The sequence below is a fragment of the Ambystoma mexicanum genome, chromosome 2q (assembly GCF_040938575.1).
Source record: "Ambystoma mexicanum isolate Mex_15411 chromosome 2q, UKY_AmexF1_1, whole genome shotgun sequence".
NCBI lineage: Eukaryota > Metazoa > Chordata > Amphibia > Caudata > Ambystomatidae > Ambystoma > Ambystoma mexicanum.
Window position 1 is genome coordinate 277,684,412 of NC_090924.1, and position 72,089 is coordinate 277,756,500.

Consider the following 72,089-nt stretch of genomic DNA (forward strand, 5'->3'; position numbering starts at 1 on the left):
AATGGCGTGCACTTTATGTTACTATGCCCAGCCTACCTTGATTCCAGAAAGCTAGATAAGATCTGTCACTGGAGCCATGGCAATGTGTAGTAAAACCAATGATGAAATAATGATTTACACAATAGAGAAGTAGCCATTCAGAGCCTGGCTGAGGAGGCAACACTATTTAAGTACGACCATATAATGCTAACTCATGTCATACACACTTTACTGATTTGATATGTTAACATGTTTTTATCTGATCAATGAAATAATGATCACTGTAAAATGTAAATATGTGCAGAGAGTGTGGTCGAGAAGATATTCCTCACATGCCGCCATCAGGTGCAATTGTACATTCACGGTCTCTACTGCACTGATATTTTCACCTGTTTTTACTAAAATTGTTACCGAAAGGCTTTTCTTTTTTCTTTGAAGTTGCTGTTGCTATTGTATGTAATGTATATGTGTTATTGTATGTGTACTTACTTATGATGCTTCTGCCAAAACAGTTATAAATTGAAACTGAAAACAGCGAGTATCACATAAAAGGCAGTGTCAGCTCAGGTACTGTTTTATCGACCCGAAAAACTGGTCATGCAATTAAAGGAGCAACAACATTGAAAGACTGAAAACAAAACAAATGACGGGAGAAAAAACAGGCCTTTACCTTTTTCCGCACTAGTACTGTGGAAGAGAATCCTACCTACCTCCACTCTGCAAATAAAGAGCACAAACAGGATCACTGGTCACACCCAGCAAACAACCAAACTCACCAACTATCAAATTTGGGGCTCACTATAAGTCCCCCGTTCTGGAAAAAATACTGGAAAAAATGCTGGCAATTCCGGCACCAGTATTTTTTCCAGACCAGGGAAACAAAGTTTGCCAGTGAGGGCTGTGATCTACCAGCAGGCCTGATCTGCCAAGAGTTCAGGCCCCTAGCGGCAAATAAATGCAGGAATCACTGGCACTGGTACTAACTGTGCCGGTATTCTGGCAATCCCATAGCGTCCTATGGAACTCCATGGAATGCGAATTTACCGGCTCCTCTGTGCCCATATTATCCCAGAGGTTGGGTGTGTCCGATTGGTCAGATCGGTTGTATCTGTACGCGGAGGAAAAATTACCCTTATTCTGCAGCATCCACAGCAAGGATGACATTGCTACTTGAGCATGCCAGTCGTGCTCGAATGGCCACAATGATCAGCTCCATTGATTCATTAATGGTCCATGGACAGCATCAACAGCTCAAGTTATTTCAGTATGTATCGAGACACACCAACTACTGTGTAGTGTCCATTGCACACAGGAACATGAGTGTAGGTAGGCAGCACTTGCAGCATGTACACCAGCTAGTTGTGTTCTGTTGGGAGCTAGCAGAGAAGTGATATGTCATAGAGACTCATTAAGCAAGTGAATGCACTCAGCGATGCAGCTAGCCAAGAGACCACAAAAGCATACATTGCCACCTGACCCCATGTTGGCCACCCAGGAACTGGTCTGGCAGATTGCTACCACATAACACAAGGTTGAACACTGGCCAAATGTGCATACCAGCCACCCAGATACACCTCCAGAGACACCTGGCAAGAGGCAGGTCCATATTTCAGTGGTACAACACCATACACAGGGGCAGACAAGTGGGTTTCAGAACCAACGTTGGGCACTGAGTTTGTGATTGGTGAGTGAATGCTGTATTTGGGCGTCCAAATTGGAAGGGATGTCTGGTGCATGGTGCTGCACAGCAGAGGCATGATGACAGTTGGCAAGAACACCTGGTCATTCCTCAGAGCATCCCCAGCACCTACCAAAATTGCATGCAGGTTGTGTGCCTTATGCTGCCTCTGATGCCAATGGGAAACGAACATGGGGTACATGGAGTTCAGGGCAGGGGACATCATCAATGACGGCATTAATTATACTGGTGGTGTGTATGCTGCTTCCCCTGTGGCGCCCCTCCCGTATAGACTGTTTGAGGATTAAGGGGCTAGGACAGGCAGCTGGGCCATGGAATCAGGGAATGGGGGATTTAGGGAGGGGTAGTATTGCCAGAGCTGAGCCAACAAGGGCGTGTTGCGGTTGGCGCCGGGGTAGAGCATTGCCCTGATCATAATATTAATAAAGATTTATAACTTGAATTACTATAACAAGGGGTGACCAAGGATTGGTAAGAAATGCTCTTGACAAGATGAATAATGAATTGAAAAACTAACTAATTGCATCAATATTTGTTATGTTGTTCACTAATGTGAATAATTACAGTATGATGATGTAGAAATATTGATTATCAACTGTGCTATAAATCAGAAAGCACTTCGAGCATCCTATATAGAGATGCTCAACACATCTATTGAAAAAAAAGAAATACAATTAGGACAATTAAAAAAGGCCAATAAGAAGGATCATGAATTGCTATGTACTTTTACACAAGAAAAGACTAGGAATTGCTATGGGAAGGTATCTGGAATTTAAGTACCACATAAACACTGATGCATATAGAAAACACCAGGGCAGGACACTGTGAAGATACTGGTGGGGGGTGCCTGTACTTGCGCTCTCTATATGGTAGAGGAGAGGCACAGAGGACCCCAGCCAAGATTCTCAAGTGGTAGCAATGGACGAGCAATCAAGGCCCAGCTTCTCAGGAAGTGATGCAGGCTGGTTTTTAAGTACAGTGTAGCCACCGAACCCCCACAAAGGAATGTCCACACACTGTATTACTGAAAACACAGTCTTTATATAATTAATATTCAAAGGTATGTACACGATCACAATAACGCACTTTGTACTCGGAAATCAACAATGATAAATATATACAATTCTAAAGTGGTACCACCAATGTTATCAAATCTCATTAAAGTGCATCAACTGTACGGTTAAAATGTCACACAGATCAATAACGAGGAAACAAGCAATAGAGATAGGAAGGAACGTAAGATGGTTGAAACAATAGGCAGAATGCTGGCCTATACCGATAGACACAGTTCTGTGTGTAGATCCCCCCACCTGGGCAACCTGTAAAATAAAGATATATAGCACAAGCCCAGTCCATATATTGTTCAATAGCCTTATTTCCTCCTATTAAGGTATTAACCCCCCCAATGACCTGGTGAAGTAGAGTTCTTCGAAGACGCGTTGAAGGATCCTTCTTGAGTGACTCCCTTTAAAGCAGGAGCCACGGATCGTCGAGAGGCGTCGAAGATGGTGAACTTGTCATCGTTGGCGGCGATGAGAAGTTCAAGGGTGCCGAGACCCCGATGTCGATCCAGGCGGTGCTCGTCAGCGACGTCCTGCGAGGATAAGGTGTGCGGGGCACCTCAGCGATAGATTTGTTCAGGACTGCAAAGAGTTTCAGAAGAGCTGTGGCCCAATCGAGGTCGTCAAGTCATCGAAGTCTTTGTGGCCTTCAGGTGGCGGGAAACCCACCGGCGGATTCTCCTCGGTTCGTTGGTCGTCCTTGACTTTCTCCGGTGGGACAAAGCGGTCGACAATGCGGACAAGGGAGTCCTTGGATTCAAATGTTCTTAGGCAAAGGAGAGGAGCGGGCAGCTCCGGTCGTCGGCGGCACGGCGTCAAGTGGTCCCCACAGTTGGGCAACACAACTTCGACAGGCCTCCAGCGGTTACACAAACCTGCGAACCCTGGTTGACGGCAATGGACTTCGACAGCGGTGAAGTCCGGGTGCTTTGCTTCGTTCTCTTCGGCGGTCCAGTCTCGGGTTGGCAGCCTTTCGAGGGTCTGACTTCCAGGGAGCTTCGGCGAAGGTTAGCGGTGCTCGATGGTCTCTCGGAGCACGGGAAGAGGGCGCCTTACCAGGTCCTCTCTCGGATCAGTCTTCGACGGATTCGGCAGCTTTCAGATCGGTCGAAGCAAATGCAACAGCAGGTCTTCTTCTTCCAGCTGGGGGTCGAGGATCAGCAGTTCCAGTTACTCTTAAAGTGTAGACACAGCTTCTGAATGCTTCTGGACAATTTCCAGTGGTGAGAAGTCCCCAGATATACTATTCTGTCTCTCATCCACACTGCTGGGTCACACTCAGCAGCCAATCATACAGAAGGGCATTCATGCAGTCAGTCAGCCAATCAGGCATACAGTGCATTCAGGCCATCCTCCTCCCTCTAAGACACTCACAACAAGGAATGTGGATTGGGACAAGTACCCAGCCATCCAACACTACACACTGCATTCAGGCCAGTTTCGGGCAGGGTTGTCTCAGTCGTTGTCTCTCATACCAGAAACCAGACAACCACAACAAGAAGTGCATATTGGTCACACACTCCATTCAACCAGGTCCCACCCACAGGAGGTCCCCACAACATACAGTCACTGGGAAGGCTCCAGCTAGTCTGGCCGGTCCTTCACAACAACACCATATATGGCACTTCCACCCAACAGCCAGTCAGTTGGAAGGGACAGAGTCAGGGCTTCCCAGAACTTTGGGAAAACAAGGTAATAGGTAATAGAAAGCAAGAGGCCACAGGGGCCATCTTGTTTTCCATCAGGAATCAACTGATTTCAATGGCAGATCCTGGGGATCCCAAAATGGAGGATACACAGCGCACCTGTCAAAGTCAGCATGGAGCTGCCACCAGCCTATACCCTGCTCTGCAGGCCACCCACAGGTGCCCAAAAACATACACTGGGGGCACAGGGTTGTGCCCCCACCCATTGGTGCCGTAAGGGTATCCCACAGGTCTGTTCAACAAACCAAAAGAGAGAGAGCTGCACCGCCAGGAGTCCCACATGAACTCCTGCGCGGAAAACACGACAGAACACACGATAAAAAGGCAGTAAACGACAAGGATACGGAGGCCCTGTCCCTCCGATGCATTTCCAGCATCACAGACACCCCTTGCTATAGTATATCTTCATTGCCCATAGTTCCTGCCTGAATAGGGCTACCATTTTGGTTCCTACTTATAACGTTAATAAAGCACTTGATTGGATCACACGTTATGTGCCTTCATTTATATTGTGAGTGACTCAACACAGCTGTGAGTCATCAACACGCTTGCAATGAGCATATACCTTGTTTCAGCGGCAGCTGCATTGATAGCCCCTGATAGACACAGGCTGATGTGTGTCCTTAACAGTAGTTCATCAAGGGGGCAGGGCGTGCCAGGCATGCCTGGTGTTTGGGAGGCTCGGTTTTGAGGGCATGCGAACATGCTGTTCCTGTTCTGGGCGTCGTTGGAGCCCAGGGAGAGAACAGGAAGCGTGGAGGGACTAGAGAAGGGTAATGATTTTTCTGGCCATGGAGTTCTGTTTAGCCGGCAGAAGATCGATGGTGCAGGCAGGAGGTCCAAGAAGAACAGAATTGCAATCATCGATGCGAGGCAAGGTGAGAGGGTGCGCGAGACGCTTAGATGAAGCGAAAGAGGCGAAGGGCCACGTTTGTTTTGACTAAAGACAGAGCTGGGAAATGACGGGTGTGGGATGGGTGGGCGTCAGGAGAAAGAAGAGTGAACAGATGCTCGTGTAGTGAGGGTATATGCACCTGATGAACTTCTAACAATACACTCTTATTATAGTCAACCCTTTTCCCCTGTAGAATTGCACGCTGAGTTAGTTTGAGGGGTCAGAAGTGTGTGTGTTATTCCAGGTGTGGGATTCATTTGACTGTTTTTACTGAGCCTCGACTCACCACGAGTTTTTATTCTTCAGGGAAGCTGGTCACACTGTAAACACGACATGGGAACTCATAATGGATGTATTAAGCTTTTGCCTAACCGCACAGCGATATTTGCACCGAAAAATGTTATACCAGTGCATGTTGTACTTTACAGTGTTTGGTGTGACTAATGTTTAATGCAATGGTTGCCTGACCTATTTGTTTTTCCCAATTGAGCAATGTATACAATGGTCCAAAAAGGTAAAATGGTTCAAAGAATGGCATATTTTAAAACGTTGCACGGTGCACTCATGGCACCCCAAATGTTTTCTGATTAGATGAATCTGCGGTGTACTTTGTGGCTGAAACTGGATATACCGGTTGTCAATCACACAAGGCAGCACACTGAAGCAGACACAAACGCACAGAGAAGAGGACAACAAAGGTGCACTAGTCAGAAGAGAACTTTGCATGCAGACAGTGCACAACCTCTATCACCTGTCCGCACAGCAGGTTTCTCATTCCTACTCTTAGTCATTCGGGCTGCTTCTGGCACCCAAGTGCCTGGTCCTGATAGGAGACAGATTGCTAGGAAACGCATCCATTGCATTTCATATGTTATAAGGCTCCTTTCCGTTTGTGATAGGTCTGTACACATTTTTTCCAAAGTTCCTGGAGAAAATCGGTATGCGTCCATGCACACACATGGGCATGCACACATGAAACACCTGCAAATACAATTGTTGTAGCCTATACCGATGCCTTAGTAAGCTTTAATGTAACTGCCAATAGTCCCATATGTGGTGGCAGTGCTGCTGTTTCTGGGCCTGGCAGTGGTAGGTGGTATTTATCCATGCCAGGGATTGGCTGATTGTACACTGAGCCCACATACCCAGCTGCTGGCTCTGGACGGATACTAACAAGAAGAGCCAGAGCACGGGGCAGGGCATCTAAGTGAGGTCCATGTCACATCACAATTGTATTCATGCACAAATGGGCCCTAAATCCAGAGCAAGAGCAGGCTCCTGGATGGACCTGAATTAGGGCAGCGGCACCAGCCACAGTCATGATTGCCCCTTTTGGGGGGTGCGCATTGCTGTTCTCAATATCATAACTATTGTAGAGAGCCACCAGTCTTAAGGGTTACCCGACTTAAGGATACGTGATCAACTTGCATTGTCTGCCTCCCAGACCTAATTTGTACAATGGATCCACTATTAACAATGTGTTCATGTTCAATACATTGCTTTGCACAGCACTGGATTCAATGTAGTTTGGGTTGTCACTACGTAGGTGTAATGACTCCCTCCCTCCTCCACATATTTAATATGATTTTCAGATACAAATTCGGTTTTAAGTGCTTAGAAGCTGGAGGAATCCGGCATGAACCGTTGTATAAAATGCATTATTATCATTGGTATCATTATTTTTAGTATTATTATATGTATATTTATTATTAATATTATTATTATTATTATTATTAGTATTATTATTATTATTATTATGATTGTGCCAAATTATGAGTGAACATTTAGAGTCTGTGCAGTCATGGAAAAAGAAAATTGCATTTTTAGCATTTCATACATATTTATCGATTTGTTATCTTGACGTGAAAATACATGTGGTCAAACAGATGTAAAATGCTTACACAATACTACTATTACCTGTTTAGAGAAACCAACAACCTAATTGAATGCATGAGTAAAGACTCTTTCTCTTCAGTACATTTGTATTTGAATAGTCAACAGGTAATAAATGCCATGTTGTAACTACTGTAGCTCTGTGGCTCCCTAATCGAATGCACGCCCGTAACCCGTTCTGATGTGCAGTGCTCAATTGCTCCCTAATTCTAAGTTCATGCTTAGTAGACACCCAACAAGAAAACTGTTCGTAAAAGGGCCTGGTCCGGCCCTGCCCGTGAGAAGCCTCTTACTGCCAAGAGTAGGATTTCCACATAGGGATGCTTCCACGTAGGGATGCCATGAAGCTGATGCTCTGGTGGCCGGCAGAAGCTGTGGAAAGGGATGTGAGAAGCAGTTGCCCAGTGATCCGGGTCACTGATTCCCACCTGTCTGTCCACTGCCTGTGATGTGGAAATCCTACGCCGGGCAGTAGCAGTTTCTCTAAAGAGTGAGCTCCGAGTTCCTTTCCCTAACTATGAAGTATAAACGTATGGACCGCTGCAAAGAGGTCCTGGCTGGAGTGGCGATCCATTCTCTGATGGCATTAAGATGAGAGGTCGCTAGTTGTAAACAACTTTTCCGGCTTCCAGGGGGCAGATAACAGAAACTTTGCACCGGTGCAAGTGCAACGTTGCACAGCAGTAGCACTAGTGCATGGTTTGCCCTACTTCTAAAAACACTGAGACATGTTAGAAAATCATTGCACCATGACACGTGTAGTTTAGCATGTTACATGCACTGGGGCTAAAATTGCCTTAGTGCAATAAAGATACATTTTCACTTAATTTTTGTGCCAGGGCAAAGTTTGCCGTAGTGGTGATACCAGCTGAAATTGCAATTTGTTTCTTGTATGTCAAAGGGATTTAAAAACGAGGGCAAACTTTGTCCGAGTGATAATACCGTGCAGCTTTGCACTGGTGCAAAGGTTCTGTAATCTGGCCCCTGGAAGACAGCAATTTGGTGATGATGAAGCATGAATAAGATTGCCTGCTTCCCGGTGTCCTTTTTTACAGGGAGTTTATTAAAACTGAAGCCAGAAACTCAGACCCAGCCAATATGCAACTTGCAGTTTTGTGTGTTGGGCAAAATCCTGGCTCATCCGCTACACTCCCAGTTTCTAGCAAAGGCACTCAGTCCACTTCCATGTTCCACATGCCCAAGAAGTCATCTGCTGAGAGGTTATGTTATGTAATGTTATGTTATGTTGTATTATGTGGATTCATACCACGCACCACTACCACCCAAGGGCAGTCTCCAGGCGCTCATGTGGCTCTGCAAGAGAGGAGGGCTGGGTGTGTTAGTGGGGAAAGGATAATAGGATAGGTTTAGAACCAGGAGGAACTGGAGTCTGTGAGCATTGTTTTGCATGTGGGAGTTGGTTCAGGAGGCCCTGTGTGTTGTAACGGTATGGGTAGGACTCAGTGCTGCGGATGTGTTCTAGTGGTTGTGTTGATGTATGTGTCGTGTGATGTTGGGTGGATTCTGGTTGTGCACACTGCTTAGTTGTTTCCATAAGGGATCCAGAGTCGCCGATGGATGATGGTGTATGACTGTCTATTGTGTTTTTGTGTAAATGTGTAGTTAATGGATTGATGGACATATGCTACAGAGAGACGCTAGGGTGCAGACATTGGATTAATTCTTGGTGTTTATGTGTAGTGTTGCTAGGCCCTAGTCAAGTGTAGTGGCGTTGGTTATGCTGGAGGAGCAGGAAGGGGAGGTGGGTTAGAAAGTCGGTTGGTTTAGTGAAGCCTCTGGAGTGATTCTTCAGTTGCCTCTTGATGGTAGCTACCAACATTCTTGGGTGTGGTTCGTAGGCCCATATCGCCTCCTCTCTAGGTCAGGGGACTGACTTCCCTGCAGGTTATGGTGGCAGGTGGATGGTTGTACCTGTGTGTTCCTGGTTACTTGTCCAAGTTACTTGTTCATATGTAAGTGTGGTCCTGCAGTGTCCTGATCTATGTATGAAGGGTGCAAGGTGAAAAGTGCTTCATGCAGTATCTTAGGAATCTAAGAGGAAATGTGGCAGAGCTGCTAGGAGACAGATAATGTTTTTGCTTTATATTGATATTTATTAAAATGGTTTGTCTAAGAAACACTATAAAAGGGTGTTATGCTCGTTGGAGCAGTGCCATTGCTGGGGGCTTTGCAGACCTTTACAAAGTCATAAGATAGTAGTTAATACATTAAATTGGTTGGTGGTGGTGAAGGAGACTGAAATAGTAAGTGAGAACAGCACATGACAGACTGTACATCTTCAGTGTTTACAGATATCTACAGATGTGTTACCCGCTAGTGATGATGGTTGAGGATTAAGGGAGAGAATTATAGCACTGTAAGCCACTAGGGCTTTGCCATGGGACAGAAGCTGGTCCTTAAGGGCAATCATGATTCCTTGAGTAACTGTTTATCAGGGTGGTATGTTTCAGTAATGTGAAAGCAGGTGAAAGAGTAGCAGAACAACATGGGCAGGAAACAATCAGGTTGAGGAGAGCATCAGGGTGTGGAATGCAAGCGAGTACTGAGAAACTGAGTCATTGAGGCAGGAGGACCTATCCATAACGCAAGCAAAACAAATTTGAATAGGTTGAAATGTTACATGAGTAGCTATCCTTCGTGAAGACGGTGCATGGAGGTAGGAGAGGATCATGGGAGGATACAGAAAGACATTTCAATACCTTTTTGAGAAGAGTAAAGGAGTAAAGAGTGAGTCCTATAAGGAGTATGGGCAGTAACCCAGCCTGTTGAGTGCACAGCTGGCGATGAGTGTCCGGCTACAGTGGAAGGCAAGATGGGGTATAGGATTGACACATGATCAGGATTTTGAGCCTATAATCTGTAAGAATGAAGGCGATAAAGTGCTGCTGTTTCAGGTCACTTCTATACCGAACCCTCAGATTTCAAACCCTTGTGGTTGAGGCAAGGCGGTCCAGAGCAAAGGATAAAGGAAAGTGGACATGGAATGAGGCATTGGGGGTTAGAGGGAATATCACAGTTTGAGAGAAGTTGACTATCAGGCAACGTAGGGCCATCCAGTGGCCTATAGCAGATAAGATGTTAGTGATATGAGAGGGTGGTTCTGGTGTGAAGTAGCGGAAGAGGGAAGAAGAAGAAAATGTTGTGTTTATTGTTGATGAATTAATAATATGAGAAGCCAAAGGAAGAGATGAGTTTGCTAAGAGAAGGGATGCAGAGTGTGAATGGACAAGAACAGACCTACTTAAGTCAGCTTACCTGGGTAAGTCCATGAGTTCTGAGATATTAACGAAGATTAGTAGCCAGCGAGGCAGGAAGATCACCCAGCCAATGAGGAGGCTCAGAATGGATCTCTACCACACAGTATATTCTCTGCTCTGAGCCTCCTCAGAGAGGGATCCCACCATCTTCCCTCGCCGGGAATCAGGTAAGTGCGCTCCCCCACATCCCCTTCCCCTTCCCTCCACTCCCAACCCCCTAGTCCACCTATCCAATCCCTCCCACCCCTTCCTGAATTACCTTGCACTGCCTTGGTGAGTCCCTGTCATGCTACTGGCCACCATGGAAATGGATAATGGACTACACATAATTCTTTGCTCCCCGATCCATGGCGGCCATCTTGATTTGTAGTTTTATCTGTAAATGAGAAACAGCAAACATGCCTTTTCTCAGCTTAAGATAAAGTCACTATTAGTAGCAGATTTGATGGAGGTCTAGCATGGACTGGAAGTCCATGGATGCCTTGCAAGGATAAAAGCAGATGGTGTGGGTGAGGTTAGTGTAGGCAGCAGTTAGAGGAGAATAGGATTTGCCTGATTGGTGCAGATTGAGGTGTATGGTTGTCCTCAGTTGTTGGATGGCTGAGTATATACACATGGTTGATGGCCTGGATTAGATGGAGGGCAGGAGCAAGAAGGGTAATGGTGTTTTAAAGGATGTACCAGAGCCAAACTGAACTCTGGAAATTGACACTGAATGGAGCTGGTAAGCTGTAGAGAGAGAGCCTGATGGGATGCCCTGTCTTGGGCCCAGATTCTCCAGTGGAAGTAAATGCTGGTGCAGTTGTGGAACTGAGGTGCACTGCACTGCTTTGACACTGTTCCTAGTATGTTGATGGTATTCACTATAGCAAGGAGTGTCTGTGGAATAATTGAGTTTTTCTTCCAGTTTCTTCTGTTTTATTGTACTGCACAAGGATTCCATGAGAAGAGCACGATTACAAGTTCATTTAAAGGAGCCCTGAAAGAATACAGCTGAGGGAATTTTAAAAAATACATCCAATTTGGATTTTGAAGGGTTTCTGGCCTGGATCCACACATATGCCTATCGTCCTCCTTTTATTCAGGGCTGAAGACATTTTTGAAACGTTTCCATTTATTCTTGCTCTGGTACAATACTTTGCCCGTGGGCACTGCACTCCACTATTTTGTTAGTGAACCCCTGTGGCAACAGAAGGGCAAAATATAAGGCAATATTGACATGAACCTGAAATATTAATGGGTGATATGGCGCTGCACTATGAGCAACTGTACTGGATGATAACAGTTTATACTGAATGACACTGCCAGTAAAGAAAAGCACCTGGAACGGCATTCTTTCCATGATCAATGCCATTGCAAGTTCACTGTAAGACATGGACACTTTAAAGAGCAGATGATGTCAAGTTAGAGAAATATTCTTAGACTTCATATGGCATTCAAGCAGAACATGTGATGGGCCTGCACTTCAGCTCCACTCACTGGCTATATTGGACCTTGGAAGCATAAAAGGGAGTGGAAGGAGTGCATTCTGGCGAACAAGTAATGGGCTAATGCAACATTACTTGTCTGGTGGCAGGACTGTTAATGGCTGTGCGCTATGCAAGGATGGCAAATGTGCAATGTGGGTGGCTGATAGGAAAGTACATGTCATGCATATGCGATCTCAGGCCTCACCCTAAGTATACTGGTTCCATATGATGTTCTTGCACAGTGCTTGACCATGTCCATCTTTTCGCCTTACAGACACAGAAGAGCAGTCCAGAAAAGAAGTGAAAGGACTCAGAAGAAGCACGGTTGTGCAGCACACTCTGCCTGAACTAAAATGAGCAGTGTGCATCCCCATGGAACCACATGATGCCACTGGTGTCCTTGATACATCCACCACAATCCCAATCAAGAATGACAGCACACAGAAGATGCTCCCAAGTAGGACATTGCTACACCAGAAGGCGTTCAAGGTACCACAGCAAAGGCTGTTCCATGTACATACTGACTGCAATAATACCCAGGAGTCGCGGTGCAATACTGAATCAAAAGTCAAGTGCGAACAAAGTTGCAGTCCTTCATCATATTATCATAAATTAGGCTCATTCAGCTTAGAACGGGTACCTGTATCTCCTTACAAATTCCTTTGCAGGTGGGCACTGCCACGGGACCCACAAGACTCTCCCTACTACTCTGCAACACTCAAAGTAGACCAGGAATCAGTCTTCTGATTTTCTATAAATGCATGGTCGGGATAGGATTCACGAGTTGGGGCTTAAGTACTGAGTTCTTGGGCTAGTTTCACATGCAATGAAAATGATAGCAAACCACTTTCCCTTTCATAAATCTCTCTAAAGTTGCCTTCTTTCAATCCACCTACTGAGATGATCTTGTGCGGATGTCAATAGTTGAAAGAAGCTCCCCTGGGTTCATGGGGAAGCAGACAATTGGGTCTTGACTGTGGCTCTATTGTAGAGGTGGAGCCAAGTGCCCCCACCCATAGCTCCTGCCCCATGCTGCCTACATGTTGGGAGCCAGAGTTTGAGACACATGCAGTACCGGTGAAGGTACCAATACCGAAAAGGATCTTGGAAGTAAGATTCCCATTGAGGAAGCCATACAAACATTCACGACAATATGATGGCCATTTGAATGAAATCCTGGAAGAAATGTAAAAACTGAGCAAAAAATAAGCCTGGTGACATCATACAGAGCAGGGCTGATGCACTCAGAAGAAGAGGCTGAAGAATATAGACATTCAATAGAAACAAAGGAGGAGGTGTTAAAGATGAGCAACATTTCAGGCTTGAGATGAAGATGCTCATGGTACAGAAATAATGAAGAAAATATCAAGTCATTTTAGAAATGTACAGATGCAGTAACGCAAGCAAAGGATCCTAAAAGGCTAGCTATATAGTGAATAGATTGCAGCAATGTGCCAACCTATATGCATAGGAATCTATGGACTATAGATGATTCCACAACACATTATAGCAGAGCTAGATCCAGTGAAAAGAAAGGCTTTCAGCGTGTCGCAGTTGAAAAAGCAATCGACATTCATAGGTGAATCAAAGAGAGGCTTGGTTGGCCCAGCACGAGGAAGTTAAGGCTACCGTGAACCTGAAAGTTCATGTAGTAGTTACAAAACGCGTGAAAAGAACAAACTCCTGTCTTGGATGAGGAGTGAGAACATTGAAGACGTCAGAGGTTCATCATTTAATAGTATTTTAAATGCAGAAAGACTCTGAAACATGGTCTGCAGTCCTGTGGACGGATGAAAATAGATACTGAGTTCAGCTGTATCGAAATCAAGAGACAGAGTATGCCTATACTCCCTCTTATTCTCAAGCATGGATAACATTTCTAAGAACAAGTTCAAAGCCTTAATTGACTGGCAGACTGCAAGAGTGATCATAGATGACAAGTGGGCAGCTATGGTTCTGACCAGCCCACCAGCACATTGATGTTAGCCTGCATGCTGCTTGCATAGGTGGATTACAGAGGGGTACAAGGATGCCAACCAATTATAAAGGGCCATGTAGTAGAGAACCCTATGGTTTGTTTAACCAATGGGACATCATGTATTTCATGACGTACGTAGTGACCTGAACTATAGAAGGGCTTAGTTCCGCCACCCGATGATAGAGACCCAATCACCTTCCTGACCAGTATGGAACGTATACCTAGAGGTTCCCTGTAATCCTATAACATCCCTAAGTAGGCTTTTGTAGTTTGCAACGTAGATTGATGTCAATGATGACGAGTCTTTAGTTTATGAGCTATGTTTTTTATGAAGTGCATTGAGTGAGAAGATCGAGCGAGTTCATTGAAGTTTGTTATACTCCCTGTTTTAGATAATTGATATTAAAACAGATGAACTTTGCCAACTTCCTAAATCAGTTTGATTATTGCTGTTTGAGTATATTCTGCATCCCCATTTATCGCAAAGTATTGTTACCTCGTCTTAAAGGGCTTGTGTAGGTACACAAGTTCACTATGTTGGTTTCACAAAAGAGTTGCACAATTCTGGGACTGCAGTGTTAACTTAACACTGTCCCGAATATTGTGGTAAATTCATGGATGTCTTTTTTTCATCGAATTTGAGCCAAAGAGTGCAAGGTCCTACACTCTGACAAAGCTGGAAAATCCTGTGTTGATCACACAGACGATCCTTCAGGCTCATAGATCTTTTCTCCCCTTCCAAATAATTAACTAAATGGCCAGTTGCCCGTAGCTGATCTATTCAGCCAAAGTGTTGTACTAGTCCTCAAAGAAAACCTTTACCTGAACTATCCACAGGCCCTGTAGCATACCCATGATCGTCTTATCTTCATGCATTCGGCAGCAAAGATCAGATGAGGCATGTAGGTTCTTCTGGAGAGAAGGAACACCAAGGGCAGATGGAATCTAAATTCAAGATGGAAGATAAGATTATCGTATTATTACAGGGTTTCGTAGTTTTGGCAGGATTTCTGGTAACATTAAAGATGGCCTTTCACAGTAGTGCAGTCCCACAGAGTTCAGGTTTTTTTTCACAGGATTTCCTTTTTTTCACTGTGTTCTTGCAGGTTGTGATGGTTTGCTCCTTTATTCTTGCATGAGCCCACCTTTTCTGCTTTTATAACTCTCGTAGCTTTCTTCAAAGAGTTTTGAGAAGTATCAAGCTCCAGCCCTTGCATAGCCAAGGGTCTTTGGTCGTCTCATATTGCCTCCCATGGTACTTAACCCATGTGGTTATGTTAAGGTGAGATGAGTGATAGTGCCCTCATGTACATCATCTGTTCCTGGATGTGTGGTGGGTATTACACTACCAATAGTGTCATAGGTGTAATCAGAAGCTGTATCTCTGATACAAACGAGCTGTTAGCCATACATTTCCAAGCATTAAACTGAAAGTTTACTGGATTTTACAAGGTTTGTGATCTCTTAAGACGCTGTGCATATAAGGGTCAGTCTAATGAGAATGGGTAGTTTGTACCATACACTCAAAGTGCAAGTAGTAACAGTGTTGCGAAACATGGTTATCATGAGTTCAGTATTGTACTGTGATACCTTTTATGCCTTCTTTTCAGAGTACAGGAACATCAAGTATAGCTGCCAAAGGAGGTACAGAAAATGGAAGCTGTGCCACCGTCAGTGAATACTATCTGCAACAATTGCCTGCAAGGAGTCAGACCGTAGAGCATGAAAAGTCGTGCTTGGAAAGTACCACCCGCATTTCGTAAGTGAAGATCCTACATTGTGTTGCTGAAACTTGGCTTCTTGTCATCTGATATTGTTTTAATGGGGCTGGTATAGGGGCCTACATTGCAGTTCCTACGCATAATTGTGGTATTTAACCAACGCGACTTATTCATTGAGGTCAAACATTAACTGCAACATTGTTGTGTTTGAGCTGTATTGTTGTGCTATGCGTATGTGATTGCTCAAAGCAAGAAGCAATGTTTTTCAACAAAAGTTGTAACAGCACTACTGAGTGAAATGGTTACCCTAAATGACTTGATGGAACTACTGTTTTCCTAACAGCTTGATCTCTGTTCTTTTTTGATGGGTATCTAATGGCTACAACGACATTTTTAGTTTTTTCATTGGAACACGTAGAGGTCTTGAAAGTAAGGATGTTGCCAAACTCCATTAACTCGGTCCCAGGAGGATGGCTCAGCGGCAGCGTGCGCGCCTTGGAAGCAAGATGACACGAAGCAACACAGGTGTGATCCCCATGTCCGTGCTTAGAAACCTCTGGGAGTTTTAGTGCATTATAAATACGCAACTAAGACAAAAACAATTACGCAATAAAAAAAATACTATTTCTGTAACAGTGCCTCGATGCCCACGGGCTGTGTGAGTGTTTTAAAATGTAAAATACAATTTAAAAAAAACTCTACATAGTTGTGTTGGTTATACTATGCCCAACATTAGTGTTCACACATAAGGATAGACCTAATTCATTTGGTATGTTAATGGCTGTGTGTCATCTGACTCAGTAAAGATAATTGGGCCTCATTACAAGTATGGCGGTAAGGCAACAATGGCACCGGTATCGCTGCTGGCACCGTTGCTACCGTACCGCCATACTACGAGTTCTGCTCACGGGTGCCCTTGCACCCAAAAGGCCTGACCTGGGTGTCGTACTGGCACCCGCGAGCAGAACAGGATGGTAGCACCGGTAGCATTATTAACGGTACCAGTGCTACCACCCTCCCCATACCCATTCAGCCCTATGGGGCCGAATGGGGATGGGGAGTACCTTATTACTGGCACCCGCAAATGGGTAATTACCGGGTCCGCCAACCTCGGCATGACCCGCTGATTGCCCATTCGTGGGTGCCAGATTTTTTCGCAAGTTTGGAGGTAGCATGCCTGTATTACAGGCATGGCTACCTCCAAACTGGTAAAGAGGCCCAATGAGTATCTCATTTTGCTTGTAACTATTGGGCGGAATTTCCTAAAGACTTAATTTAAATTATTCCTTCATACACAATGAGATTCACATCATTCACAGGACACAGCATTCCCAAATCCACGCATGCTGCCAGTAAGTCCCCCCTATGCTTGCCACTTTACACCTTTATGCAGCAGTACAGGTTGTTAGGCAGAATCATATGCAGTACCCTTTGGGAACACTACACACAATTAAGACTACAAGTGTAAGTACAATATCAGCTTTGGTACAAGCCTGTACTACACAGTAAAGTGGTAGCGATGGTTGAGCAGCCAGACTTATCTCAAGAGTAAAGTGAGCAGTAGAAGAAGTTACACAAAGGACCAACAAATACAGTGATTCAAACAAACACTTAATCAAGGTTTTTTGGTAAAAGAAAATACATTTATTTACACAATCATTTGTTAAACATTAAATTAGCAAGAGCAGCTCAATATCATATACTAATGCACTACAAATCCACAATGAATACGTTACGGCACAAGTTCAGCTACCCTGAAGTGGGAGCAAAATGGCACTTCAGATAGTTTAAAAGGGAGTAAAAAGACAATATTATAAGAATTAGCAGCACAAATACTTGCATAGGCAGGGCAAAGGGTTTCAGTGAACCACAACCAGCAATTCAGTTCATAGGCCTGGGCCAAAGTCAATGGTTCAGAGTCTTTGTATGGAATGCACAGTTGTGGTAGTAAACGGTTAAGTCTTTGCCATGGATCTTAGAAGAATTTGGTTAGACGAAAGGTTAGATGAATATTTAGGGAAGGACAAGCCGTCAAAGTCGGGAAAGTTTCACAAACTTTCACAGTGGCCAAAAATATTTCCAGACAGCGTTTGCACAGTACCTTAGATTTGAAGAAAAGCTGTGGCTGAGGCAGTTGTTCCTGGCAGTTCGAGCAGATCTCGCTGTTCCTGAGCTTCAGTCGTGGGGACAAGACGGAGGACGTCGGAAGTTCCTGCACTGCCCAGGGATGAGGCCACAAGTTCAGCAAAACATTGGTTTATGGTGTGAGGGCCTTAAAGACCACAAACTGGTATCCTTCCCACTGGCTATTTGGTTTTCCACAGCACTCTGCAGAAAATTCGACCAGGAGGGGACGGTTTCCAGGCGGCTTACGAGTTGGTTGTTCCCACCAAACTCAAGGGGAGAAGTCAACCTTGAAGGGCTTCTCTGTCGATGGAGTTTCAGGCAATTCGGACCTGCAGCAGGGCTTCACCAGTCGTCCAGGAGTTGCAGCAGTCGTCATCCTTCAGCTCGTCTTCAGTTCTTTCATTCCAGTGGTTGACTCTGCTTTCCAAGTCCTTGAGTCCTGCTTTTAAACCATTTTCCCTCATTCATTCCATCCTGGCTGTCACTCACACAGCAGGGTGGCTGTCCTTGCCGGATATCCAACCAGCCAATCACGCCAGAGTGCATTCAGGTCTCCTAGGAGACTAAGCAAAGGGAGTTTCGGGCACCTCCCTCACATCCTGTCCACCCCAGGTACTCAGGCACCAGAGGAGGCCTTCAGCACTGAAGCCCGCCAAATTCCAATGAACAAAAGGACCAAACCTGGTTTGGTGCGCAGACACAAACACAAGAAGGACCTTTCCTAAAAGAAATGGCAAAAAAAGATGACCGGAGTCTGTTTTTACAGATAGGTCTTGGGCGCCACATTGAAAAAAATGGTTGACCCGATTTTTAGCTACTCTTGTTAGCGGTCGGGAAAAATCATGGTGGTTTGATCTAAACCATTGCCACCAGCTATTTAAAGTAGGAAAGGGTAACATTTGACTGTTACACGAGTGTTTTGACTCATGGGAAGCTAGGCAACCCCTCCAGCACTCTAGAGAAGATGGTGTGTGCTGGGTCTGTAAATTTAAAATGACTAGTAAAGTCAATTTAACTTTACATGCTCTGTGAGACAGTAGTGAGTCCCAGAGAAGGTATTTAAACCTTGCGAAGTCTGAAAGACATTCCTGTGTCACTGCACTGAAGGTGCTGTGTGACACATAGAAAAGGATGATTCCTATGGAGTTGTATTAAAACGCCATAACCAAAGAACACAAAAGTAAATCATACACAAAATACATGGAAGAGTGGGGAAAAAAAGGCTCACACTTTTCCCAAGTAAAAAATAAAATCCTAGAAAGCCAGCAAAGTTGCTAGGGGTCTCAAAAGGTGAGGGAAATTAGCACATTCTTGAGAATTCTCCCTAACACAGGCCAATATAATAGAGGGGTGGGGTGCAAAGAGTGGACCACAAGTTCTGAGATGATGTTCAGCAGTTGATACAAATGTGCAAAGGTTAGTGTTTGCTTTGAGAACCCCATTAGCAACCCGTCAAATGACCATTGAGACCAAGCGGCAAAGCATGACCAAAATATGGTCCTGGTACCACAATTACTGAAGTAAACCCCGCCCTCCCCAAGTACCGAACTTCTGAAACAGGTTCTAGAGCACATCACAGTACATACCGCAAAATATAACCTCGTATCGCAGAGCTGAAATCGCAGAGCACCCTGGTCCATTCAAATGCAAGTGCCTATTATCCCCCCCAAGAGTCTCGGGGCGATAGCTTAGGGGCAACGTGCTCGCCGTGGAAGCAAGACAACATGGAGGAACACAGGTTCGATCCCCAGTCCGCGCATAGAAACCTTTGGGTATTAAGCTTGTTATGAATAACCTATCATATCATATATCATATCATTAAGCCCTTCTCCAGGCGCATCCTTAAAAGCGGCACCCCATAGCCCAAATTAAAAAAACTGTCTGTGACAACTTACACCATCTAATGCACCCTTTCAAGAAGTGTTGCATGTCAGTGCATTTCAGACTCATATGAAGAGTCTGTACACGCTGAACAGATGCCAAAATGACACTGCAAGGGATTGCTGTGATACCTAGAAAAAACACCTGGTGGCAGGGTGGCTTAATGCACTGATGTTCTCAAGAGAAATTTTCTGAACTATAATGCACATTGCTTCTAAAACGATGGCACAAGTGCCCAATGTGAAGTGATCATTGCCACAGTAGACACACGTCAAGATCTGCTTAAGGTCAGAAGAAACAGTGACACATCACGGACTGCTAACTACAGGACTTTACTTATATATTTCAGATTAAGGCGGGCCAACAGTCACGAAATGTGCCCCCTTATTGTACCTTGTATCGGCAGAGTTGTCCATGATTGTGTGCGGGGGTTGCCACCTTACCTGTTGTGAGAGTTTAATGGTGCACACTGAGGGGGTGATTGAGATGAAAGCATATGTTTTACTTTTCCCTGTGCAGGACTCATCTGGAGATTCTGTATCCAAATATTTGCACATCGTTTACAGACCTTTTCACAATTGAATGATCGATTGCAAAGAGCAGGGGAAGCCATGAGTAAAATAGCTTTGCGGTTGCTTAAGTCGTGGAGCTAAATTACCATGGTCACTCCTGTACAAAAAGGCCAGCGCTCAAATGTGAAACAAATAGACAATTGACAATACTCATATGTTTGCCCATGCAAAGACGATACTTGAGATTGCTCTAGGTAGCGGTCAGTTTGAATGTTCCTTTTCTGATTTTCAAAAACAGGGGGAGAGAGACTAGAGTAAGGGTGAGACAGGTATATGTAGAAGAGGGTGGTCAAAGGTTGGCCAGTGAATTGAACAGAACAATTAAGCAAGGAGGAGTACAAGATGAAACTGAGTGAGCTGGCATGCTTGAACCTTGACAAATTGTGGTGACAACCACATAATGGTCAGATGTTCTGGAGTCCCACTGGGGTTTTGGGTCGTGGTCAGAAGGATGCATTCCCCTATGGGTATAACTGTGACTTCAGTGCGAAGAGATTCGAGGAGGAGGAGAAGATCATGGAAGAAAGGGTTGAGGGTGCTGATGTATGACAATAGCACCTTCTTGCACCTTTCTAGGATAGATGAGTGGGAAAAGGCAACCAAGCCCATTTGCACAGCTGCAAGAGTCTTGTTGGGGGGGTAAGGGGGCTCGTGTTTTATTGACAGCCATATCCGTAAAATGGGTGTGGTGGAAGTGACTGTGGTCACCCAGAAAGGAGGTTTTATTTTAGTGCAGAGGCACTGGACAATTCATAGTGTCTGAGTGAGTTCCAAGGAGGGTGAAGGGAAGATGGATTCCTCCTCACATGAGATGATAGGGCTGGATGAGTTTGAAATGGGTGTAGTTTGAGAAATCAGAATGTCATCATTGAGAGAAGGATTCGGATATGATGGGGAGAAGGAACAGGAACAAACAGTGGGGGTGCCATGCAGTGGGGTGTATGTAGTGCCCTTGCAAGCGGTAGGGAGAGAGTGGTTATGAGGAGGTGTATGAAATGCAAGAGTATGGTGATAGGAAAATGGCAGAGAAGAAGGAACATACCAAGGTACTAATACATCAGCAGGCACAGAGGGTCAGTTTATACCGGTATCTTTAAGGAGACTAGCAGTAGGTGGCATATGGTGACCTTTTTTCTTCACCTACCCTACCCTGGAGGGCATCACAGCATTTAGGCACCCTTTTTTGAGCAGAGGAGTGGGCTCTGCCCTAGGTCTTTTGTGGACCAATCAGGTCCAAGGAAGTTTGCCGTTGCTGCATTTCGGCCATGACTTAAAATGCCAGGGTTGGGGAACCCGGGGAGGCTGAATAGCACTACCACCCACCTAATAGTGGACATCCAAGTTATTGTGTGACCGTCTGGTCGACCAGCCACATTCTGCTGAGGGGCAGCCTTGGCATAGTATACAATAACCCAACCTCTTTTATGTCATCAATCATGGTGATGTTGAATTGGTTTTCAATGGAGTCATTGTCAGGTCACCGAATTTGGAGCAGACCCACTGTCAGCTTCCAACTTGATGGCACACTGCTGCAAAAGCTGCAGACTTTTATTGAAGTGGGTGTGGAAAGGCAGTGGGCGTGGGAAGGCAGTGTTGTGTGACACCACAGAATCTAACAGTCTGACTTCTAATCTGCAACCTATACGTGCAAGGTTGTTGCTCACCTATATCCCCAAGGTAGAAACTCGACAATGTGTTTTGACATACTTTCCAAGGACTGTGCACATGCCTGTCCTATAATAGTGTATGCACATTTGTATATAGGTTTACAGACTGTTACGGGCATGCATCTAAATCCCAGTCACTATAAAGTAGCCCTCTGTCAAAATTAAGAGAGGCTCCTATTGCATACTGAACTAGCCTCTTCATGTACATGACACATGGTGGTGTGCACTAGGCATGCACTTGGACAGGCGTTACATGTTTGCTGGAGTTCTGACCGCAAAGTGATTCATTTGTGGTTTTACAACGCCACACATGTCCTGGACAACCCGCACCTCTTTTCACAGATGCATCATTACTGAATGTGTAAGTGGATGGATGGGGCATCCTTCAGAGGGGATCGTGATCTAGTCTATACACTCATAGCGACGCACAATGACGATGTCGGTATGTTTGTGTGCGTGCACGTCTGTGTGTTTGTTTGTGCGCGTGTGTTTTTGCAAAGGCTTATTTTGGCAGCTGTCTATGTTTGTCACATGTGTAGTTCATTATATGGTGGCTCCCACTGAAAGCATCCATACATGGAGCAGAGCCTACTGTCAATAACAGCACACCTTCTTCCTGAAGAGGCAGGTATCTCGCGTGAGCATGACTTTTTGTTCAAAAGTGTCAAATAAAATAACATGAGGTCAGCATACTCCATTCAGTTTTCAAGTATAAAGCCAATAACGTCAAAAAAGCCCATTGTAATGCAAACTACCAAAAGGAAACAGAAGTTTTAATTTTTTGCCCCACTTTGGTACCTCTTCTTTTCAGGCACCGACATTATGAGTCTACAAAAGAGCGACGACAAACAATATTTACGCTTTGTTCAAGAAAATGAAAAAATTCCTGAGTCTCAGTCAAAAATGTGTACAAGTGCTTGAACAAAATAGATTTATTCTGTAACAGTAGAAATTAGACAGTGAAGTTAATCAAACTTCATTATAACTAGAAAAGCTAGCTTAGTAATGCAGATGTCGGGTGCCGTGCATATACTCATTGGTATTCTCGAAGCATCTACTCGCGAAAATGGTACTAGAGTCTGGAGTCGGCAGGAACTCGCGACACACTAACTCACAGAAAGCTTTGCTTCTGGAGGTTTCTCGTGCACATGCTCTAGTGGGATATCATTGAACTAAGAAGTGTGAACAACGGCTGCTAAATGGAGATGACATCACCAATGTACATTACACATACATGGTTTGCACCAGATCTTTTTACAAACTGACAGCTGCCAGAAGACAAGCCTTTAAGAGACAAACTACTATGTGAATCGGATGTCTATGGTTCATGCACTTTAAGTTGTTAATGTGTACAGTATTTTCTCTAGAGTCTATAGAGTCTTTCATGTTAGGTTTTTGTTTCTTTGAGTTGATTCATTTTTTTCCATCTTTTGGAAACACATTAAGAAAGCTTGATTGTAATTTTCGTTCAAGATCAAATCAATATTATTTTAATCCGTTGTCGCAGAGGCACCTAAAAGGTGTGGGTCCCGTAGGCCGGTTCCAACTTTGCCTATATGCTAATCCGGCACCGCACTGGTGAATTTAATTTGTTGTATTTGATTCTTTTTATATTTAAAAGGGGTCAAGCTCCCATAATCTCACCCCTTGTTCAATGCACTTGTGCTGCTTGCTCTCTGAAAAAGAGCAAACCCAAAGAAATGCCCAATGTCTGTGTGCCAAAGCAAAGACATGCAGATTTAAGTGCAGCTAAAAAGTCTTGTCACTGAGGAAAGAAAATCAATTTGAGAATTGGAAGGCTGATTTCTATTGCCCTGTCCTGTTTCTCTCTTGTACAATCCCATGCCCCTCATTGTCGGAATAGAAACAATATTATGCCTCCTATTGTAATAGTTATATGTGTATTGGCCTACGCCAAGTTGTCTAAACATCATGCGTGGGTGTCCAGTCATTTGGTCGACTACAAACTGGTCGACTGCAATTTGGTCGACGTCATTTGGTCGAAAACCAAATGGTCGAATTTTTTTATTTTTATTTATATATGTGTTTTGTGGGTTTTCGTGTAGAAAAAAAAAAAGAAAGAAAAAAAGGGGGTTGGGGGGGGACCCCCCCCCCAAAAAAAAAAAAGGGGTAAAAATAAAAAAATAAAAAAATTCGACCATTTGGTTTTCGACCAAATTGATTCGACCAGTTGTCCAGTCGACCAATTGTTTTCGACCAAATGACTGGCAACCCATGCGTGAACAAACTCCACGGCAAGGTCTTGACCTCAGAGAAATCAATGTAAGCCGCCATCTTGAATCAAGCCGCCATTTTAGGTTCTCTTGTTATGTGAAGTCACCCTGAACATCAAAATGGAGGCCAAATGACATTTCGAATAGATTCTGGCCGTTGTGACCTCCGTACAGCTGAATGATTAATATGCCTGCAGGCTACTTGTCGGGGTCATGAACTGAGACCTTGTCCTACTGTAGACCTATATGTAAATGTACTACTTATATCAGCAAAACTAATCAAAATGCATATATTAAAGGGTGACCTGGCAAGGAACCCATGACCAGTATTGTATTTCACAGAAGGGTTAACCCACAAGAGGGTTGGCCAAGGGCTGGACAAATTGTATAAATGGCCCAGGTATTCCAATGTGCGGTCTCTCACTGAACACATCGAACCCTCGTTGAAGTTCGTTATGTTATACTGAGAGCCGAATAGCTATCCGTTTGTCAGTTGACTTGGTAACTGTTGTAGCTTGAAATAAAGTACTTATATGTTTCTTTGTAACCTGTGTTGGTGTGTTTCCTTTTGGGCTTCCCGGCCTCATATTATTTTTCTGTTTTCACAGTTGGCGCCCGAATAGGGACCCTCAAGATTGATGCCGGATCATTGAAGGTTGACGCAGGCTATCGAACCGGGATCGGACAGTGTGATACTGCGGGCCCGACCGAACGAGACGCGATACCTCGGCAGCGCTGCACGATCCGATCCTTGGACGATAGTCGTGTGGTCTGAAATGGCATCTTGACGAGGGTCCATTTTTGAGGTGGGCAGATTTGTCGAAACCACGAAACACAAGGTAAAATTCATTAGGTAAGTTCTTCGGTAAACCGTACGGTCCTCCTTAGGTTTGGTCAGGGGTAGTCGTGACCCGACTCTTAATTTAACCCTGACAATTTGAATTTGGTGTATTGTATCTGCAGACACAATTATTCACCAGGTAACACCAATTTTTTGTGAAATGCCTGGGAAATTGTCTAGCTGCTTTAGGGCACTGTTCCGCAGCGATTGACAATCTTTGGAATTTAGCTGCCCGGCACCACAGGAGGGGTCGCCGGCGTGTACTATGTACTGTAAGCATGGCATTGGAAGTATAGTATTTAATGATATTTGGCACAGACAAACCAGACATGCCTCCGAATTTCAGTGGCCAATCAATGGTAGTTTTGAGATCCCCCGTATTGAATACCTAGAATCGGTCTTGTTAAAGAAGAAGGCCAGACCTACAGCATTTGATGGTTTGCAGAATTGGAAAAAAGAAGCGTTGCAGCAGCTTAAAAGTAGGGATAAACATGCACGCCGTCATAAAACGAATGCCGAAAAGGCGTTGTTATTTGATAAGGAAAAACATTCAGAGTCAGTCAAGAATATGGATAGGGCTTTCTCACTCGGTATCCAGAAAATGTATCCCTCTAAAGATTTTCATGTTTCCGAAGAATGTATTGACAAATTGTTAAACGAACGAAGGCCTGGTGCCTCTGCGCCACCTCCGTATGATCCTCTCCCTGGTGCTCTGCCTATTCCTGCTGTTATTCCTTTTCCCCCTGTACAACTTTTTGTTCATATTCCTCCAGTTGTTGTTCCTCCACCTACTCTACCACCTCTTCCCCTTGCGCCGATAGTCACACCTCCATTGAATTTGCCCGCACCTCCGCTCCCGAGTGGTTCTGTACCGACTGTAGTTGATCAGGGTGCACGGTCGAAGATTGTCACTCGAAATACTGTGTCTGCAGAAAAGAAACGGGAATTGTTTGCATGGGCTAAGCATTGTATGGAGAGAGATGATCAATCTAATGTTTTTTCCACATTATCAAATATGGACAATTTTCCTGAGAAAAATGTTTTTATTGAAGGTTTGGGGACTCATTTATGTGTAATGTGGGGTAGATTACATAACGCAGATCTCCCACAAGGGTTGAGGGATCTGAATACTCTAGCGCTTTCAAGGGACACTGAGGAGAAAGTACATGGTCATGTCGAGAGGTTATTTGAGTATAGGAGGGACTTAGGAAAATTGCGGGATGAGGATGATAAAGACGACAGTATGTATGTGAAGAAACGATTCCTTCCGTGTCGTAAATCAGCATCTGAGGAAGTACGAATCTGTACAAAAGATGCGATTCGATGGATCTCGGATTCATTGATACCGCCAGATGAAGTGTATGACACGTAAAGTCAGTATACAGTAGAAATGAGGAGGACGGTGATTCAGCTAATGGTGGAGTACCTGCAGGATGAATGTGTAAGGAAGAAGGTTAGTTGTCCCACAGAGTTATTGGGTATTTGTAAGAGGGCTTTCTCGCTCGACACTTCTTCGACTGCCTTAGCGCTCGACCTGGCTCTGTTGCTTAGTAAGCGGTCGGAGTTACCTATATCTCAGTTGCCTATGAGAGAGGTTCCTCCGACATTTGTCCCAAAGGTTGAGATTCCAGCTAACGTTGGGACAGGTGCACCCGCTGTGGACATTCCCGCACATTATGTATCACAATTTGTTCACGTCCCGTTTTCGCGGCAGGAAGTGAACACTATTAGACAATCAATTCCTGATATTAGGAAAAATCAGACAGGATTCTACAAAGAGATAGAGTCCGTTTTGCAGTCCTCTGTGTTCACCCTAAGTGATATTGACTTGTTATTCCCTGTACTCCTGCCCGTAGATTTATGGAAGCAGGTTCGAACAATAGACGATGTGCCTGGGTCGGGAGATACGTGGGCTAACATAACTAGGCTTGATGGGGAAAGACCAGCTGGTGAGAAACCACCTCAGCTAATACTCACTTTGCCCTATAGAATTGTTGCAAAATTGAAAACCATAATTCCTGAGAAAAGAATTATTTGGGACAAGCTTATTGCCTGTGTTCAAGGAAAATCTGAGGGTGCCACCAAATTCTTTAATCGATTCGAACAGGTATTCTCTGACTTCAGTGGACAGGACTTGGGCACAGAGTCTGGGAAAAGGTTGTTTGTGGACAAATTTGTGCGTGGATTGCTGCCTGACATCCAGTCACAGATTATGTCCTCTGAGAGCGCTTGGCAGGCGAAATCCCAATCTGAGGTTTTTCACATGGCTCAGTATTACGAGAACCGTGTCAATAATGAAAAAGATAGAGTCGAGAAGAGGAAAGGAGATTTGAAGACTAAAGTATTGTTACAGCAAATTGTTAGAAATCCCAGAGGAGGTAATTCACAGACCAAAGGTTAGTATGTTCCGCAAGGGAACGTCCCCTTGGGTCCTGTGAATATTAATCAATGTGCTATTGTCGCCAGGAAGGTCATTGGCGTGCACAGTGACCCGTCCTTCGACAGAGGTCAAACAACACATTTGGGAGTATGGGTAGACGACCTAGAGGTCGTCTCGGAGTGGGGGGCCCTGATAGAGGTCAGCTCTCACAAGATCCTCAGCAAACTTTTTCACGGGATAATCAGACTTCGAGTGTGGACACAAGAAACATATTTGATCACCCTTCTGCTACCTACCTTTCTGAAGAGCTTCCTTTCGATGACATTTTGTTTCGTTAGGATTGCCCGAAGCAAGGTTTGGAAACTTCACCTATTCCCGTTAGTCAAAAAGGTCCCTACGTTGAACTTTTAGTGGGGAATAGGAAACATCAGTTCTTGATAGACACTGGAGCACAGAAGTGCTCCATTGATCATTCTCGGGTTCCAAACATTCCACTGTCAGGGCAAACTAATGTTTCTGTAGGGTTTTCTGGCATACGAGTTGTTTGTCCGGTTTCTTCGCCGGTGCCTGTTTCTTTGGGTCACTTTACGGACCACTGTCCACTCCTCTTGACTTCAAACTGTGGAGAGAATTTGCTGGGGTTAAATCTGTTGAAGAAATTAAATGCAGTGATTCATTGTTCCTCTGACGGAGTGCGACTGACGATTTCACCACAGCAACTTCCCAGTTCTCAGTTTATGACTCGACCATTGCCTCCTGAATTTAGCGTTGTCCCGGAATGTTTGTGGGCGGTTGACGACAATGATGTCGGGGTATTACAGGTTGAACCTGTTAAAATAGTTTTGAAACATGGAGTTAAACTACCACGCATTCCGCAATATAAAATCTCAGTTGAGGGCGAGCGTGCTTTGAAGTGCATTGTTTCCGATTTTGTGCATCGAGGGGTGATTGAAGAGATTGCAGGTAGTTTATGTAACAGTCCAATTTTACCCGTGTACAAGAAAGGCGACAATGCAATCCCATTCCGTTTCATAATTGATCTACGCGCTATTAATAAAGTTGTCGCCCCACAATTTCCAATTGTGCCTGATGTGACAACGATATTAACGATGATCCCTGCTACAGCTACTCACTTTAGTGTTGTGTATCTGAAGAATGCTTTCTTCAGTATTCCTATACACAAGGATAGTAGATATTTGTTTGCGTTCACCTTGGGGGGACGTTCGTTCACATTTACTCGTGCACCTCAAGGTTATACTGATAGTCCAAGCATTTATAGTAGGGCTTTGAAAGAGCAGCTTGACACCCTTGAACTGCCATCTACGTGTACACTGCTTCAGTATGTCGATGACTTCCTTTTAGCTGCAGATTCTGAAAGTGCTTGTAACGAAGGCACTGTATTGTTGCTTATTCATTTGGCTGAACATGGTCATAAAGCTTCGCTTAAGAAATTTCAATATTGTTGTCAGGAGGTCGCCTATTTAGGCTTTCTCCTGTCAAAGGAGGCGAGAAGATTGACACCTGAAAGAATAAAACACATTTCTGGCATGTCTGTCGCAAATACACAGAAGGAAGTCAGAGCCGTAATAGGTATGGCTTCTTACTGTAGGCTGTGGATCCCGAACTTCTCACTAGTGATAAAACCGATGTTGGCCTTGACGAAGAAGGGCATTTCTTCACCGCTGCCATGGAAGTCGGAACATCAACGATCATTTGAGCTTCTCAAAACCGCGTTATGCTCTGCACCGGTTCTGGGTACTCCAAATTACAATAAGGCCTTTGTGTTGTTTGTGCATGAATGTGATGGATGTGCTTTGGCTGTATTAACACAGCAACACGGAGGGAAGAATAGACCGTGCGGCTATTACTCTTCCGCCCTTGATCCTGTCGCATGCGCTTTGCCAAGATGTTTGAGAGCCGTCGCTGCTGCTGCCGCGTCTGTAAAACAGAGTGAGGGAATGGTCCTAGGCCATGATTTAACCCTAATGGTACCTCACTCTGTAGATGTCCTATTGAATAAAACCCAAACACAACACCTCACCTCTGCACGGCTGACGAGGTATGAATTGACTTTGTTTGCCCCTCACATTCAAATTAAGAGGTGTTGTGTCCTTAATCCGGCTGAACTCCTACCTTTCCCGCAAAATACTGTTTGCGGTGACGAAGAATCACATGACTGCCTGTATACTACTGAACAGGAAACAAAGGGCAGGATAGACCTTATAGATACTCCTTTGGATAATGTGGAAGGGGAGCTGTTTTGTGATGGCTCCTGCTTCAAACCTCCTCATGGTACATCTACAGCTGCTTATGCAGTCACTACATTGAGTACGGATGTTGAAACTAAGAGAATTCTGCATAACAGGCCGCAGAGATTATAGCGTTGACCAGAGCTTGTGAACTCTCCGAAGGGCGTACAGTAAATATATATACTGATAGCCAGTATGCCTTTGGGGTGGCTCACAACTTTGGGAGGCTCTGGTCGGAAAGAGGGTTCCTAACCTCACATGGGACCAAGATTCAGCATGGCCCCCTGATAGTGCAATTGCTCTCGGCACTCGCGCTCCCTAGTCAGTTAGCGATCATAAAGTGCGCAGCGCATCGCAAGGTCATAGATGATGTGGGGAAAGGGAATGCTTTTGCTGACCAGATAGCCAGGCAAATGGCCACAGACCTTAGTACAGACATGTATGCTCTAAGAGAAACAAGAGATGCCTATGTAATGGATGAGGGTATTGGATCTGTATGAGATATCCAAGCTGATGCCACAATAGCAGAGTCTAAAAAGTGGGCCGAAGGGATGGGGAAACTAGATGAAGATGGGTGTTTGGTGGACACATCTGAAGGGAAATGGTTGCTCCCTAATTCATATGTGCTGGCGATGGTTACAATGGCACACGGTCCTACGCATGTGTGTGCTCAGCAGATCACGAAAATGTTAGAAAAAGTCTGGGTAAATGATAAAATTTTGAAAATCGCCCAGCATTATGTCCAAAATTGCATGATTTGCTTGCAGCACAATGTGGGGAAGGGGACAGCAACTCCAAGGGGTAGTTTTGGGCCTCCTTCTGTCCCCTTCGAGGTCATCCACTTTGATTTTATTGAGATGGAACGGTGTAACAATCTAAAATACGTCCTTGTGATCATTTGTGCTTTTAGTAAATGGGTTGAGGCTTTCCCCGTTAAGGATACTACTGCCATGACCACTGCGAAGACTATGGTAGTTCTTCCCACGATTTGGGTTGCCACGAGTCATTTGGTCGGACAACGGTCCACATTTTGTTGCAGCAGTAATCTTGCAGATATGCACAGCATTACACATCGAAAAACGTTTTTATTCAGCTAGACATCCTCAAAGTGCTGGGTTGGTAGAGAGACATAACGGTATCCTAAAGAAGAAGCTCGCTAAAACATGTGCCGGCACCAAACTGAAATGGTCGGACGCCTTACCTATTGTGTTGTTAGCCATGTGTACCACATCTCAAACTAAGACTGGTCTCTCTCCATTCGAAGTGGTGATGGGGAGGCCTGCTAATATTTGGGGTCTTCCGAAGCCTAAATCGCTGAGAGATGTTGAAAACATATTGCTTGCAGACTACTGTAACCAGTTGACTAAAAATCTGTATTTCATTTGTCATCAGGTTCGATCAGCTTTACCTGTATGGTTTACGGGCCCAGGACACAATATTCAGCCTGGAAGTTGGGTCCTGGTGAAGGCCTACGAAAGGTCCTCCTGCCTTGCGCCTCGCTGGCGGGGGCCCTACCAGGTGCTGTTGGTCACCCAGACAGCAGTGCGGGTGGCTGGAAAGAAGGATTGGATCCACGCGACGCATGTCAAGAAACTTCCTCACCCGACGCCACACGTTACAGAAGAAGCAGAACCCCTTGCTGATGCTACAATCTCTGATCCTGGAGTAGTAAATAGTGCTGTGAGTGTGTCGGAGAATCCCTCTGAGCCTGTGGAGCTTGGGGAACTGTCCATTTTGTCTCCACACTCTTTGGAAAAGTCACTTCCGGAAAATGTTGTTTCAAGTTCTGCGACTTCTGTCGCCTCTGATACGTTGCTTCCCTCAGGAAGTGACGTTACCTTATTTCGGATCAAGCAGTACCGGGAACCACCAGGTACGACCTTCGACGAAGAAAATAGAACTGCGGCACGGGTTTTGCCTGTGCACCTGGAAAAGAAAAGAGTCATTGAGAGATTTGTTCTTACAAAGGAACATTTTGGGAAAAAAAGGGGGATTCTGCTGGCTAGGGTTGGGGAAGGACTAAGAAGTTGCGCGACCGTAGTGTCGCCAGCAACGAACATTGGGATCGTCGATTGAAAAACTACAATGTCTGCCACCTCCACCGCTACTGCTCGTATTGGACTTGTAAATAAGGGGGTGACCAACTTGGACAATGAACAATGTGCCTGGGCCCCGAAAACGTATTGCTGTGTTGTGATGATAATAATTGGGATTTGTATAGTCACTGCCGTGGGACTCTGGTACTTTGAAGAAATGTATCCTCTAGAGCCTCTTTTACCAATTGAAATTGTACCTACTGCTCTGATTCCCTCTGTACACCTTCATACTCTGTCACCTAGGGACTCTCAGCATAGACGAAAGTGTCACAATAAAACTTTAATGATAATAATGAATTCGACGCATGCCATTTTTAATAAGAGCAACTGCTGGATCTGCACCCATTTACCGCAACATGGGAACAAGGGGCTAGGATGGTATATTCACCCTTTACCTTTAACGACTGCTTGCTATGCCTCTCTTAGAGCACTATTCTTTGGCCGGTGAAATGATCGCATCTCAGGGAACTTTGATGGAACTAATTTAAATGATTTTGAGAAACGTGTGTTGACTCCCCTGGGATGCTCGCTTTTTGCAAATAGAAGTAAGCCTAATGTTGCTTCTATTAGGCCGTCTGATAAACTGTCTCTTCCTTTCCAAACTCTAATTTCCTTTAAAATGGCTCCGATAGGCAATAAGGATGCCGTGCCTCCTTCCTACTCTATTAACCATAGCCCCGATTCAGTTCCCTTCTGTGTACAAAGGAATGGCACCCGGTCAATGGGAGATTTTGAAGGTTGTACGAACGTTGTAAATTTGACCGGGGAGAACAGGCCATTGTATGTAGGGGGGCCTGTCTATTTCGTTTGCGGTAGTACAGCATTTCCCTGGTTGCCCAAGGATTGGCAGGGAACATGTTATTTAGGGATCCTGTTACCTGGGGTATTTATAGCTAGTACATTGGAAGTTTCTAAGGCTCGTCCACGGCGGGACGAGGATGGAGACACCCCTGGGCAAATATTGGGAGATATAGCAAAATCTGTTGTGCCATTTTGGGGACAAATAGCAAATTCCGAAAATATTAGGGGGCTAGCAAGAGTACTGGAGAGAACCATCAACCGGACCACGGATATACTCTATAATATGACACTGGAACAGAAAGCAATAAGATTGGTAGCACTCCATAAACCGGATGGCATTAGATGTCATTCTAGCAGAGCGTGGTGGAGTATGTAAATTAGTAGGGTCCGCTTGTTGTGTTTTCGTACCAGATTCCTCCCCGACAATTTTCAAGGCAATACAGAACTTGCACGTCCTTAGTTCAGAAGTGCATGTTCCAGTGGGAGATTGGAGCATTAGTACTTGGTTCTGGGACTCCTTACGATCCTGGGGTTGGAAGGTGCTTTCTGTCATACTGGTTATTTTGGGAATTCTGCTATTCCTTTGTTGCTGTATCCAATGTCTACCTAGTATATGTGCAATACTAGAGGGATGTTGCGCTCAGGCGGTGAGCACGATAGGACATAAAGTGTATGCCTCAGATACAGCATCTAAAGAGTTTGTGTTGCAAGAGGTTCTGGTGAACGACCTAATGGCTATAGATATTACAGATAACGATTAAGGATGTATGGATGACAAATGCATGGAGTTATTTGCAAAGACATCGATATAGTATTAGCACTGGGCATAGGCCAAAAGGAGGGTTTGTCGGAATAGAAATAATATTATGCCTCCTATTGTAATAGTTATATGTGTATTGGCCTACGCCAAGTTGTCTAAACATCATGCGCGAACAAACTCCACGGCAAGGTCTTGACCTCAGAGAAATCAATATAAGCCGCCATCTTGAATCAAGCCGCCATTTTAGGTTCTCTTGTTATGTAGAAGTCACCCTGAACATCAAAATGGAGGCCAAATGACATTTCAAATAGATTCTGGCCGTTGTGACCTCTGTACAGCTGAATGATTAATATGCCTGCAGGCTACTTGTCGGGGTTGTGAACTGAGACCTTGTCCTACTGTTGACCTATATGTAAATGTACTACTTATATCAGCGAAACTAATCAAAATGCATATATTAAAGGTTGACCTGGCAAGGAAACCTAGACCAGTATTGTATTTCACAGAATGGTTAACCCGCAAGAGGGTTGGCCAAGGGCTGGACAAATTGTATAAATGGCCTGGGTATTCCAATGTGTGGTCTCTCACTGAACACATCGAACCCTCGTTGAAGTTCGTTATGTTATACTGAGAGCCGAATAGCTATCCGTTTGTCAGTTGACTTGGTAACTGTTGTAGCTTGAAATAAAGTACTTGTATGTTTCTTTGTAACCTGTGTTGGTGTGTTTCCTTTTGGGCTTCCCGGCCTCATATTATTTTTCTATTTTCACATCATGTCCTCTGTCCCACTCTTCATACAAGTAAATCCAAGGTGCATTGTCAGCTATGCTGGCAGTGGAACAGAGTGGACATAAGGTGCAGCTATCAGCTTTCTTCAACTACATTGGATAATGTTGTCTTTGCTCCACCATCAAAATCTGTTTGTTAGCAACAAAAAATGTAAGTAAGAATACATTATGTGAGAAGCTTTAAATTGTTGAGTCCTCATTCAACTCTCACACATGTTTAACAAGGGTTGGGACCGTCCTATTCACCAGGTGCAGTGAGCACCAGGCTCACCCAGTTCCTTCATAATACTTACAAAATATGTTTTATTGGTAATTATTCAAAACAGAATATACACCGAGGGATAATGACCTGCCCTCAAGTTATGGCCCAGGAGTTAGGAAAGGGTGATTATCGCAAGCAACAATGATACTTCCCGAGGTCTACAAGACAATTAGCACGTGGTTGCAATAGCAATACATGTTTTGGGGCTCCGGTGGTGAAACAAAACATGTTCGTGCAATAGTGTGGAAAGTACACAAAACGTACAAGCAAATTAAAAGTGGTTTTATTGTGTAATAAGTAACATGGTTGCCTTTATAATGTAAGCATTTTAATTATAAAATTGGATGAACTGGACAATCTTTACAATGAGCTTCCGTTAGGTGCAATCTTAAAAGAACATGTTTTCTTTACAAAAGTGTACGCATTTTTCAGTATTTCAGATTTCCCCCTTGGTGTGTTAAATTAGGTTTGATAGACTAGAAATCTTGCTGGAAAACTGCATTGCTGGTTCTTGAATGCAGAGAAATGTTCTCAGTTCCTTCCTTGGCTGCATTTGAAGTAGCTTGTCTGGAACACAGTCAATACTGATAGTTATTGACAGTGTTCTGAACATTCTGATTGGCTGGGAGGAGGTCAATAATATCTTCCATGTGCATACAGTAATTCTGATTAGTGGACAAATATAAGAAAAGACCCACAATCAAACAGAATTCTGTCATTCTAAACCATAAAGTTGTATTATGAATGATAGACAAAATTAGGAATAACAATACATTAACTAGAAAAAAATAATATAAGTACAGGGCAGTGATATATTAGGACAAAATATTACATCAAAGTAAGTAAAAAATTGATGCAAGTCAGCAATTTCACGCTAATGAATAAAAAACGAATGCATTTATGTAATATAGTCATGTAATTAATCACCAGTATTTTAATGATTAGTGTGTGAAACACGTCAGAGTTATACATTTCAGCACACTTTTCAGGACCGATAAAGATTTGAGTTAGACGTTAGGTGCGGGGTCTTCCACATGACACTTCATAGTCCTTCAAAATATAAGTGAACACCGCTATGATTTAAATTCAAAGTTGAATTTAGAGCTGTGATGTCACTCTTATATTTAATAGATCTTCCTCATATTCAAATGTTACTTCTACAGATGTAGAGTTAATCTGCATGAGTATACAAATTAGAGGTCCAGTTATTTCAATAATTTTACACGATTATTAATATGCCTGCTATTTAAAAGTATATAGTTTACCTAATATACTTGGTATCCCAATTAGTGATCAAAGGTTAGGAGTAGTGTGAGGGTAATCTTATTCAGGTTAGCAGTAGATATGAAGACATGTATGGAGTGTGTAAGTCTTATTACACATGCTAGAATGTTTTGACAGTATCTTTAGGAAGTTACAGGCACATAATTTGTTGGGTGATAGCGGGCCATTCTACATTATAGTCCCAGGCACTCTGGTGACTCACGTTTGCCTTTGTTTATTTGATCATTTTGCAAAATGTAAGCCTGAAATAGTAATTAATTAGTTAGAGATAGGTTAAGGATTGAAAGTAGTAATATATGCACATAGGCTCCTAATTCTAATAAATAATAATAGTGTATTCGTCATGTCGAGTGATTTAATAGAAGTAGGAAGCCCTGGAGGGAATTCGAATGGTAATGGTCCAGTTGAGAAAAAGTTATCAAATCCACTGCTAAGGGAATCAAGGCTTAAATAAAACTATTTGGAAAAGATATATTTGGTAAAGATATATCAAAGTAGCCAATAATTTAGAGATTTAGTTAGAAGCTTGTTTGCAACGAAGAGCATGGAAGAAATGGTACACTCACTGAATGGTGTTAGCATTGCTGTAAAGGTTTCAGTAGTGGCGTTCACATAGTGTAGGGTGCCATCTTCAATTGTTTATAGCAACTTGTGACGTTGAAACCTAACCACTTCATGACGTAATTTTCAAAGTAGTTTCAGTACGCGCTGCTGTGTTTAACACTGAAGAATCAATAGTGTATTATGTATTGTTAAACTAATGAGTTTAATTAAATAAATTCAATGAGTGCTACAATATGCGGCAGATGATAATCAGTGATGTATTTAATTTTATTAGGCAATGGACAACTTTACATTCATTCGTTAAAAATAAATGTATTGCGGGCTGCAATGTATTTGTTTTGTTAGACAAACAATTTGGTACAACTGTGTCACTATTGAATATTTCATAGTCTCTGCACTAAAGGAAATACATTGAAAATGCTTCAGCCATCCGAGTGTGGAAGAATAGTTACAATGCTGTTATCATACATGTTATAATTTAGCATGTTCAAGGGCATTATTACATGGTGTTGTTCTAATAATGGATAACACTAATGCACTAGTGTGAATGCAATATAGAATCTGCACAGGCCACATTTACAGTAATGGTGTCACCTCAAATTCCTCTTGCAGGCATTCCTAGAAACTGTATAATCTATGTAACCATTGAAGCTCTCTACATAACAGATTTGTAATAATGTTATGATTAGCAGTGCACATCATCTACTGTCCACCAGCATATGTCATTTTCTGTGTGATTTTATTCCAAAAAATGTCTATTCTAAAGGGCATTGGGGGTTTGACGACGAATCCAAGATCTATTCTCACAAATACAGATGTTGACTGCAGGGGCACTCTATGCAATAGATGGCTCCTCTGGTTTTGTAATTTGTCATTTGATGGAGAGTCCAGGTGTGTTCGCCAGTCCTAAACCATGTGACATTTTTGGTTAATTTACAAGCGGCACATGATCCACAGGGAAAGTGGTCTATCAAAGGGCCCATGTCACATAGTGCTTTTTGTCTACACTTCTTGGGGTCATTCAGGTGTTTTTAGTGGACAGGTTGGTCCTGTAAATTGCAACCTCTTTTAAGTGCGAATATTGGTCATATTTCATTGCCAAGTGTACATTGAATTACGGGCCAATGTTTTTTAATTACTGTGATGCTGGAAATGCATCAGAGGGACAGGGCCTCTGAATCCTTGTCCTTTACTGCTTTTTATCGTGTGTTCTGTCATGTTTTCTGCCCAGGAGTCCATGTGGGACTCCTGGCAGTGCAGCTCTCTCTTTTGGTTTGGTGAACAGACCCATGGGATACCGTTATGGCACCCATGGGTAGGGGTACAACCCTGTGCCCCTAGGGTATGTTTTTGGGCACCTGTGGGTGGCCCACAGAGCAGGGTATGGGCTGGTGGCAGCTCCATGCTGAATTTGACAGGTGCTCTGGGTGTCCTCCATTTTGGGATACCCAGGCCCTGCCATTGGGATCAGTTGATTCCTGATAGGAAACAAGATGGCCCCTGTGGCCTCTTGCTTTCTATTGCCTGTTACCTTGTTTTCCCAAAGTCCTGGGAAGCCCTGACTCTGTCCCTTCCCCCTGACTTGCTGTTGGGTGGAAGTTCCATATATGGTGTTGTTGTGAAGGCCCAGCTAGACTGACTGGAGCCTTCCCAGTGACTGTATGTTGTGGGTACCTCCTGTGGGTGGGACCTGGGTAAATGGAGTGTGTGACCAATATACACTCCTTGTTGTGGTTGTCTGGTTTCTGGCATGAGAGACAAAGACTGAGTCAGCCCAGCCCGAAACTGGCCTGAATGCAGTGTGTAGTGTTGAATGGCTGGGTACTTGTCCCAATCCACATTCTTTGTTGTGAGTGTCTGAAAGGGAGGAGTGTGGCCTGAATGCACTGTGTGCCTGATTGGCTGACTGACTGCATGAATGCCCTTCTGTATGATTGGCTGCTGAGTGTGTGCCAGCAGTGTGGATGAGAGACAGAATAGTATATCTGGGGACCTCTCACCACTGTTCAGAAGGTTCAGGGAACGTTCAGAAGCGTTCAGAAGCGTTCTGGAGCTGAGTCTCCACTCTAAGAGTAACTGGAACTGCTGATCCTCGACGTCCAGCTGGAAGAAGAAGACTTGCTGTTGCATTTGCTTCGACCGATCCGAAGGCTGCCGAAATCGTCGAAGACTGACCCGAGAGAGGACCTGGTAAGGCGCCCTCTTCCCGTGCTCCGAGGGACCATCGAGCACCGCTCCATCTTCGCCGAAGCGCCCTGGAAGACAGACCCTCGAAAGGCTGCCGAACCGAGACGGGACCGCCGAGGAGATCGAAGTGAAGCACCCGGACATCGCCGCCGTCGAAGTCCATTACCGTCGACCAGGGTTCGCAGGTTTGTGTAACCGCTGGAGGCCCGTCGAAGTTGTGTTGCCCAGCCGTGGGAACCACTTGACGCCGTGCCGCCGACGACCGGAGCCGTCCGCTCCTTCGCCTAAGAACATTCGAATCGAAGGACTCCCTCGTCCGCACCGTCGACCGCTTTATCCTGCCGGAGAAAGTCGAGGACGACCAACGCGCCGAGGAGAAACCTGCCGGTGGGTTTCCCGCCACCCGAAGACCACAAAGACTCAAACGACTCGACGCCCTTGCTGGGCCTCCGTCTCCACAATCTTTGCAGTCCAGAACTATTGTCACCGAGGTGCCCCGCACGTCTCTGCCTTGCAGGACGCCGACGCTCCAACGAGCACCGCTCGGACGAAGCTGCCGCCTCATCGACGCCGTTCTACCCTGTTTGTCGACGGACGTTCGACGCCCCGTGTCTCCCGCTTGAAAGGGAAGGCATTCAAGAAGGGCCGTCGATTCCCCGTCGCCGAACACCGAGTTCCTCGATGCTTCTCGACGCCTCTCGACAATCCGTGACTCCCGCTTGAAAGGGGGTCGCTCAAGAAGGATCTGTCGACGCCTCTTCGAAGAACTCGACTCCACCAGGTACATTGGGGGGGTAAAAACATTATAGGAGGGAATAAGACTTGCAGAACAATATATGGACTGGGCTTGTGCTATATCTTTATTTTACAGGTTGCCCAGGTGGGGGGATCTCCACACAGAACTGTGTCTAGTGGTAGGGGCCAGTATTCTGCCTATTGCTCAACCATCTTATTTTCTCTCATCTCTCTATTGCTGGTTTCACTCTATTGATCTGTGTGACATTGTTACAGTATTGATGATGCACTTTAATGAGATCTAATACAAAGGGTGGTACCACTTTAGAATTGTATATATTTGCCATTGTTGATTTTCCTGAGTACAAAGTGAGTTATTATGATAAGTGTACATAACCTTGAATATTGATTATATAAAGACTGTGTTCTAACCAATACACTGTGTGGACATTCCTTTGTGGGGGCTTGGGGACTACACTGTACTTAAGAACCAGCCTGCATCACCTCCTGAGAAGCTAGGCCTTGATTGCTCGTCCATTGCTACCGTAATAGAGAATCTTGGCTGGGGTCTTCTGTGCCTCTCCTCTACCATATAGAGAGCAGAAGTACAGACACCCCCCACCGGTCTTTCTTTCACACTGGTGGCAGCGGTGGGATGCTTATGGTTTTAAGAATCAGTGTATAACCGTGCCACTTACAAAGAATATCCGCACTTTATTAAATTAAGGTTTAGTTGTGTACAAGATAACTGCATTACAAACAATGGAGTCTATTGCAAATGGCAAATTGACTTGGATGAGCTTGGAGGCTCTCCAGAGTGCTTGTGAAGCCAGGGAGTTAGACTTTGTGGATAAGTCTAGGGCTGAGCTGATAGCTGCCCTCATGGACTACCAGACTGATGGTGAAACTCTTGATGAGGGGGGGAATGCAACCAATGAGGACTCTGCCCCTGGGGTTTCTGCTGAATCTGTTTCTGGGAATGCCGCCATTCCTGCTGCCTCTGTTCCAAACCCCAGCAATTCCTTGGAGCTTGAGTTATTAAGGATGAAATTGGCCTTTGAATACTGCAAGTTGGAAATAGATGCTGAACTTAAGAAAGAGGAGTTGGCTCAACAAGTGGAGCTCAGAAATAAGGACCTTGAACTCAAGAGCCAGGACACTGAATGTCAGAGAATCCAGCTAGAGAGAGCTAGAGTGGAGACTTCAGTTAAAACCAGTGAGAGTGTCAGGACCCCAGCCACCAAGTTTATGAAAGATTTGGTTGGTGTATTTGTGGAGGGTTCAGATATCCTCCAATGGATTGAAGCGTTTGAAATGGCTTGTGCGATTCATGAAGTTGATAAAAGAGATTGGGCTAAGTGTTTGTTAAGCAGAGTGGTTCAAACTGGATATGACTGTATTCTGAAGCTGAGTGTGGAAGAAAGGGGTCAGTATGAGTGTATGAAGTCTGCTTTGATTGCCAAGTTTGGCAAGACACCTACCCAATACCTTAGAAGGTTCAGGGATTTTAAGAAAAGAGAGAATGTGTCTTGGGTTGACTGGGTGAGTGCTGCGCACATGAACATGATGGGGTGGATCGATGGATACAAGGTTAAGACTTTTGTTGAATTGTCCCACCTCTTGTTCTTTGAGCATTTTTCTGAAGCCTGTTCACCAGAGCTGCGTCAGTATGTGGCTGACCAGAACATTTTGGACCCCTTTAAGCTGGCTAGGTTGGCTGACAAGTGGGTCTCCCACCGGGTGTCCCCTAAGGACTCCAGTGGGAAGGACAAGGACAAAGAAAAGGGGGCCTCTCAGAAAGCTGAGGAGTCCCACAAGCAGTCACAGTCGGGTAAACCTAAACCTTCCTCTCCCAAGACCCAAAAATCTAGTGGGGATAAGTCATCTGTAGGTGGGAATAAGAGTAGTGGTCCACCTGCTGCAAAGCAGGCTCCCAGTGGTTCCAGTACCGTACCCCGCACTCCTGGCGCTTGTTGGGACTGTGGGGCTCTGGATCACAGAAGGGGTGATTCCAAGTGTAAAGGTAAGGCACTTGGAGTACAGGCTGTCAGCCTGACCTACCCTTACCCCGTGTCTGAGGTGGAGGCCACTGTCCTCCCCTCCTCTACCGGGATCACATTTGGTGCTCCGGTAGAGATTTCCTTAGTGTCCCTTGGGGCCTGGGACCAGTATGCAGAAGTACTGGCGACTATCCCACAGAACACCCGTAGGTTTTTGAGAAGTGTCCTCTTGAATGGCCAGCCTTCTACTGGTTTGAGAGACACTGGGGCAAGCATGACAGTGGTGGACAGGACCCTGCTCAAGCCAGAGGACTACGTAGGTGCTCCTCTGCGAACCACCAGGTTAGCTGGTGGGCCTCCCAAATTATCACCTGTAGCCTTAGTCACACTCATGATTGGAGACAAGACAGCAAAGCTTCCTGTCCTGGTTCAGGACAATGTCCCTGCCAACATTCTGTTAGGAAATGATCTAGTAGAGTTGGGGTTCATCTCGGATGGTCTTCCCATGACTGCTGCTGCAGTCACTAGGTCACAGGTGACACCGGGTCTGGCTGTGGGTCAGGTACCCGAGCCAAAGGCGAGGCCAAAGTCAAGAAGAAGGAAGACCAAGAAGGCCACCTGTGTGGAGGGAACACCTTCTCTTCCTGCTGTTCCGACAGCACCCATTGGGATCCATGCTCCGGACGGGCTGGGTCCAGTGGAAAACCCAAACTCAACTCCTGTGGGAGAAGAGACAGGAGACTCTCCTGTGGGAGAGGTTCTCAACCCGGAGGATCATCCCGACCTTCAATGCTTGTTAGCTGAAGGGGGACCCTCCCGGGCAGACTTCTGTAAGGGACAGAGAGAGTGCCACTCTCTCGAGGGACTGAGGAAACAGGCCCTGTCCCAGGCACAAGGAGAAGTGCCTTGGACATTCCGGATTTATTGGGAGGGTGAGCTCCTTGTTAGTGAGCCCACTAAGCCTGAACCTGGTGCCCTCAAGAGGTTGGTGGTACCCCACGTTTACAGGCCCTTCCTACTGCAGTTGGCACATGAGGTGCCCTTGGCTGGTCATCTTGGGACCAAGAAGACTAAGCAGAGGCTCTCTGCCCATTTCTACTGGCCACGGATGGGAGTAGAGGTGGAGTCCCACTGCAGGACCTGCCCAACTTGTCAGTTGTCTAGCAAGACTGGGGGCAGTGTCATTGCCCCACTGCAGCCATTGCCAGTGGTTGGCACACCATTTGAGAGGGTGGGCATCGACATTGTCGGTCCCCTTGACCCTCCCACTTCAGGTGGACATCGGTTCATCCTGATCTTGGTAGATCATGCCACCAGGTACCCTGAGGCAATACCCCTTCGGACTGTTACTGCCAAGGTGGTTGCCAGGGCTCTCCTGGGCATTTTCACCCGTGTTGGATTCCCCAAGGAGGTTGTCTCTGACAGAGGATCCAACTTCATGTCTAGTTACATGAAAACCATGTGGAAAGAGTGCGGGGTAACCTACAAGTTCTCCACCTCTTACCACCCCCAGACCAATGGTCTGGTTGAGAGATTTAATAAAACTCTCAAGGGCATGCTAGGGGCTTTGGAAGAACCCCTAAGGAGGAAATGGGATCTCCTCCTGCCATGCCTGCTGTTTGCTTACAGAGAGGTACCTCAAGAGGGTGTTGGTTTCAGCCCCTTTGAGTTACTCTTTGGACATCCCGTGAGGGGGCCCCTCGCCTTGATCAGAGAAGGCTTGGAAGCCACCCCTCCAGGTCCCGCCAAGCAAGTGGGGGACTATGTGTTAGGCCTCAGACGGAGAATGACACAGATGATGGGTCAGGCAACAGCAAATCTCAAGGCCAGCCAGGAATTGAATAAGTACTGGCATGACCTTAAAGCCTCGCAAGTGGATTGGACTCCGGGACAGGAAATCCTTGTGATGGAGCCTACCAAGCCTAGAGCTTTGGCAGACAAGTGGACTGGACCCTTCAGGATCATCTCCAAGATGGGCGAAGTCAATTATCTGGTTGACATGGGAGCCTCTGGGGTAGCCCCTCAGGTATTCCATGTCAACAGGCTCAAGCCTTTCCACCGGCGAGCAGAAGTCTCATGTCTCTTGCTAGCTTCAGGGCAAGAAGAGGATGAGAGTGAGCCCCTTCCTGATTTGCTGCATAGCAACCCTCAGGATGGCTCAGTGGAGGGAGTACATCTCTCTCCGGATTTGACAACAGAGCAACAGAGGGCCTGCAGGGCTTTACTCCAACAGTATGCCTCTCTGTTTTCACTGACGCCAGGCCTTACACCGTGGTGTAGGCATGAAATTGACACTGGTGACAGTGTGCCTGTCAAAAGCAGGTGCTACCGTATGTCAGATACCGTCAAGAACCACATCCAGGCTGAGGTCGCCAAGATGTTGGATCTGGGTGTTATTGAACCCTCAACCAGTCCCTGGTCCAGTCCAGTGGTCCTTGTCCCCAAGGCAAGTTCCCAGGCGGGTACCAAGGATTGGAGGTTCTGTGTGGACTACCGAGGAGTCAATGCCGTCACCAAAACTGACGCGCACCCATTGCCCAGGGCTGATGAGCTCGTGGACACCATAGGTGCTGCCAAATTTGTGAGCACCTTTGACCTTACCTCAGGCTATTGGCAAATAGCTCTGACGGACCATGCCAAGGAAAAGACGGCCTTCTCAACACCTGAGGGACTCTACCAGTTTAGGGTCATGCCTTTTGGGTTGAAGAATGCCCCTGCCACCTTCCAGAGATTGGTCAACCATGCGCTCAGTGGGCTGGAAGCCTTTTGTGTGGCCTACTTAGACGACATTGCCGTCTACAGTTCCACCTGGGAAGAGCATTTGACACATCTGGATAAGGTGTTGCAGGCCTTGAAAAGGGCTAACCTCACTATCAAGGCCACCAAGTGCCAGATAGCTCAGGGGAAAGTTACCTATCTTGGTCATGAGGTAGGAGGGGGTCAAATCCAACCTCTCTCCAGTAAAGTACAGGATGTACAGAACTGGGAGACTCCCACTACTCAACCCCAGGTGAGAGCCTTTTTGGGCCTCACTGGGTACTATCGCAATTTCATGGCAGACTATGGAACCATAGCTGCACCCCTGACAGCTCTAACTTCACCCAAACAGCCTAGGAAGGTTAATTGGACCGAAGACTGTCAGAGGGCCTTTGATGGCTTGAAAGAAAGTCTGTGTAGGGCACCTGTGTTGTGTGCGCCTGACTACAGCCGACCCTTTATCGTCCAGACGGATGCCTGCGACACCGGAATTGGAGCTGTCTTGTCCCAGTTAGATGACAAAGGGAGAGAACATCTTATCATATTCATCAGTAGACAACTCAAGGGTAGAGAACTTAGGTGGGCTACTGTTGAAAAGGAGTGTTTTAGCATAGTTTGGAGCCTTAGGCGTTTTAGGCCCTACCTTACGGGGTCTACCTTCAAGGTCCAAACAGATCATAAGCCCCTGAAGTGGCTTATGCAAATGAAGGGTGAGAATCCGAAATTGCTCAGGTGGTCCATTAGCCTGCAAGGGCTAGACTTCACCATAGAGCACAGACCAGGGAAGAGTCACGATAATGCAGATGGCCTTTCCAGAAGGTATGTTGACCGTCTGGATGAGGGTGTCTATCCCGTGGGAGATTAGACACCCTCCACCTCAGTCTGGGGGGGGGGCGACTGTGATGCTGGAAATGCATCAGAGGGACAGGGCCTCTGAATCCTTGTCCTTTACTGCTTTTTATCGTGTGTTCTGTCATGTTTTCTGCCCAGGAGTCCATGTGGGACTCCTGGCAGTGCAGCTCTCTCTTTTGGTTTGGTGAACAGACCCATGGGATACCCTTATGGCACCCATGGGTAGGGGTACAACCCTGTGCCCCTAGTGTATGTTTTTGGGCACCTGTGGGTGGCCCACAGAGCAGGGTATGGGCTGGTGGCAGCTCCATGCTGAATTTGACAGGTGCTCTGGGTGTCCTCCATTTTGGGATACCCAGGCCCTGCCATTGGGATCAGTTGATTCCAGATAGGAAACAAGATGGCCCCTGTGGCCTCTTGCTTTCTATTGCCTGTTACCTTGTTTTCCCAAAGTCCTGGGAAGCCCTGACTCTGTCCCTTCCCCCTGACTGGCTGTTGGGTGGAAGTTCCATATATGGTGTTGTTGTGAAGGCCCAGCTAGACTGACTGGAGCCTTCTCAGTGACTGTATGTTGTGGGTACCTCCTGTGGGTGGGACCTGGGTGAATGGAGTGTGTGACCAATATACACTCCTTGTTGTGGTTGTCTGGTTTCTGGCATGAGAGACAAAGACTGAGACAACCCTGGCCGAAACTGGCCTGAATGCAGTGTGTAGTGTTGAATGGCTGGGTACTTGTCCCAATCCACATTCCTTGTTGTGAGTGTCTGAAAGGGAGGAGTGTGGCCTGAATGCACTTTGTGCCTGATTGGCTGACTGACTGCATGAATGCCCTTCTGTATGATTGGCTGCTGAGTGTGTGCCAGCAGTGTGGATGAGAGACAGAATAGTATATCTGGGGACCTCTCACCACTGTTCAGAAGGTTCAGGGAACGTTCAGAAGCGTTCAGAAGCGTTCTGGAGCTGAGTCTCCACTCTAAGAGTAACTGGAACTGCTGATCCTCGACGTCCAGCTGGAAGAAGAAGACTTGCTGTTGCATTTGCTTCGACCGATCCGAAGGCTGCCGAAATCGTCGAAGACTGACCCGAGAGAGGACCTGGTAAGGCGCCCTCTTCCCGTGCTCCGAGGGACCATCGAGCACCGCTCCATCTTCGCCGAAGCGCCCTGGAAGACAGACCCTCGAAAGGCTGCCGACCCGAGACGGGACCGCCGAGGAGATCGAAGTGAAGCACCCGGACATCGCCGCCGTCGAAGTCCATTGCCGTCGACCAGGGTTCGCAGGTTTGTGTAACCGCTGGAGGCCCGTCGAGGTTGTGTTGCCCAGCCGTGGGAACCACTTGACGCCCTGCCGCCGACGACCGGAGCCGTCCGCTCCTTCGCCTAAGAACATTCGAATCGAAGGACTCCCTCGTCCGCACCGTCGACCGCTTTATCCTGCCGGAGAAAGTCGAGGACGACCAACGCGCCGAGGAGAAACCTGCCGGTGGGTTTCCCACCACCCGAAGACCACAAAGACTCAAATGACTCGACGCCCTTGCTGGGCCTCCATCTCCACAATCTTTGCGGTCCAGAACTATTGTCACCGAGGTGCCCCGCACGCCTCTGCCTTGCAGGACGCTGACGCTCTGAAGCCGACGAGCACCGCTCGGACGAAGCTGCCGCCTCATCGACGCCGTTCTACCCTGTTTGTCGACGGACGTTCGACGCCCCGTGCCTCCCGCTTGAAAGGGAAGGCATTCAAGAAGGGCCGTCGATTCCCCGTTGCCGAACACTGAGTTCCTCGACGCTTCTCGACGCCTCTTGACGATCCGTGACTCCCGCTTGAAAGGGGGTCGCTCAAGAAGGATCTGTCGATGCCTCTTCGAAGAACTCGACTCCACCAGGTACATTGGGGGGGGTAAAAACATTATAGGAGGGAATAAGACTTGCAGAACAACATATGGACTGGGCTTGTGCTATATCTTTATTTTACAGGTTGCCCAGGTGGGGGGATCTCCACACAGAACTGTGTCTAGTGGTAGGGGCCAGTATTCTGCCTATTGCTCAACCATCTTATTTTCTCTCCTCTCTCTATTGCTGGTTTCACTCTACTGATCTGTGTGACATTGTTACAGTATTGATGATGCACTTTAATGAGATCTAATACAAAGGGTGCTACCACTTTAGAATTGTATATATTTGCCATTGTTGATTTTCCTGAGTACAAAGTGAGTTATTATGATAAGTGTACATAACCTTGAATATTGATTATATAAATACTGTGTTCTAACCAATACAGTGTGTGGACATTCCTTTGTGGGGGCTTGGGGACTACACTGTACTTAAGAACCAGCCTGCATCACCTCCTGAGAAGCTAGGCCTTGATTGCTCGTCCATTGCTACCGTAATAGAGAATCTTGGCTGGGGTCTTCTGTGCCTCTCCTCTACCATATAGAGAGCAGAAGTACAGACACCCCCCACCGGTCTTTCTTTCACAATTACTTGTCTAATTTGGGTTTTGATAGGGCTGTAAGAAGTAACAGAAACAAGTTGATCAGCTGCTGGAGGTTTTTGCATAGGGGACACCCAATTTTGCCTTAGGGTGTTTTATGCTGGTTTGTTGGAGCGATTAATTAGTTTCCTTAAACCTATTGTTTTAGGATTAGTGCCTGTTGATGTAAATCTGAAATGTTACTACAGTTTTGAGAGACACGTAAACATTTTCCAAAAGAGAAGATTGTCCCTTTGTGCTCATGGCGGGTAACAGGTATAGTAGAGCAAGGTATTTCTGTATATATGCTGTTTTATAAAGATTACAACAAAGATGACCATTCTTAATAGTATTATCCAAGAAATGGATGGTGATGTGGATCGCTTCTGTTTGAAATTGAATGTTAGTATTGAGGGCATTAAGTCACTGATTATCTAATTCCAGGGATTCTAGATCTCCCTGCCAAATTAGTACAACATTATGGATGTATTGATTCCAAATTTTAATTTGGCTAAGGAAGGGGTTAGTCTCCTGAATTAAGTTTTGTTTCTCAAATTGGTACATATATAGAATAGCCAAACTTGGGGCAAATGCCACACCCATGGATGTCCTCTAGATTTGTTGATAAAAGTCATTCTTAAATTGGAAAATGTTGTTTTCCAAAGCTACTGTGGTAAGTTCCACAATAAACCTTTGAGAAAAATGAGTGTATGATGCCTGGATGTCCATAGTGACCAAGTATTCCAGGACATATTCTCAAATATATTGATTATGTTAGTTGTATCCCTAACATAGGTTTGTGTGTTGGTGTTTAGTGGCTGCAGGAAGTGACACAAACATCTGGTGATTGGTTCTAAAATGGAATGACAGGCAGAGACTATAAGGCGACCAGGGCGCTTAGTCAAAGTTTTGTGGATTTTTGGAAGTAGATAGAAAACAGGTGTACTTAGTATATTTAGATTTTAAATAATCATATTCACGATCAGTAATCCGATTGCAGTGTAAAGCAAATGTAATGATTTCCCAAACTAGTATTGGTATGGGGCATGGGGTCTTTGTTCAATCTTTTATATTATAATGGCTCTCAGCTTGTAATAGGCTGAGGGCCATTTGCGCATATTGATTGCTATTCATTATGACTATTGTGACTCCTTTCTCTGTAGGTTTGATGACAATATCAGGGTTATTTTTTAATGATTTCAGTAATTTGAATTTACCTTCATTTAAATTGTTAGGGAAGTTCTTCGTTTTTTGTTAAAAAAGAGCAAAAAATAATTTTTCAAATGTGGATTTGTTTGTAAGTCCCGAGCTGGCATCAGGTTTTGTGTAGGGGTGTTCCTTGTAACCTTTTAGATTTCTGAAAGACGGTCACATTTCAATGTGAGTTTGGAAGAAATCAGCTTGGTCAGTGGGTGTGAGGAACTGCAATCTAGCAACGGTGAAAAGCCCTTCCCTTTTTTATTTGTATTACTACATAAAATGAATAAAATGGAGTTGCAGGTAACTTCATCTCCAAAAGGGTAATCTGCTAACAATATTTCCCTTTCTGTCCACTCTATGCCAAAAGCATAGTGTACTTGTGGCCTGCTGCATCAGTAGCCTGATCTGCAGTGCCTGCTGTAATGATGGTGCCGAGCAGATTCAAATGTGACAAGATGCCCACTCATCAGCTGCAGCCAAATCTCTGCAGCTCAGGTGAGGCATTTAAGATATGCCTCTGTGTACCAAGTACAATGATCATAAATAAATCATGCTGGTGGCATGGTAAACCCTAAAATAAACATATTTCTGTGATAGGCATAGTGCATGGCACTAGTGATGATCATGGCCACCACACTCAATTGATATCGCAAATGTTCCTGCTCCTGTGAGTCAGCTCTGCTGTGGAAGGTGATGTGTATTCTGGTCTGCTGAGTGAAGACTGCCCATGAACCTGGAGAACTAGGCCTCTTCTATGATGTTAATCTTAATGTTAAATATGATTTATACCATGCACTAACACCACTGGAGTGATCCCCTGGCGCTCTGGAGGATCTGAAAGGTAAGAGGGTGGGATGGGTCTGTAGGGCAAAGTAGGAAGAGGTAGAGTGAGAGTTGCGATATCCTGATGACAGCTTCAGTAAGGTTCACACTGTTCAAGGTTTTTGACTGTTTTTGGCGGTGTGGGTGTTGCTCCTAGTTCTGTGGGACATGGGATGTAATGGTTAGTTTCCTGGTTTTTGGGTATAACTATGATTTCTGTCTTGCCTCAGTTGATTTTCAGCCTCTTTTAAACAATCTTCGAGCATTGTGTTCTCTTCTTGTGCCTCTTTGATTCTGCAGATGATTTGTGTTGTCTGTGTAATTGTAGCACTTAAGGCAGTGTCTGTTGATGAGCTTGATTAATGGAGTCAGGTAGATATTGAAGAGCAGTGGGGATAGGGACGAACCTTGTGGTACTCCACAGTTGGTGTCCCTTGGAGTGGATTTTAAAGGTTTTATCCAGACGGTTTCCATTCTATCAGTTAGGAATGATTTAATCCAGAGCAGGGCTAAACCAGTTATTCCTATTTGTCCAAGTCTCTTGATGAGGATGTCACAGCGAATGCTGTGGTGGGGTCAGGTAGTATCAGAGATGAGTTTGTGTCACAGTTTGAGTTTGCCATTAGGTCATCCCAGATAGAGAGGAGTGCCATCTCTGTCCCTCTCTTAGGCCTAAAGCTGACTTGTGCCTGGTCCAGCAGCTGGTATTTTTCTCTTTGTGGGGGGCAGGTAACACCCTCTGCCAGAGACAGCCGCATAGCAGGCAGCTCTCTTGGGCTTGAGCATCAAAGGGGCACACCCATTCAAAAGGTGGAGCCTCACATCAGGGTGCTGCATCTCTAAACCACTTGTTCTTAGCAAGAAGAGTAGAGGGCGGGGTTTGAAAGGCAAGAGGGCTCTGGTCAATGCAAGGAAACTTTCACCATCTTGTTTCTCTCTTGTTTGTCTCTGCCTCTCTCTCTCGTTCCTGTCCCCTCCACTTCAGCTGAAGCAAAGCACCTTGGGGGTGACATCAGATGAGCAAAGTCCACTCCCTTTGAGAGCAGTGGTTGGACTACCAAGGCAGGCTAGCTTTAGGACAATCAGCTGGTGGCTTTTGTCTCCAACTTTTGTCTCCCACCCCTTCTTCAGATTCTCTCCAGATTCTCCAGATCCTCTCGGAACCTCTCAAGACCTGCAGATTTGCTCTGGAAGAACTCTCTGCGCTTCCTTTTGAAAAGTTTTTTTTCCAAAGCACTCAGCCTGAGCTGAAGAAGGAGCCAACCAAGGGAGAGTGAAGATCTGTCTCCTACCGACTCGCAGGGTACATCAGGAGTTTGTTTGTTTGTTTGTTTATTTATTTATTGTGCGCACCGGACCCTGGGGTAGCAGGGCGCAAGAGAACCAGGAGGTTTACAGCTTAGTTAAAAGACGTTACAGGTTACAGGTTACAGGTAAGCATAGTGGACATTTCTTGAATCTGCAGGGTAAGGCAAGTGCAAGTGCAGATAAAGCGCAGCCAAACAGTCAAATCTATAGCGAGCAAACAGTATAGCAAGTCTGAACAAGCATTATAACAGGTCATTACGTATAAAGTGACATACAATTGGACGTGCGAGGGGTGGCTGGTTATTATATCGCGTTCTCAGTGAGCCATTTTATGGTGTTCTTTCTGAAGTTGTTAAAGGAGTGACCTTTGCTGTGGACCAGGACCTAGCCCTCTGCACCGGAAACTCTTAAAGCTGGGAGAGCAGACCCTGAACGGAACAATCCTGTCCTTGAGTGCCCCAGAGTGGGCCTCACAGCAACTGGAGGGCCAGACCAGCTGAAGCACCCGGTTCACCACACCTGGAACAAGAGATAACATGACGGTACTAGCTTTTGCACTCTTCCACCAATCCTGACTATTGCTTTCACTTCGAACAGATCGACACTGCATTGTGACCTAGCTAAGCCCATTATATGCTAGGCCTGAATGAACTGCTTGACACAGAGATCCAAACCGAATTGCTGATTAGTCACATGCCGACTCTGGCTAGGGGTTACAAACCACGGCTCGACCAAGCTAGTCCTTGAACGGCCACCTCATAAACCTACTCATCAATGCCTCCAAGGTTGCCACTTTGATGACCATCGCTCACTGACTCGAACAGCCAGGGCATCACTCATCAACCACACCCAGCGTCTAAAGCCCAACTCAGCCTGACCCAACTGCAAAGCGATACTGGGACCACCAGACCTGCATCCTTGAGAGCCCCCCTTCGATCACACATAGCAACCGCATTCGTCCCTACTCCTCGCTTGCTTGGGCCTACATGATCCAAAGTTTCCGACTGAGCATGATCTGTTCACATCAATGATCGAAAGAGGGTCTGACTGTATCAGCTTACCAAGAACTGAATCCAGGTATTGTTGGACCTGAACTGCCCCCTCCGTCCACTTGGGGCCTAGAGACTGGCTAGATCACGATTGCTCCTGTTTTCACCAATGACATATCCTATCTGTGGCTAGTAACTTACCTTTGTACCCGTTCTTCCTTCGGGTTGGATTTTTGTACAGTCATTTCTGTTTGTTCTGTTGCAGATTGTGTGTTTGATTAAAGTATATTTATATTAATAGAACACTAGCAGATGTATCCGTTCTCTGAACGGGTTCTGTAGACAGACATGATAACACTGATCCTGTAGGTCGTTGTTCTGATTCTCTTATGGTTTGATTTGCTTTGCACCCTCAAGTAAACTGCACTGAGAATGGGCGCATGTGACTGCCTGACATACCCCAGAGCAGACGTTGGGGGAGGCGAGAGTTGGTCTGCTGCTGCATACTGGGATCTTCAGTGCTCTTTCCCCACCTGTCGCCTCACCCTGGCGTGGTGCAGTTCATTGTGGTGCAAATATCTTGAAAACCGTGCATCCCAGGGCTTGGACCTTGAGTTTTGTTCCTTGTGTCAGGACCGGTCCTTTTATGGCCACATTGATGTTTCGCTGATTTCAGGCAATCGTCTCATGTGTGAAGGTGCTGAAATCCAGGGAAACGGTTGGGGTATCCAAATGTCAAGTAGCTAATAATGTCTTCAGGATCCTAACAGGTAACCATGCAACATTTGGTGCAGATTGGTGAAACAGTGTGGAATTGTATAAGGAATAATGTTTCGCCAAGCCACAAACCCACAAACAAATGTTGACTTGTGCTTAAATCCATGGAACGGGTTGAGGTGTCCAAATGTCATGTAGCCAGTAATGTCCAGAGGATTCTAACTAGTAACTATGCAAACTTTGGTGCAGATTGCTGAAACATTGTGGAATTGTATAAGGAACAACGCTTCGCCACAAACCCACAAACACATTTTGACTTATACTGAAATACAGGGAATGGGGTGGGTTGTCCAAATTTCATGTAGCTAATTATGTCCTAACAGCTAACTTTGCAAAATGTGGTGCAGATTGGTAAAACGGTGTGGAATAGTATAAGTAACAACGATTCGCCAAGCCACAAACCAATTTTGACTAGTGCTGAAATCCGGGGAACGGGTTAGGGTTTCCAAATGTCGTGTAGCCAGTAATGTCCGGAGAGTCCTAACAGGTAATTATGCAAAATTTGGTTCAGATTGTTGAAACAATGTGGAATTGTATAAGGAACAACGCTTTGCCACATATCCCGCCACAAACACATTTCAGTTATATATATATATATATATATATATATATATATATATATTGATTGGACATTCCCTTCATTTTGGACTCTGATATTCTGTTGTTTGAGTCACTAAAAAAATGAATAGCCTTCGCTCGGAAATCCAATTTCGTCACAGTGGGAACAAATGATAAGCCTTTATTTAATAGTGACAGTTCATGAGTGGATAAAATAAGTGCGGACTTTCCTGACACACAATACAAACATAGGAACCCAACTGTTATCGAAGCAGAAAGCACACAAATTGTTACTCGAAAGCATGGGCACACAAATTGGAGTGCCTAGAGCAGAGCATATGCCACAAATGTGGAGGCACAACACATGTAGATAAATATTCCTAAAGTCCTAATGTCCAGCACAAGACAAAATGTTTTCAGAATACGACAACGTTTTTCAATGCAGCTATGCGGTAGTGGATGTCTACATGGCCCACATATAGATTCCCAAACCATAGTGAACTTACTACAGAACACTACACTACACATAACTGTGAACCAGGTTGAGAAGGCAAAGTTCTTTCCCTGAGATACTTAGCTGCAGAAATATATTCGCAAGTCACAAAGCCATCTCCCAAGAAGGTCCGGCTGCATTTGGGCATATGTTCACAAGAAATGTCTAGGAAGCCACACCAAACATTAAAGCCTAAACAAGGAGGTTATTTGTGACAGTCATTTATTAGGGAACATCACTGAATAAATACTGATGCTGCACAATGTGAAGGAGTTCTCTGAATTAGAATGTCAGGAGTGCCTGTCACCAACTCAGACTCCACGATGAGTCTAAGCATCTAAATCCTTGGTCACCCTCCCCGCCACCCGTTACAGCTGTGCCCCTCCTCTGTGCCCCTGTGTATCCCCAAGCCCACTGTATATCTGTTCTGTTGTTACCTCTAAAAAGTGTTCTGTTATGTAACTGTATTGTTGTAGAGCCTTGTACAGAGCTCTGTTGCTTCTCGAAGCCAGGTCTGTGCTGAATAAATATAATAATGATAATAATAATAATAATAATAATACTAATAATAATACTAATAATAATAGTAATAATAATTATTATTATTATTATTATTATTATTATTATTATTAGTATTATTATTATTATAATCTGAGATACAAGCATGTGTAAGTCATCAAAATATCCCACATTCAATATCAGGAAAAGCACAGCATTGGTGAAAATGAAAGACAACATAAGGTATACTGACTGAAAGGTGTAAGAATTCCCTCCTTTAACCAAGGACATGTTGCTAAGATACAATTGGTGAACAAAGACTATGAAACCAAATCCATTCCAAACTGCATCACAGCAGAAGAAGGAAAGTCATGGAATGTGGGCATAGTTACAGTACTCAAGCACCACCCCAAACAGAAAAAGGCTAGAGGACGACCCTCAGCTTTCCTCTGCACATGCAGACCATTTCCGCTCAAAAACGCCTCCCACCGCTCTGAGAAGTAACTAAGAATATAAGAAGCCTACAAGTGTATCTCAGTCCTTCTCCAACATTGCAACAATTAACAGTATTGTTTTTTTCTCACCGAAGCCAGCATTTGTGTTCAAACTGCAAAACTGGGTCTCCCATCTTTGGGGTATCTATTTGGTAGATGACTCTCGTGTGGTTTGTGTGGGCCTGCTTTACAGACTGCGAGTGCTCCATGCCTCCAATGTGTTAATCGCCTTTAAGCAGTACTTGCAGGTGATCGTTCTAGAGGACAAATTGCAACTTATGCTACTGCAATATCCAATGGGAAAATAATTGTGAGTTCAAGTCCACTATCACATTGGAGATGGTGGCAATAACTTATTTTTACTTGTTTGATTGTGCCCCAACACCGAACACTTCTTAAAAAAGCTGACTACTGAACTTGTTTCGACGTATATTAAAACATGACGATCAAAAAGTGGCAATTATATTATTGTGGGCATATGTGTGTATGGGAGCCCTGCACACATAACACTACCTCACACTGTTAGTGTTTTTGCTTTTATTAATGATAGTATTTGAGCAGCAAAAGTAAAGCTGTGTTTATTTTGAGATTAACCCAGCGATCATATCAAAGGTCGTATTTCTCCTGCCATCTCAGACTATCAAATTGCCTGCCAGCTACATGCCTGTTATGCAGAAACATTTTGTGATGCATGAAGATACCACCACCCTGACAGCTATGACAGAATCAATTACATTTACAAATCAGGGCAGCAGAGGTGTCTACAGAGTCACTGTAATGACTTTCAATTGTCCATCAAAATATCCTTGCATGGGAGTCAGGAATTGGGGTTTTTTCAGTCCTTGAGCATTTGTTTTCTGCATCCATTTGCTGGGTGTTGATTGCCTTGTAATGTGTGTTCCTTTGTGGCATTGTCTGACTGGAAACGTGATGCATTCTGCAGTATTGCAGTTGGCTGACGTGTACGTTAACAATCACTTTTGGTTTCTGTCTCACTATAGTTAAGGTGAAGAGATTTTCAAAATAAAAAAACGGAACCAGTCCCAATCATAAAAGTTGGTCTAACTTCTCCCACACACACCCATCCCCTCTTTTCCTGGTGGGATCCCACAGTAAGTATTTTCCATTTCCAGCGCTTTGTCTGGGTTGTACACTGTGTGGATTTGACTTTGACTGTACTGATGTTAAAAAACATAGGTGTTTTTGCTCTAATTGCTGTTACGGGCCTTGATATGCATTCATTTCCCAAACAGTTTATGTGGCAAATCAGTTAATGCATGTGGTTGTTAGCTACCTGCAATGTTGCAGGTTATAGCCCATCCCGAGATTGTATTGTATTGTACGTGGTCTTCTATATTGCCCTTCTGCCACTATTGCCACTTAGCTCTGTAAAAAACATGGTGTGCTCAATAGTGGGACAGTGTGAGAGGCAGATGCAAAACCTATGGTGCTGATAGGTTCATGTCGAAAGTAGCGCTCCTCAGTGCCAATCTGCTTTGTATGGGTTTGGTGAAACTTGGAAGTATATTATCAATAGGGAAGACTCCAAGATTTAATAAACTACAGTGAATGGGCCTGGTTAGCTAATGATGCTGGCGAGTGTGAAAGGGCTAAAGAGGAGATCTTAGTAAATCTTTTTTTCGTGTTAATGTGTGAATGGCTATGTCTGTGGCAGCCGTTTTTGCGTGCGTGTGTGTGTGTGTGTGCGTGCGTGCGTGCATGTGTGCGTGCGTGTGTGTGTGTGTAGTGCAATGTTGAAGGATATCTTAGAGGGGAGTTGGTTAGTCAGGGGAATGGGGGATTATGGCTTACAAGGCAAAACAACCTGCCGCCCAGCACCCCCACCACTGTCCTCTTGCAGAGAGGTCCCGTTATTTCACTAGCTCACATTGCCAACTGTCCGTCCCTCACTTCATCTCTCTCTCTCAAATCGATGCATTTCATTCCATGTGCAAAAAAATAGACACCTGCAATTTGGCAGAGGAGGGAGAGGTGGTTATATGGAAACCCCACTCAACTACCATAAACTACACGCTAAGGATTATAGGAGGTAAGAACCTTTGGTTCAGAGAAGGGGATACTTTGATATTTGGGGCTGCAGTCACCCTTTTTGCCTTTCTTAGTAAGCTGCTTGGCAGGCTAAATAACACCTCGAACCTCACTCAACATGCTCAGATGCTGTGCTCAGTGGCCTGCTGGGGATTCTGACCGTCAAGGACAGGGCCTGTCTTGGGCAGGGCAAGAAGGTTTTAGTCAAGAGAACATCAAGCGATCAGGCCAGGGGCCAAAATCCCTGCTTGTTCTTCATAGGGGGTCCATCCTGTTGCATGGCACAAGCACCAAAACTCTTTGCACACAGGTCAAAATGACATTCCTTCTGCCCCCAAAAGCCACAATTCACCAGGTTTTGAGGCAGTGCTAGGATTTTGATATCAGAGTAATGCTGCTACCGAAATGAAGACCAGTGATCTGGCTTAAGTGACAGTGTAAAATTATGAAGCTTTTATTTGGACATAAATGCCATGTTGAATTGTTGTCCACTGGGAAAATTAAATCTTTCCCTGCAGTTCAGCTGGGTTTGTTCCAGTGGCCAACTTCCCTTTTGCTGGCATCTTATATGCCTTGAGTGGTTTGTGGAATTATAAGAAACTAGGGGAGTGGAGGAGGACTATGAGGAGCAGAGGGGGGCTGGTAGGCATGTTGGGGACAGGTTTAGGAGTTTGGTGCAGTGTAAATGCAATTCTGAATTCAAGGTTTTTGTGAATAGCCACGGCTAACAAAAGATGTCTAGGAGGGTCTCTTGTATGGCCGCGTCTATAAAAAGCATGTGCGTAGGCACGTCGATACTATCCCGTGTTTCAATTGTTACGGATGAAGCCCCGAGTATATTTAAAGCTGTGTCTATAAATATACATTATTTGTGCAATATTCATATGTTCATCTGCATGATACAGTACAGAATTGTATTTGTGTGTGTTATTTTATGTACTTAATTGTTCACTTATTTGATTTGAAGGTTTGAAAGCCAATTTAGTTTGATTTGGGGCTTGCAGAAAATGTACGTGTAACCGCGAGCACAAATCAAGATCTATATCTGTGTCGAAGATGCTAGGTGGGTTTGTGTCTGTTTTATTATTTGTTATTGGTTGTTGTTACTTTTGCATTTGTGCAGAACTTAGAGATAGGTTGTGCTGAAAATGTGTAAGCCATCGTAGTAGTTTTATTGGTATATATTCCTCTTTTTTTGTTGCTTGTTTTGGAAAGTATGAAAACCACCATTTTCTGCAGTTTTGTCCTTTTTCATTGATTGTACTTCTTTTTGTATATTCATCATTATTTCTTTTAATTCTATCAAGGAATCCATAATCAGATGTGTGGGTCCTTGTTGTTGTGCTTCCTTTGTGAATATTCTAGAGACTTGAATCACTTCTTCATCTGTTTGAAAATATTTGAAATATTTTTGAACAATTGAAGATACAATACACTTTCAAAATATGTGTGTTGGTTGTATACACATATGATAGTTTGATAATAGGTAAATACATTATATGTGTTTGGTGACTAATATTTGTTAATTTAAATGTAATTGTTAGTCACATTTTACATAAATATATAGAATGTACTTACAAAATCCTGATTGTGGTGTATTTTCTTCTGTAGCATTGTTTTGAGTGTCTTCTTTTCTAATCTCTTCTTCTGTAGGGTAATTCTCCTCCAGCCAATTCCATGTATTGTTCCATTGTTCTAGTGGTACAGAGAAATACTTCTTGTCAGTTCAGAGTCCGAATTTGGAATGGAGGAAGAATAATGAGGAGAGAAGGTGGAATGTTTGTTTTGCTTTGTGATTGGTTGTTTATTGTGTGATTGGTGGCTGCCAATAGGATTTCAAGTACATCAGATGCTGTTGAATTGTACAGAGCCTTTTAGAGAATGTATTTGTTTGAGTGATGTTTACATATGGCAATAAAATTGTAGATGGATCAGGTACACCCTTAGCAAAAAGTGCTGGTTCGGTGGTATGAGGTGTTTAATATTTGAAACATGGAGCCAATTCCAGAAGCAGAGGAATCTCTTTGTTCAGAAGTTTGTGTACATTTATAGAGAATGGGGTTAATAGTGATGTTGGGGACATAGGTGATGAGTTCTCAAATCATTGGCTTACAAGATTTTTTTGATTTTATAATACTATATTAGTTGGAGTGTTTGAAATGAGAGGAACATGCTGCAATTGTGGGGAAATATTTTTGACAGGAAGCAGTTTTTTTTCTCTTTTGAAAAAGAAAATTAATTAATGATCTAAAGAAAGAGCACAGACAAGTTTTTCAAAATATTTGGAATCATTATAGAGGTGAAGAGTATTTCTGTGATCGAATATTTTGGTGATATGTTGGTTGAAGAACCCAAATGTCCTTTTAAGAGCCACCCAAAGAACCTTTAAAGTATATTGGAAAAGGTAAATACATTTGCTGCCCTTTTTTAAAATAGCCACTGCTACAGCAGCAGCCAATGAAACGTCGTGCCCTGTTAGGCATTTTTGTAGCCGTGGGTACTGACCAGGGGACAAGCTACAGCCGTGGATACGAGCAGGCAAATGGCACATTGTGTATTTTTGGCGGGTGCAGCCGAGGCTATAACTGTCGCGCCCTACCCACAGCTATGAACGCACCAATTGCATGTTGCTGTCTTTGATTGCTGTATGTATGAGCAGGCAAATGGCACGTTGTTTATTTTTGGCAGGTGCAGCCACGGCTATAACTGTCATGACTCAGCCACGGGTATTAACGCACCAATTGCATGTTGCGGTCTTTGATAGCTGTGGGTACCAACCACAGGATAGCAGTGTGTCTGACCAGCCAAATGGCACATTGTGTATTTTTGACAGGTGCAGCCGTGGCAATAACTGTTGCATATTATCCTTGGGCAGGAATGCACCAATTGCATGTTGTGGCCTCTAATAGCCATGGGTACCAACCACAGGATAGCCGTGGGTACGACCGGGCAAATGGCACATCATGTATTTTTGGCAGATGCATCTGTGGTTATAACTGTTGTGTCTTTGCCGTGGGTATTAACGCACCAATGGCAGGTTGCGGTCTTTAATAGCCATGGGTACGAGCAGGCAAATGGCATATTGTGTATTTTTGGCAAGTGCAGCCACGACTATCACTATCATGCCGCTATACACGCGACTACAGACGTTTTTATTTTGGTGCAGTGATCATATTATATTATGGATGTTTTAACTCAGATTTGTACATGTATTTCTATGTGGATGTTGTCACCTGAAGGGTAATGTGAATTCATTTTGGAATCTTTGTGGTATGTGTTTTTGAGCGCATTAGAAACTTTTTCATGTAGCCACAACTATAGGTGGGTTTTTATAGTGTAACCAGTGTTATGGCCGTGGCTATGTCAATGGGAAAAAGTAGGAAGAAAATAAAGGTTTTTTTATATGTAGTGTGTAAATATTGTATAAAGTATACTTTGAAGTATTGTGTTGAGGTTTATTGATTGATATAGCTTGTAATAGAAATGTGTTTGTAATTTTACTTGTTTGCTTTCTACAGTCCTCTTTTTGTGCTATTGAATTGTGAAAGCTATGAAAGTGACATTTGTGTGACAGTATGATTTGATAACTCAGAGTGTGCACATGCTCTGTGTTTGGCTCTGGTGAAGATCCATTGATTATTTGGAGCAGCTGAAGGTGAATGACCGTGTGTTTTTATTACACGGGCTGTGGTAGCGGCCGTGTAGTTATGGTTAAGTTGCTCATCTCATAGGAAGAACACTTTTTGGCCGGCTTATAACTTCGCTCCTCCTGGACGAATTCACATCAAACTTTGCAAAAGAAGTATATGGGCCAATCTGAATTTATTGGGGAAGTTGGGTGAGGTTTTGTGGTGGGGGGGACAAAGTTATAGTGGGTCCCTTTTATTTTTTCTTCCATAGACTGAATGGAGAAAAACTTTGCACAGGCCCACAGCACAAATGGCTGGATGGATTTTCACCAAATGTGCAGCACCTTGCTCCCAAAAGAGTGCTTGTGTTAATGTGGTGAAAATCCGTCCAGTACTTTTTAAAAAAACAGCTCAAATGTACGCCTCTAAAAAATAGTGATATCTAGCTCCGCTCTGCGGTCCCATTTCCCTGTTCACTCCATGGTCCAAAGTCTCATTGGACTAGATTGTGGCATGCTGTCGGTGAACATTTGACACGCCCGCTGGTTTGCTGGAGGGAAGGGTGATGTGCGTCACAATTTAGGGAAACCTCGCCATGTTGTATCAGAGGCTACTACGGTGCTGAAAGGGGCTGAAAAACATGGTTTGCAGCATCTGGTGCTGGGAAGAGGGGATGAAAAGGGTGAGGGAGTGAAAAGCGGGTCATATGATATATGTGTTTAGCTGCAAGAAGACAGAGGTGTGCGAGCGGTGTCCGCGAGTACTGCGCCAATTGGCGGGTAGCCCATCAGGTGACTAGCATCTGTGGTGAATGCAGGGAGGCTGAATTGGGGGTGGGGAGTGCAGTGGAGATGATAGCAAGATATTTGGATTGGGTGTAGTGTGCTGTGTTGACTGTGGTAAGCACCTTGCAGCGAAGAGTATGCCCACTGGTGGCAAGTATGTTTCCCACTGTTGGCTTGTGTGTGTCGTTTGTGGCTAGTGTACACATTGTTAGTTGCATGAGTGTGGTCATTGTTTGCATGTCCTACAGTTTTTGGACCAAAGTGGAGGTGAAGGAGTTAATAATCCTGTGGTGTGTCTACTGGGTGAAGTGGTGCACTACTGTGTGTATAGAGGTGGATAGGGTTCCAGTGGATGGATTATGTGTTTGGTTTGTGCCCATTGGCCAGATGACTTTACTGTATTATGATGTAAGCTTATCAGTATGTAATACAGATGGGGATGCAGGGGCAAGGTTTGCAAGAGTTTGTGGTTTGATTGGAAGGAAAATAATAGTATGTAATCGTAAGTGGGTAGGGGTGCTGGAAGTTAGACTATGTTTGCGGGTTTTACTAAGTGGCTACATGTTTGCATGTATGGCTGTATTATGTTTCAGGGTTTGGTAAGGGTGTTGGTGCCTGTGTGATGTTTGCGGGTTATGGTAAGTGGCCACATGTTCTCATGCATGGCTGCATTGTGTTGTGGTGGGTTTGGCCAAGGCCTAGCCTCTTGGGTGCATGGCCGGAGGCCATAGGCCTCTGCATGCACCCAAGAGGCTAGGCCTTGGCCACACACACTACAATGCAATGCAGCCATGCATGCCAAGACTGTGAAACTGATATATGGATTTCACTAATCGGTTTATAGAGTATATTTTCTTTTTCCTTTGCTGGTTTCGGTAAGTGCTTATAAGCATAGCTTGCTCCCTTGCACACCCTTTCAAATGTGCATATCTCCTATGGGTGGTTACTATTACAGAATATTTGTGGAGGAGATTTTAGACTTCGTAGAGCACCAGAGGTGACCAGAAATGTGTGGACTGGAATATGCTGCACTTTATTGCACTTGTTGGCCTTTACAGAGAGATATGCCACGATTTGTGTTTGGCATGGTTTGCCCCTGATGACAGCATTGCCTTAGGGAGTGCCATAAGATACTGTGACATCCAATACGTTCCTTACCATCACACATTTCAAATATGGATAATGCACACAGCTGCCAACATACAATTGAAGGTGTACTTCAGATAAATGTGTATACAATGTTTGCCTTATAGACATGGTTTGAAAAGAAAACATCTCCAAGTACAAGAAAAGGAGCATTTCACAATCACATAATCTTGCACTACGCAATTGGTAACAGAAGTATGTTCACGCAAATCAGTATGCTGTTATTGTTTGCCTCCCCCCCCCCATTCCACCATGAAAGGTACATCAGTACTGACCACACTGTTGTTGGAGAAAAAATGTACACTTTACTCTGCAAATCATACTCCTAATTGCCAGGCACTATGTTCCACTGTCGCTTCCATGCACTCTGAGTGTGCTTTTCTTATGGGAAAACAGAGTTCATGTATGTTTCCACATGTGGGAAATCTGAAGAATGTAATGAATGGGTATATTTTTGCTTTCAAGGATTTGTAGCAAGTACATTAGAAATTCCTGTGGATCTTATTGTCTGTTTAACGTGAATTTCACCATTCCATCACAGTAGTGCAATTCCTGCCTTACTCCTGAGACACTGTAAGGGCCTCATTACATGGTAGGCGCTAAAAAACGGGATTTACCGGCATGGCGCTATTAGCGTGTCCGCCCTCACAGGAGACCGCCAATAGCGCACCATTACGAGTAAGCGGACACGCGCATAGGGCCATGCCGGTAAATGACCCTACCGCCATGGCGCTAAAGCACCTTACCGGGCCCGCCCAAAGTGCTGATAGCACCTCCGCCCTCACTGTACATGCTATTTGCGGTCACCGCTATTAGCGATGACCGCTATTAGCGGTGACCGCTATTAGCATCGACCGTTAAATAGCGGAAGCGGAAATAGCGTCATCGCACCGGAACGGGAAAGAGCACGGCGGCCATCTTTAAAAACACAATCCATTGCCATCCTCTGCCCCCTGGACCATATTGGAGTAGTGAGCTGTGTGAAATCAACCGTGACACCTGCATCATGCCCAAGGCCCTGAAGAAAACATGTGACAGGCAGCGGAAGGAAAAGTACACCAACAAGGAACTGGTCATGTTGACGCAGACCCTTGCAGAGCATGCAGAGGTCGTCTTTGCAAATGATATGCGCCGCGCCACCTTGCTCAAGAAGAAAGCCATCTGGGAGGAGGTGGCAGTCAAAGTCAGTGCCGTGGGCACCAGCACGCGCACTGTGCGCGAATGCAGGAAGAGGTGGGACGACCTCAGGCTGCGGGTGAGGGGCATCCTGGCGGAGAACCACCGCATTGCCACTGCTGGCGGAGATGGCTCCCCAATACACCTGAAGGAATGGGAGGAGACATGCGCCAACATGATTGCCACTGAGAGCATTGAGGGAGTGGGCAGCATGGAGGTCGGCGTGGCTACCACTTCTGATGCAGGTGAGTGTACACATGACAGGATGCGGTGTAAATGCATAGTCACCCCCATATGTGAGCCCAGACCCCACTCATGCATGGACACACATCCACACATGCACCCATCCATCACCATGTCAGTGTCAGACCCAAACACACACACATGCACACATCACCAGAGACAAGTCCCAAACTCAACCATGCATGGATGAGGCACTGAACTGGCACATCACCTGCATCCACAACTGTTAAGTCCCAATGTCCACAACTGCATAATCCCTGTAATTTACATTGAGTATATTGAAACGCAACCAATGCCATCCCCCTTTTCGTCCCTGACAGGCTCACATACAGATGGGGAGGATGCTGCAGATGCATCAAAGGCACCACCTACATCAAAGAGGCCAAGGGCACAGGAGCCGGAGGAAACCCCTGCAACATCCAGGGGCAAGGGTGGAAGGCCACACCTGAAGAGTGGCAGCCTACGTCACAGTGCCACTGCCAGGGCAGCAGTAGCTGCACCACCAACTGTGGCCCCACCACCGGAGGCAAACCCACTCGCAACAATGCCAGACACCCAGGGCCCACCATCAGCTGCGGCAAGCTCTGCTGGTGAGGCAGCCGCCACTGGCCCCCAGTCCGATCCAGAGGACACCCTACTCCAGCACATGGAGATGCACACCCCAAGCCCCCCAGGAAGCACAGAGCCCATGGCATCCCAGACCCCTGGTTCTGATGGGACTTATGAGGACACCAACCCTGCAATAATGTCACCCATGCTACCATCACCTGTTGCATTGGAGCCATCTGTGGGCACGGCATCCAATGCACAGTCACCCGGCACTGATCAGCAATTCACGACCATCCTGCAGCGCCAACAGGAGCTGACCGTGCTGGTTGGGCAGCATGTCGCTGAGGCAGCAAATCTCACCGAGAAGATAGGCCAGACGGCGAGGCACTCCACTGAGCGCATGGACGCCAACACGGACAGGATATGCAATGAAATTGCAAGTCTCAGGGAGGTGCTTGTCCGCATGGCAGACACAATGGACCGCCACTTTCACCCACAAGGCCAGTCTGCCCCATCCTGGACTTCCGGGTCGACTCAAACAAGCCCCCTCAGGCGCTCGATGAGAACCACCAGGCGCACGTCTGGCAACCCTCAAGACCCTTCCAAGGACAATTGCAATCAGGGGGTTGATGGGGATACTCCGGTGTGCATTGGCCATGGCAGAAATGGCAGAGACATGAGGGACTGTTGTGGGGGGTGGTGGGAAGGGTGTCATGGGTCTGTTGGGGGGGGATGGTGTTATGGGTCTGTTGGGGGGGAGGGTGTTATGGGTGTGTTGGGGGGGTGGGAAGGGTGTTATGGGTCTGTTGGGGGGGAGGGTGGTGGGATGTCTTTGGGCTTGCACTACTACACCTTCATGTCACTCAATACACTGGTTTCTGAACAAAACACAGGCTTGGACATCTTCATTGTGTGTGTGTACTTCATTGGCGACAGGGTCCATTGCGTGCTTCAAAACATACACCAGTGCATTACCCCCCATATCCATGTGACAGTACGGAAACATGTTCCTCAGAATATTTGGTTCATCAGATGCTGTCTCACAGCATGTCCCTCCTGGCCATCCCCTCTTGCAACACCTGCATCCCCTTCACCTCCGTCCTCATCACCATCATCATCCTCATCAGGTGCTTCTATTTCAACGTCAGGGGGCAGTGGCACATTCCGTCTGATACACATATTGTGCAGCATGACACATGCCATGGTGATCTTGGCCACCTTCTCATGCCCATACAGGAGAGCACCACCAGACCTGCTAATGCACCTGAAACGTGACTTCAATAGTCCAAAAGTCTGCTCGATCACGATGCGGGTACCGGTATGTGCACGATTGTATTCCTCCTCGTGACTGTTCTGTGGGTTCCGTACAGGTGTGAGGAGCCAGGGCTTCAGGGGATAGCCCGCATCACCTGTATGGGGGAATGAACGGGGTCCTGTTACTGTTCACCTCAAGATCGGCCTGTTCACATCACACAAATTGACATTGCATTGTGATTCACGTACTAAATTGACAGCATACATGCAGATGGTCTGTGTGACAGCAACGTGCAAGAGGGAGGTCGACCCTGCAAGTAGAAATGCCACATTCATGCCTCCAACAGTAATTGACATGTCCTGGGTGAGGCCAGGTCTTAGGTGTCCCTGGCCCATCCAAATTAGGTAACACACTGCTAGTGTACTGACATCCTGACACCGATGTTGCCATGCTGTGAAGCATCACTTAAGTGGTGCCATAGGTGTGTGGTTCAGTGCTATGTCTAGGGGTGATCCCTTTGCATGCCTTCAAGGGCGCGTTGCTGGATTGATGTTGTGCTGCACTGAATCTGTATTACGGTCTTGACACCGTTGCAGGTTTGTGTAATATGTGGCGTGGCATGATGTGCAATGTGGATGGATGTGTGATGTTTTGCAACCTGCATTGTTCTCAATGTTCTGCACCTTCGAATTGCATGTGGGTTCCTCTCAAGTACATCGTGGCCTTCCCTTAAGGACATTGGCGTACATCTGTATGTCCATTTTCCCTACGGACGCCAGTCAACACCCAGTTGGAGTATGCATCTCTCCCCCCCATTCACACCCAGTTGGAGTATGTATCTCTCCCCCCCCATTCACACCCAGTTGGAGTATGCATCTCTCCCCCCCCCATTCACACCCAGTTGGGGTATGTATCTCTCCCCCCCAAATCACGCAGCCGTGTGCTTGCCCTGCTACTCACCAAGTAGCCACAAACGTTGTCCGGTGTGTCGCTCCATGTAGCGTGGGATAGTTGAGTTCCGCAGAACCATGGAATCATGTGTTGATCCTGGGAATCTGGCACAGCAATGTGTGATTATCTTGTTGGCGTCACATACCATTTGGACATTGATAGAGTGGAATTGCTTCCTGTTTCTGTAGACTACTTCATTGTGATGTGGGACCACCAATTCCACATGGGTACAGTCGATGGCCCCGATGCAACTTGGAATGCCTGCCAGTGAATAGAAGCCAACTTTTGTGTTTGCAATCTCCTGGGCAGTCTGTGGCATGGATATGTGTTCAGGTGCATGCTTCAGGAGTGCATCGAGTACCTGGTTCAGCGTGCGTGAGAATACTGGTTGTGAGATGCCATGCATCTGTCCCCCTGTATGCTGATAGGTGCCTGTGGCCAGGAAGTGGAGCACACTCACCACCTTCAGTAGCGGGGGGATGGCAGTTCTGATGTCTATGAGGCTCACAATGTCGTCGTGGATCATGTCCACGATGCTGGTGATGGTAGCCCTGTCCAGACGGTACAGGGTGTGTATCTGCTCAGGGGTCAGGTTGAATGGACTGGCTCTGATCCTGGGTATTGGTGGGTGCCTCTGTGGTATGATTAGGTGGCGTTGTGGTGCCTGCTGTGCCTGTCTTGCCCTCCTCCTCCTCCTCCTGCGTCTCCTTTGTGCTGCCTGTTGTTGTAGCAGCTGCGCTGCAATGAGGTCCTCCAGGCCATGTAATGCTGCCAGTATTGGAACCATCTTGGTGTGGGGAGGGGTGTGGGAAGGGGTGTGGTGTGCTCCTTTTGAGCTGCCACAGTCTCCATTGCCTTCACCTGTGCTGATTTGGTGCGCCTGTGGCAGGTGGGAACACTGCTCATTTCCCTTAACGGGTGGTCCGCGATGCCGGTATTTGCACCATGGCGGTATGGGATTTGGGGGGATTTACCATGCCGCTATTTGCATGTGCACTGGCCTTGTGATGCTGTGCTAATAGCGGCATGGCGTAATTAACGGAATGGAGGGTCGCGCGCACGCGGCGTGTCCGCTATTGGTGGCACCGTAATTAGCGGTGCCGCTAATAGCGGTGTGCGGGGTCGTGATCCACATAGGGATTTAACATTACCGGTAAATCATTACCGGTAACGTTAAATCAATACCGCCTTCCGTGTAATGAGGCCCTAAGTGTTGTCAGGATTATTTGCTGCATTTCTGTGAAGGATTAGCATTTGTAAATACCACTGGTCAGAGCCATTTAAATAAATGTTTTCAACAATTGGTGGCATTTGGAAGAGAACATTACAGTAATTAGATGGATGTGCATGTGCTTCCTTTGCAGAGGTACTTTTCTTTGTGTGTGGAGTTGGGTATGTGTTGTCCTTGTCAGTCCTTTTTTGTGTGTTTTTGGTAGTTGATGCAGTATGAGCTGATTTTAATTTCTTTGGTGGTACTGTTGGCAAATAATTTAGAACTTCTGATTGCATGAGTTTTCTTTTAGAACCTCTCTGTTGTTGCAGAACAGGGTACATTTTGTGATGGGGTGCGTACACTGCACATAGTCTATTGTACTCTATGATGCAAGGAATGTCAGCGCTGACTGCACTTGCATCAAAATTGACTAGCTAAAGTCCCTCAAATGTACGTAGGCGTGACAGTATTACGTAACTCATGCCTTCTTTAAAGACTGTACTGCCAATATGAATTAAGGCTTGATCTAAGGTTAGCCTTCTAACACAAAGGAGGTAATGGGAAGTATTTACACTGCTAAAACAAAAAGCCCCCTAATATAGGCAACCCTATAAAATACATACACAACAATTTGGTAAGCAGTGTCCTATCACGGGTGGGGAATCTTCCTCTCGCTGCTACTGGCCAGAAAAGGGGTTGCTATAACCCTCAGTACTGATTACAAAGCACCCTATTGTGCTGGACAAATTAAACCAACCACTAAATCGTACTAAGAAAAACTGAATTATATAAAATACATTTTATTATTGTAGTTTACATTCATTAACAATATACAGTTTGTAAAATAAACCTTCAAAGATTGCTACAATTTCTTAAAGAATGGAGTACATTGCAGTAAAAATAGGAAAAAAGAAGCACACAGGGATAGAAAGTATATATAAACCAAGACAAGGAAGGTTTATAAACAGGGACAAATGGTAAATCACTGTCTGTGGTCAAACTCGGATGATGTAAGGTTGACCAAAATCAAAACATAAAATGGTCAACTAACCGATAAATCACACACTACTTCATTCCCATTCAACCCAACATGTTTCATTCCTCACTCATTCTCATCACACAAAAGTACAGGGAAATTCATCAGGGGCATGCACTTTTACCTGAAAACAATTCTCAAAAGTTATAATATTTATCAATTGAAGGGCTACATAAACAACAAAATAATCCTATAGTTTAAAAATTATTTTGACTTCGAAAAATGATAAACCCAGCCAAACACTTTGATTGTCGAACGGGGTTTGACACGGTGCGGTTACAGACAGCTCTTTCCTGCTGTGGCAATAGACTTGGCTTAAGTCCAGCGAGAGGTAGAAAATGTACACCTGTGAATGACAAAAATAGTACAAAGACTGATAAGTAGTCTTTCTAGATATCCAGACTCTTTACATTAAGCAGTCTGTTGAGCTCAAAATAGCTCAAAGTTCTCACATCACAATGGCTAACTGATACATGTGTCTCATGTTGGTTAAATCAAGCTGGTAGGTTTGGTTCAAGTGGTTGGGCACCAGTACTCGTCACACTCATTCTATGGGCCGTGCTAATCTAATTCTCACAAAGAGTTGGAACACAGAGAAATGGAAACCTAACCGGCCGACATACATTGAGTTCAAACCGGTTAAGCAAAAGCAGAGCCTACTGCTTAACAACGGTGTACCAGTTGTACACCAAGTTCACTTATTTAAATAGGTCACTTCCACCACGAGGACAGAGAGGGCTTATGACTTGTACCAAGATGTAAACGAGGGTGTGAATCGCTATGGATTTCTTCCCTGTCTAGTTGATCAGGGTCAGTGGTTCAGCACACAGGCAGAGTGGGGAAAATCCAAGTACGTTTCCTGTTGTCAATGAAAAAAATATTTCTTGTTATAAATGAAAAAAAAGGAAGGATGGTTGAAGATAGGCATTGGGCCTCATTACGACCCAGGCGGTAACTTACCGCCTGGGTCGTACCTTTACCACCATGGCGTAAACTACGTTTACGCCATGGTGGTTGGCGGACTTACCGCCCCATTCCGAGGTTGGCGGGGCGGTAAATCCCCAATCCCCATTTACCCGCTAAAAGCAGGTGTTAAAACCTCCATGGCGCTAAGGGACCTCGGAATCAGGTGGTAAGGGTCGGCGCTGTTTACGCCGCCGTAAACCCCTTACCGCCTGAGTCGTAATGAGGCCCATTATCTAGTTGCGCCCCTTATAGTGTCCACTAGTATGCACTAAAAAATGAGTACCTCGCTCTGTGTGTGGAATGGGGCTCTAATGATCCTCAAAGAGGGAGATCACTCTTGGTCCCGTAAAACCATGGCTTCAACAGATCGTCATCTAAGGTTAGACCTTGCTATTTATCAATAGTCACTGCATAAGCTAGTGACAAAGAAAACTGTTCTCTGTGTAAATACATGTCTTTGAAATGAAGGAAGCACGTTGTTGTGCATCCTTTTCTTTTCACTTCTGAAAGTTTGTCAAACTGGACGTTGACAAACTGAATGCTGTTTTCACATGTGTATGTTTGAAAGCCAACAACTGTTCCAAGGGCTCCATTAACTTATCCTTGCTCTATCTCAAGACTACGCTTTAGCATTACTCTACAGTTAACACATAATGTTAAAATATTCTCCAAATGAGCTGTGTTGGAGATAGAGTTTTCTAAGGCTTTTAGTCGTGCTATGGCTTGTTGACACATAGTTAGTGTCATACCGTGTACATCAAGTTTGCCTGTGGAGTGCATTTCCAACAGTGGTTGCATTTATTTTTTCAACATTGTTGCATTGAATTGTGGACAACTTCCTAGAGTTGTCATTAAAGACATACAGCTCATATATTTGTGAGCTAATTGCTTCATGACATCAGTAGCACATGTGTTATGCCCAATCAGCTCATGGATGCGTCTGGTATTTAGGGTACACTGCGCTTCCTTTGATAGTACACTAATTTGTATGTTTTTTAAAATGTTGGCGTAGGTGAGGGCTGCAGACTGATGCTTTTTTTCAGTTAGTTCTCTGTATTGGAAATGTTGCCAGAGATTTACATTCCCGATGCTTCCAAGTTTTTAACATCACTGTTTGTGTCCTAGGGTTTTAAAGATAGGTTTGTCTTTTACTGGTGTTAATTGAAGGAGATCTCCAAAAAAAATCACATGTTTTCCTCCAAAGAGTTCTTCGTACTCTGTTTTGAGGACCTCTTGCAATCTGAGGTGAATCAAAGCTAACATTAGTTTGGAAACCATGCTCACCTCATCTATTAGGAGTAATTTCATTTGTTTCAAAACTCTGCGTACCTCCATAGCAGCTTCTGCTGAAAGTTTGTAGTACTCTAGTTTTGGTGTTCTACTGGAAGCATGTTGTAAGCAGCTAAACCTTTGGGGCGGTTACAACAGCTAAATGGTTGTTGTTTGTTAATTGTTGGAGGAATTTACTGATCATTTTTATTAAGAATGTTTTCCCTGTACCAGCTTCACCACTTACATATAGCAGTACAGATTTGTACTTTTCACAGGTACAAGTTTTAGTTTCGTGCCATATACCATGTTCAATTTGTGTACTTACTTCTAGGAAAATGGTACACTGTTCATTGTTTAGTTGGGAATTTAGTACAGCAAACTCTTCTGCAGATTGCTCATACTGACACATGGTAGTTGTTATTTCTGTCATGGCTAATTCCGCCTCGTTTGCTATGAGTGGCTGTGCAAGTGGTTCTTGGTTTCCTGTTACAGAAGGTTCACTGCTCTCAGAAGAGTCTACATTTAGTTGTGCTTGAAGTTCTTCTTCCTGTTGGTGTTCATTGTACAATATTGTTTTGTACCGTGTATAGTTTATATCTGTTATGGTACTTTCAGTTGCATTGAAAGCATCTTCATAGGAGGCTTGTGTGGCATATAACTCTTCCTCTTTTCTCCATGGTTTTCTCCATTTTCTCCATGGTTTGAAAATGTAGTATATTTCTATGTGTTGAGGAGTTTTCAATGATAATTTCATATGATTGATCAGGCTGCATTTAGTAAGTTTCACCAGGCTGCCATGTAGAATATTTCTTTGTGTTGAGGAGTTTTCAATGATAATTTCATATGATTGATCAGGCTGCGTTTAGTAAGTTTCACCAGGCTGCCTTCACAGCTTTTGACTCCGTATCTACCTTTTTTCTCATCTGGTTTAATGTTATTTTTGTATGAGAAGTTTTGAGCTATGTGACACAGGCACATGGTTTCTAAAGTAAGACTCCTGTTTGGGTAGTATGTGTCTGATAAGTTGTTTTTCAAAATGTCCTGGCTGTTGGGATTGTTTTTGGCTACTCTTTCTATGTCCTTGTATGATTTTAGAACTCTTTTTCTGGATGCAGCAGGACCAAGGCTTAGCCACACTATGTTTTCAGATTTTCCATATACGGTGGTGCCGGTTAAATGGTCTGCCGCTTCGTAGCTGCCACATTCTCTATGGGACAGCATTTTTATGCCAAAGCTGTACAATTTCTGTGCCAGTATTTTTTCAGATGATATGTCATCCCAGAGGTCTTTCAGCTCTGTTTTCCCTGCTTTTGTTAAGTAGGCTGTGACATATCGTGCAACTGCAGTGGAATTGTCTGCAATGTACTGTGAATCTATATTTGCATTCCATAGGAGGGCAATTATTGTATTGTAATTGTTGATGTACTCTGATGCTTCGGTTCTTTTCATGTAGTATGTGTTCATAGGAGATTTCCCTTTCACACTGTGTCGAACCA